This window comes from Barbatula barbatula (assembly GCF_947034865.1).
Source record: "Barbatula barbatula genome assembly, chromosome: 15".
Taxonomy (NCBI): Eukaryota; Metazoa; Chordata; class Actinopteri; order Cypriniformes; family Nemacheilidae; genus Barbatula; species Barbatula barbatula.
Window position 1 is genome coordinate 11,659,988 of NC_136778.1, and position 72,089 is coordinate 11,732,076.

The 72,089-nt window shown below is 38.4% G+C and overlaps 3 protein-coding genes across 4 annotated transcripts; all 3 read left to right on the plus strand.

Annotated features, from left to right (window-relative positions):
* Positions 1-22,479: 22,479 nt before the first annotated feature.
* Positions 22,480-24,157, plus strand: gsx2 (GS homeobox 2). Its single transcript, XM_079475676.1, has 2 exons — positions 22,480-23,048; positions 23,333-24,157. Exons 1-2 carry the CDS (start codon positions 22,661-22,663, stop codon positions 23,671-23,673), a joined length of 729 nt encoding a protein of 242 aa, XP_079331802.1. The 5' UTR covers positions 22,480-22,660; the 3' UTR covers positions 23,674-24,157.
* A 3,043-nt stretch (positions 24,158-27,200) lies between these two features.
* On the plus strand, positions 27,201-28,579 carry LOC306904919 (pancreas/duodenum homeobox protein 1-like). The gene is made up of 2 exons (XM_079475136.1): positions 27,201-27,658; positions 27,916-28,579. Exons 1-2 carry the CDS (start codon positions 27,277-27,279, stop codon positions 28,191-28,193), a joined length of 660 nt encoding a protein of 219 aa, XP_079331262.1. The 5' UTR covers positions 27,201-27,276; the 3' UTR covers positions 28,194-28,579.
* A 5,156-nt stretch (positions 28,580-33,735) lies between these two features.
* On the plus strand, positions 33,736-53,881 carry pdgfra (platelet-derived growth factor receptor, alpha polypeptide). Of its 2 annotated transcripts, none has more exons than XM_079475460.1 (29): positions 33,736-33,937; positions 36,334-36,412; positions 36,497-36,757; positions 37,664-37,909; positions 38,212-38,357; positions 38,750-38,912; positions 39,047-39,233; positions 39,608-39,723; positions 39,845-40,138; positions 40,224-40,490; positions 40,703-40,833; positions 41,137-41,305; positions 41,395-41,584; positions 41,736-41,851; positions 42,490-42,616; positions 42,789-42,982; positions 44,618-44,712; positions 44,873-45,005; positions 45,301-45,405; positions 45,588-45,698; positions 45,877-46,030; positions 47,211-47,371; positions 47,881-47,996; positions 48,685-48,807; positions 48,968-49,079; positions 49,300-49,399; positions 49,484-49,589; positions 50,560-50,798; positions 51,872-53,881. In XM_079475460.1, exons 2-29 carry the CDS (start codon positions 36,355-36,357, stop codon positions 52,014-52,016), a joined length of 4,365 nt encoding a protein of 1,454 aa, XP_079331586.1. In that variant the 5' UTR covers positions 33,736-33,937; positions 36,334-36,354; the 3' UTR covers positions 52,017-53,881. The 2 variants fall into 2 exon arrangements, with proteins under 2 accessions (XP_079331586.1, XP_079331585.1); XM_079475459.1 differs by having other exon boundaries at positions 38,218-38,357.
* Positions 53,882-72,089: the final 18,208 nt, after the last annotated feature.

The window sequence follows — 72,089 nt, forward strand, 5'->3', positions numbered from 1 at the left end:
TATCTCTCTCTTTCACTCTCTTTCTCTCTCTCTCTCTCTCTCTCTCTCTCTCTCTCTCTCTCTCTCTCTCTCTCTCTCTCTCTCTCTCACACACACACACACACACACACATACATAGATCTGGAGGTTGGCCAGGCATCAGATCACTGTCAGTTCAATAGAAGAGAGTGAATTAAGTTGAGATGAGAATTCATTCTGTGTAAATGTGAGTGGTCAAATTTGTAATGCAAACAGTTCTAAGGCACCTCTGACTACCATTAAAATTGTTCCTACTGCGGTCCCAACAGGATCGTAGTCAATAATGTATCCCTTAAAATGACGAGTTCACCTACAAATCAAAATTGTGTCATCCTTTGCTCACCCTCATGTAATTCCAAACCTGTATTACTTTTCTTCTGCAGAACACAAAATAAATGAAAGGTTTTAAAGAGGATTTGCCTCTTGTGTTAGCCAAGTGGATCCAATATTTTTTCTCTAACCCTCAGACTATAAAAAAAGCATCAACACAAAAGCCTGAACTTCAAGAGCATCCCAGATTCCAGACCACAAAACATTAGGATTGTGAGTTCACACACACAGCAGTAATGGCTGACATGAGACTTACGCAGTGTTTAGCTTAAATGATAGCCAGAACAGGCATCTGTCTTTCCACAAAGATGGCTTCAAGGGATAGTTCATGCATTATATATAATACAACTATAATACAGTATTCTCATCCACATGTTACAGATGAAGATGTTAGGCAGAATGTGACTGGAAGTCCCAATCCTCATTCAGTTTCATTGTGTGGAAAAAACAATAGAATTTCTGTTCGGTATTCTTCAGAAAACAAAAATAGTTTGAGAATGACATGAGAGTTAGTAAATGTTGAAATAATTAAATTTTTGGGCAGGGTCAGCGCTAAAATTCAAGGGACACGGGACTGTCTCTGTTTTGGGGTGAACAAAGTTAGCTTAAAGCTATTTCTGCTCACCAGCTATACATTAAAGATTGACAAACCCCTAGCGCACTCATGCTAGAACTATTAATGATTCAGAACACATCACACAAGCCCACACAACTTTCAAACGCATTAATCAGAAACAGTCTTTTCCACAAAAACACATAAGGGCATAAGCACATATAAACACAGATCAGACCTGTTCCTGCATACTCTTAATGTGAATCAGCATTGATGAATGTAACCACAAGACCATTAAAGTGAAAGCTTGAACAAACATCCTAATACATTAATCATGAAAATATGAATGAATCATGAATCAAAATTATTCATTGTTTTAAATTTATTCGTGGCATAGACATTTTTCCATTTGGTTATGTTCAATGTTTAACTATTGCTGCATGTATCAGCATCAACGTTGTCTAAAAAATGTTTTTATGGGAACACTTGACAAAAGGGTTGTGTGTGTTTACAATAAGATAACATGAACTAACAATTAACAATATAGTTTTTCATGCTTTATTAATTAGTATTAATTAATCCCAATACAGATATTCGTGTTAGTTCATTATTCATGTTTGCATCAACATCAATAAAACTTTAAAGTTATTAGTCAAATAAATAGTGCTGTCAAATCGATAAATCATGATTAATCGATTCCAAAATAAATGTTTTTATAATATGTATGTGGTATTTATAAGTTTGTAACATGTACATACATGTGTATAACAAATATTTACATGAATTTACATTTGAATTTAAATAAAATGTTAATTATATACATAGAGACAGTATTACTTACATTTCTTAAATACATACATATATGTTTATGTGACATACAAATATACACGCAACACACACACACACATGTATATTACATAAACACAAACATTACTTGATTTGACAGCGGTATTTAAATAAATTACAGATGGTAAAGTGATACAATTTTTTAACACTGAATTTACTTATGAATATTTTCTCATTTCCATTATGCAAAATCATATAATTGGTTAGTTTTTGTTTATGTATAATATCATGCACCTTTCAGTTTTCTTGTGCTTGTGAAAACGGATCTCAGCATCTTCAGTAGAGCATATTTTCTCTGCATCAGAGCTCACTGTAAAGACAGCCTGGCGAACCGTTTACACAGCGCTAATGTGCATGAAATAGAGGATTAGGTTTTGAGGTGGGAGGGGAACGGACATCTTAGGACCCAGTGGCTGCTGTGCCGTGTCCACGTCCCTCATGGGAAGGCTTATCCTAATCGCCCCACTGTCTCAGCAGGCCCCCCAAGGCCATTACACAACACCCAGGGGCCCCAAGTCTTTAATAAAACAGGGTTATGAATGTATTTGTCTTAATACTCCAATACTGGTGTATGTGGGTGGCAGATATGAGGGCAGAGGAGAGGAAAGGGTGGGATGGGGGTGGTGCCGCCTTTGAATGGCAAAACTGTGTCCAGTTTAACGGAGCCACTTTAAGCCGATTTTTTCGGGTCACATTGGCACCAATGGGGGATTAACTTTCTTCACAAACGTCCGATTGAGATCTTAGCCTTGTTTCACCTTACGTCTCGGTTGCCCAATTTGTACCAACCATGGAGAGGAATGAATGGGCCATCCTACGAAGGACAAAAAGAAAAATTTGCTCAGTTTTGCTGTTGTTTTTTTCTAGTTTAGTCCCTGTCCCCCAGAATTAGGGTTTTTCCCACAAGGGATCAAACAGATGATGAATGGTCGTGTCTTCTGACTCTTTTCTCTTCCTTTCGCTGTCCATCAAAGGAGAGGAGCTTGTTCTCACAGGCCATGTGGGAGAGCGCTGATGGCTCTGCAAGAGTGTGGTTGGAACAAACAGGTGGTACAGTATTGTTGAATGTGTTTGTATGTGATTGTCAACGTATAGGCACAGCAAACAGGTGTGAGTCTGACAGTCTTTATGTGAGCCAATAACATTAATGGCATGTCAATTACTTTCCCACAGTGACACAGCTTCTGCCCTGGAGCACTTTACAATGAATTGACAGCATAAAACATTTTAATTAGTAAAAGACAATTCATAATAAGAGCCATTGCTCTTATTGCCCAGGAAGCACAGTGTTCTTTTTCTTAAGCATCAATAAGGGTTAAGGGTGGGCCAGTTGAGACTTTTAGCTAAAAAGATTTTTCCTATGCCTGAAAAAGGTTTGCAGTATTTTAAGTCTAACATGGTCTGATTAGTTTTAAGGTATAGTTGACCCTAAATGTCTTTCTTCTGTAGAACACAAAAGAAGTTATTTTTAAGAATGTTGCACTGAAAAAGGCCGGAATCCATTGACTTGCATTTGTTTTATGTGAATGAAATAGAAGCAATTGGGTACCGCCGTTGTTCGGTTTATCAGTATTCTTTACAATATTCTTCATTTTCAACAGTATCTCATACAGACTGAGATTTAAAAAGATACTTGAAGGAATAGTTATAATTATTTAATCACCTTCACGTCATCTCAGATTCTTGCATGTCCCATGATGAAATATAATAGTATAGACGGTTTCATCTTGACATAAACAAACGTTCTTGCGCATGCACACTTTTGTGACCCCAACTCAACTTCCGGTACACATTCCCAAACAATAGGGTGCCTGAAGATTATTTATGATAGCAATCAGAAAAAAACGGGAAGAAACGTTACTTGGCTAAACTTGTCTCTCCAATATTTTGAATTTAAACTCCGATATCACGTTCAACCATACGGTTTGTTTAAATACGACGGAACTACAGGACCCATTCAACAGATTGTTTTTTATAAAAGGAACATACAACAAAATTCAACAAATCGTTTATTTAATACAGTTATTATACAGTAAAATCTAAACATACATTCATATAAACATAAATTTAATTAAATATAAATGGTTATTATTAGATACAGATACAGATTATGTTGTGGCTGTTTTGGTTTCAGTATAGTTAAATAGGTAACATTTAAATGATTTATCATTTTCTATAAACAACCTATCATTTCACTTCAGCAGACATATGAGTCTTATGGGTCTTTTTTAATTCAGATTTTTACATCATATGAAACTTGAATAATTAGCTTTATATTTATGTATGTTAAGATACAACAATATTTGGCAGGTACAGAACTGTCTAAAACTCTGGACTCTGGATTGTTGCAAAACAAACAAAAATATTGAAATAATTGGTCAATCAGAGGCAAAAATAAAGCGTTTATATATTTAGGGTACAAAATGTCTTCATGGAACATGATCTTTACTTAATATCCTTATGATTTTTGGCATAAAATAAAAATCAATAATTTTGACCCATACAATGTTCTTTTTGTTTTTATTAAAAATGTTCTCGTGCTGCTTAAGACTGGATTTGTGATCCAGGGTCACATATATAAACCCACTGGAGTCATTTCAATTACTTTAATAATGGATATAAAGTTTGGGAGCTTTTACATTTAGAACATGAATTTAATCATTTTAATTTAAAATTGTTTATTTGCATTTATCTAGAGAAAGCAAGAAATATACTTTAGTCTACACCCCAATATTTAAATAAACTCTACGTTTCCCAAGGGACAAAAGAGCCACCTCAGAGCAGTATGACCGTAGTGCAGTAGTGCTTTTAAGACCGGACAAAGATCCCAGCTAACTCAAGTTTAATTTTGTGTGGCGGTTATTATTGTATTTACCATTTTCTCCTGGCTTATTCTCAATGTGTTATTATCCATAATAATAATGAGTAAACAAGCTCTCTGGAAGCTGCGTAATTAATGCTGGCCCTGTCTGCTCTCTGGGTCTCTCTCTCGTCTCTCTCTCTAATCTAGTTTTCTAACACCCTCATTACAACATAAAAGTGCATGCACACACAAACAAGCATGGCGTTGCAAATGAGAAGGAGAGATCGTATGAGATTGAAAAATGTTTACTCAGAGAGTAGCCTACCCAGCAATGTAAACAACAAAGGTCAAGAAAATTTAAACTTGCTAAATATGCGGTTTATATTGGGTCCCCAGGTTATTTGGGGTCATTTTTAAAGTCAGATTTTGTAAATAAAAAAGAGAAAATCAAAACAAACGCTATATGTATGGACCAAAGAGTTTCCGAAGTTTGTTTTTCAAGCATTTGGTATTTTTGTGCAAAGATATGACATGTTTACAGATGAATATGCATGAATCTCGCTCTCTCGTTCACAAACGCCTTCTAGACAAAGTCATTTCTATGATCAGCAGCTGCAAAAAACTGGCTCGCAGTAACTGTGCTCTAGTTTTTGGGATAACTGTGGAGGTCATGTGTGGCCCCGTGGATCTGGTAACATTTATACAGGGGCAGGGACTAACCCTTTAGGCGTACACCTGAACACACACTAGCATGGATCTGCAGGTGCAGGGGAAAAACAAGGGGCAACAAAAGAATCTCTTCATATGTACATACAAAGTCAGACGGATGTCATGACCTTTGACTTTTGAGGTTCAGAACCCGCACTGGGTGTTGGCAGCTCGGTTTCCTACCAACTCCTGATTTAGCTACTTCCTGATTGGTGAATCCAGCAGAATGACAACTAGATTAGAATCATCTCCACGGCTGGGCAGAAAACCCAAGAAAGATGTGTTGGTGGAAACAAAAAAGGAAAGAGAGAGAGAGATGGAAAGGAAGTAAGACACAGAAACATGTAGAGAAAAAACATAATAATTTATGTAAATTATTCATTATGTCACAGTTATAAAAACTGGAAAACCATTGAGGTCGTCTTTCACACCATCACTGGAACCACAAAATTACAGAGTGACTTACAATCAAAGGAGCAAACAAGGAGAACACAGATATGTGTGAACAGGATGTTGTAAAAAGTGCATAAAAAAACTAACATGCATTATATAAATTTTTTTCCTGCAGCTCAATTGTTAGAGCTTTGGCTACAGAAAGGTTGTTTGTTTCACTACCAGGGAACAAGCACACTGATAATAAATATATACTTTAAAGTCTTTTTTGGATAAAAACTTCTCCCAAATGCGCAAAAATGGCATATTGCTTTGTTCCTGTTTTTGTTGTGAAGTACGATTCACATTAAAATATACACAAAAAAAATGCTGCAATTACGTATTCTAGAAAGATGTTTAAAAATGTGTCTTGGTTTACGTCAGTTTTGTTTTAACATGTTCTATTCTTCTTTTTTGCAGACAATCGAATTGACAGGTCTCCAGGGTATTTCCACTGGCACGAGCGAGGTGAATGACAGTCTTTGCAAGTCCACCTGTGAGTGTTTCTGAAGAGAGAATGGAAGACACAGGAGGGGTGGGTGGTCACGGCACTACTCGGTTTGTGTAGGTGAAGCGCTTGTGTGCGTCTTGGTGAGCCAGCTCCCATGCTTGGTAAAAATCACCTAATTTTTCACTTGAGTGGCTCTCTTTGGGCAGCCCCCTCCCAGCGACCCCTTCAGAGTAAAATTCCTCTAGTGAGTGTTAGGACTGCACTCACATTGCCCCCCTCGCTCCCCCTGCACACACCAAGGGGCATTGAAAATGCATTAACACCAAATCAATGGAAAACAGTGGAAAAAAGGCAAAAAGAGAGAGAGGAAAAAATCTCCTTAGCAACATAATCTAGATGGCCTCATGAAAAGAAGAGGGGGAAGTGAAAAGGGGGGAAGAAGAAGGGAAACGTGGAACGAGAAAGGGGGGTGGCTGAGCGTTTAGTGCAGAATAAGAGACTGAACGCTGAGAGGTCTTGGACACAGACAGCGACAAAATAGAGAATTAACACAAGAGAAACTGTTCCCATTTACCACCAGGGCAAAAGCGACTATATTAACACCCTCCCATTAGGGGGCGGGGGGTTGTTAAGACCTCTGAAACTCTCTAGTAATGTCCCCTGGGAACCGAGAAAGTCAAAACAATTGATAATTGGTAATTGCTGTTTTTATTTTTGAACAAAAAGTATTATTAAAGGCTAAAAATATTATTTTGTTGACTTTTGCATTTCCAGTTATATTTGATTTAACCTGTTGCTGCATTGTCATCTTAAGGTTTTAACAGAAGTTTTTACCTTTGAAGGTTGTTACTTCTAAACCCACCAGTTGTTTTACCCTTACCCGTGATTCTATATGAATGTACTCTTAACATGTTAAATCGTTTATGCCAAAAAAAAACGAGGAGTTCATTTGCAAAAACATGTAGCATAACATTTTCAAAAATCTTGTTTTTCTTATTGTGCATTCCAATTAATATCAATGTAACTGCAGTTGGGTTGTTGTCATTAAGAAGTAATAACAAAAAATATATAGCTAAACAACTCAATAAAACGCAGTAAAAACATGTTGACATAATTAAAACATAATTTTTGAAAATATTTTTTTATTATCTGTTTTATCAAATAAACACTTCAGATATAAAAAATCTGTATACTTAAACATGTAAAATGTATTTAAAATGTGGAATTATACATTGCAATTATATTACAATATATTAAATAATTCATGAGGAATTGCTGCCTTTCATATAAAAAAGATAAGCACTTGGTTCTAACATATGGAAATGTATTATTATTTAAAATATTGCATTATATTTTTCAGTTTATTTTTAAACATTTTAGTTTTGAAGAGATGTCCGAATGGCGGACAAAAGTGATAATGCACCTCTGAATATTGACCGTTTTCTGGATTTTTTTTATATTTTACCGTTTCAAAATACATACTTTTGGATAAAAATGATTATGGACTGATTGTTATGATTCATCTTGTAGAGGTTTAAAAACAACAGTTGCTTTGATAAGGCAAAAGACCAGTCGGCATGTCACTCTAAGACAAGACAGTAAGTGAGAGAGAGACCTTAGGCAGGTGCATTATTTTGAATGGGGTCGACCATAAAGAACTATATTCTGTGTGGAAAGAAATGGAAGGATATGTTCTTCAAATGTGAGAATTCCCAATTCCGTTAATTTGGTGTTGGACACTTGTTACCAGTCTCTATGTAAATGACCTTTAACCTCTACTACATGATCAGGTCAATGGTGGGAGGGTTAGACTTAATTAGGAGGTCATTAAAACCTGCCCCCTGCAAGCCATTAGCTTTATAACTGCCCACACACATACCCACAGCTGACCCATTGCTGTAATCAGGCAGAAGAATATGAATATCAGAGCTTTGGTCAGGAAATGTGCTGGTGTCTGTGTATTTGTTCAGCTCCACTGCATCAGTATAGACCAGACATGCCGTAATAACAATTAGTGAACCCTTATAAATCAATTAGTGAATATATCTTGATGAGTAAAGTAATTGAAATGATTTTTTTTTTATTAATGAAGTTATTTTGCCATTGATTGATGGCAGATCAAAGAATCGTGCAAACTGGAATCATTTATTATACAATATGCAGACACACATTTTCCAGCTGCATTAAATTGCTGTATAAAAAATTAGTTTGTTAAAAATAAAGAAATTAAATACGCAAGTATAGAGTACAGGTTGGTGTGTTGAAGGTTGCATTGCTTTCTTGGCTAGATATCCAAGTAGACTTAAAAAATACTTACATTCCCACTATAATGTAGAAGGAAAAGCCTGAGCAGCAGAATTCAGTTCATGGGGAAAAGCTGGCGATCAGATGCATTTCCCGGCATCCCTCTTGTCAACATGAGTCCGCTCCTGAGAGGGCCTATTTAAAGACGGAAAGATTAAGATAAAACAAGAGAGGCTGAATGAGAAAGAGGGAATAAGTGAGAGACGACAGCTCTAACTACAGAGGCATTAACAAAGACAGTACAAAGGCAAAAGGACAGAGAAAAAGAGTGAGAGAAAGGCCAGAGGTTAGCCGAGACAGAGAGAGATGGAAAAACAGCAAGAGAGACAAGGCGTAAAAGAAGGAGAAAGGAGGGCGATATAAAGAGCGACTGATGTAGATAAACAGTGAAGAAAAGGAGAGAAAGAGAGATTAATAAAGAGGGAGAAGTGGAGAAAAATAGAAACTAAAGGAGAAAGCAGGGCCTCCAGTGACTCTCTTTGTCCCAATCGGCGATTTCACACCGACACAAAGGGCTCGGTGGACGTTTCATCCTTTTATTAACGTTTCTCTGGCGTTTATTCAGCGTTATTCTGTGACGTTATGAAGTCAGTCCCATTCAGGGCACATTATAAATCACCTCCGTCACTGCAGAGCGTGGCCAATCGGCCAATTACGCAGTGTGGCCGCCCCTGAACACGCAGGACAATGGCATCACAAGGCCAATAAACAAGCCTCTAATAGGACGGCGGGGAAAACGCGCCCAAAACAGGCCCCAACCGCCCGCCGCACGCACGTATTCCATCATCCCCATGCCCTCACATTTCCTCCCGCTAATGCTAGCACACACACACACAGCTGCAGAGGGAGAGAGAGGGCAGGAGGGTATGAGTGGCACAGAGAGAGAAAAATGACCCGGCGCTAGTGCACTGTGCAAACCCCCCCCCCGTGGCCCTTTTCATGCTGGAGGCCAGAACAAAAGCATACTGTTGCCATACTGTGACGTTCACGCTAGCCAGTTAGCACAGCTGCAAGAGCTCACCTTAACGCTAGCAACTATTGTTGGCCCATTTTAGAACCCCTTCCATCCATCTTCTGGACTGGATGAGACAAATACAGACTCGGAGAGAGCGGCCGGGTGATGCAGCTGCAAAGTGAATGCCGGGGGAAGGTGAAAAGGGGAAAACTGGAGAGTAGAGAGACAGAGAGATAGTGAATCTAAATCTGAGAGTGAGGTGTCAATGTAACAGACCCAAGGGTGGTCCCACCCACTCGCTTACATAGCAGCTGCCTGACAGTTAAACAGTAACCAAATAGAGAGAGAGAGAGAAATTATGGAAGAGTTTCTGTGATGGTGCAGTTTGTTCAGTGTGTAAAAGTGGCTTGACATTGTTTTTGTAGGATTTTTTGTTTCTTTTTTATGTGTAAACTGTTATTATTTGTCATGTTTGTTCCCTGGGAATCAAACCCACAACGTTATGTTGTTGTGGAAGATTTTGCTGATTAAACATAGCACTCTATTTGTTGAGTATCTCATTTCAGCCCTTGAAATTATAACGTTGCTCCATAATATATTTCCTTCATATTCCGAAACATTATTTTGTTAATCAGATTTAGGCATTTTAGTTGAATGAACATTTTTGCACTTTACAATAAGGAGGTTTTGTTAACATAATGCATTAGCTAACATAAACTAACAAAAGCATTACAACTTTCTGAAACCTCGGATGTCCACATTTTTTACTTTTAATCGGACGCACGCACCTGGCCTGAAGTTAACTTACTTATGTAAAATACAAAACGCTTTTTTTAAAGTGCCATGAACCTATGAGCTCTAGGACCTTGGGGAATCCCTGGGCGGAGTGATGTAGGAGGAAATTTAGGAATAAATTAAATATTGTGAAATAAAACGACAGAGAACAAAAATCAGATAACAAAAGTAGTCTTTAGTGCAATGTACGGACAGACAGAATTTGACATTAATTAGATCTGAACAGATTTAACTGTTATAACTCCACCCCCTGTGTGACGTCATTAACTAGATTGCTGAACCAACTTGGTTCAAACGATTGACGAGTTACTACAGTTTCAGGAGACAGTCGTTCCCCTTCAGTCGGTCTCTCAACGTTGTATTGACTGGGGTTTGATCTTGAGAACCTATCATCTCCAAGAGGAATTTTAAAATGACAATGGGCTTGGTGAATGGCCCACGCACGCCAGTCTCCGCCCTGTACATGCGGGTATAAAAGGAAGATGGTGGTGGTCATTCATTCATCCTTTGTTCTTCGTGGCACATGTTGTCAAGCTTTAACGTCTTCGAGACTTCTTTCCTGCTGGACTTACGACGCAGAGCAGCGGACTTTTCCCTTTTGAGCAGACTTCCCCGGGGCGTTTCGGCAGTGACCTACAGACGTAAACCTACGAAGGTGGTGGACCTTTTTGCCTCCACCCATTGCCCGCTTTGGTAATCCCTGACCGAGGGTCCCCTCGGCACGGATGCCTTAGCACACAGCTGGCCGCGGGACAATCCGGGCCTCTAGAATCTCCATGCCTGGTACCTGGATGGGACGAGGACACCTTGAGTGGCTTGCCGCCAGTGGTCAGGGAGACCGTCTTGCAGGCTAGAGCCCCCGCCACTAGGCGTTTGTACGTTTATAAGTGGTGCCTCTTCTCGTCCTGGTGTACTCCCCATGGGGAGAACCCACGGAGTTGCTCGATCGGGTCAGTGATGACCTTCTTACAGCAGAGACTAGAGAGTAATCTCTCCCTGTCCACGTTGAGAGTGTATGCGGCCGCTATTGCCACTCATCACGATCTCGTGGAGGGTAAGTCTCTCAGTCAGCACGACCTGATCACCAGGTTCCTCAGGGGCGCGAGAAGGGTGAATCCACCTTGACTGCACTCCGTACCCTCTTGGGACCTTAATGTGGTCTTAAACGGCCTTGGTACGGCCCTTTTTGAGCCCCCCGGATGATGAAGACCGCACTCTTGGTGGGGCTCGCTTCTATCAAGAGGATAATGGACCTTCAGGCATTCTCCGTGTCCCATGGGTGCCTAGAATTTGGTTACATGCCCAAGGTTTCCACCACTCCCTTCCGGGATCAGGTGGTGAACCTGCAGGCACTCCCTTCTGGGGAGGAAGACCCAACATCCAACATGTTGTGTCCAGTACACACACTGCGCCTCTATCTGGACCGCATGCAGAGCCTTAGAAGCTCTGAGCACCTGTTTGTTTGTTATAGGGGACAGTACCCGGGGAGGGCTGTCTCCAAACAGAGATTGGCGCACTGGATTGTGGATGCCATTACTGTGGCATACCAGTCCCAAGATCGCCCGTGCCCGCTGGCAGTGAGAGCCAACTCCACTCTGAGTATGGCCTCCTCGTGGGCACTGGCGCAGGTCGCCTCTCTGGCAGACATTTGTAACCCTGCGGGTTGGGTTGCCCATGTCCTAAGCACTTCCGGCATATAGGACGGGCACTTTCTCCCCTTTTCAGGTGAGTCTACCGCGCTATTTAGCCTCCCTTCTTTCCCCCTTTGGGCGAAGTACAGGCATTCCATCCATCACTAAGCATTTGGTAAACAGACTGGGCGGTGCAGAATTCTTTTGAAATCGAGTCCAGTATTGGTAGACTCACCCCTGCTCAGGTGGACCCCATACTGTAACCTCCATTCCCTAAAGGAGGGAACAAGACGTTGTGTCTTCATGCCACAACGCTTCGATGAACCGCTGCAGCGACTGGGAGATACCTTTCAGGTTCCTCAGCCCACAGGGTGAATGAATGAGCGCCGCCTTCTTCCTTTTATACCCGTATGTACGGGGCGGAGCCTGGCTTGCGTGAGCCATTCGACAAAGCCCATTGGCGTTTTAAAATTCATCTCGGAGATGATAGGTTCTCAAGATCAAACCTCAATCAGTTTCTCAAAAGTCGTAACCGAGACGTTTCCCCAACGATGCATCGTACTATGGTGGTTAACCAGCGACTTATGTCGTTGTTCGGGAAACGTACCCCAGTGGGTAAAAAATCGAACTATTTATATGTATTAATATTAATTAGTTTTTGGTATAACACTTGTATTAAATAAGCATTTTGAATATTTTTCTATGTTAATTTTATTAAATAAACAATTTGTTGAATAGGTCATTTTGTTGAATTTAGGTTTAACCAAGTAATGGTTGTTCTACTGGTAACACGAAATATTTCTTTCTACACAAACTTATAACTTTAATCCAAATTAATTTAGTTATTTATTTTTGTTTACTTTCAAATAAAATCTACAGACTCTATTCGTTGCAGATGTGCAACATTTGAGCCTCAAAAGTGAAGCGAAGAACCTGTCTATACAATGTGTTGTGAAATTTTCAAACACTTTTTAATACTTTTAGATATTTGCAAAACCCAGTGACAAACATAATGGGTGACTATTGATGATAATAATAATTTAATAATATACAAACACAAGGGTTTCAGAAGGACAGTATAGCGATTATTAATGTTTGTTAATGTTAATGTCAATGCAGTTGTTTATGTTAGTTCATTGTGCAATGTTGACAGTTACAACTTTTACTTTCAAATTGTATAAACAAATGCTGAAATTAACATGTACCTGTACAAGTATTAGTTACAACATTAGTTAACAATTGAGTTTCAAGAAATAGTTTATAATGAGCTGTAATTTTTTTCTTTACCTAAGGTCTGTTTTTAAAACAACATGTCGCAAAATATTCATAATATGTTCTATTTGGCATATGTTAAATTTTTTCTTACGAACCATGTTTAGTTGGCTTACAAAATCTGTAACTTGTCTAGACTGAGATGTAAAACCCCAAAATAACATGAAATACTTCTTAACTTAATATCGCTCCAAGAAGCTGTATAACAGATATTGAAGTTACTAAGTACTAAAAAGATATTAAGAGATAAACTAAATATATACCAATTATCTAGAAAAAAAGTGTGTTGTCTCCTTGAGCATCAATGACTGCTTGGCTTTTGTGATGCTTGTGTATGAGTCCCTCAATTGTTTTGAGTGGCATCTCGTTATTATAGACACTGCGGGTAGCAACTGAAATGTTCAGGGCATGCTGGGAAACTAAAGAACTTACAGTACCTGGAGAATGTTTGTCAGCTGCTGCTCAGAAAAGACCAGGGGACTCGTGCTTAACTATCACGGAGGTCTGTAAACATTCTTTAAACCAACACACTATTAAGAATCATATGTAAATAATTGTACAGAAAAATTTGCATAGGCTAGTATTTTGTAGTTTTTGTCATTACGTTAAGATCACTAAACAAATAATATATGTCTTTAAATAAATCTCAAACCACCCCCAAAATGGGGTGCAGACCTACAAGCACAACTGTATATTGAAACTTAATAGCGGCACAAAGAGCTGAACTTGGATTTAAATGTGAATGAAAGTGGAGGGGTGCCGAGCGTTGGCCCAGCTGCAAGAATCGGCATTAGAGACAAAGGTCATCAGCACTACACACTACCCTTATGAACCCTCCCTGTGTACCAACCCCGTCGCGCACTGAAAAAAAGCCTACCATCACAAATCGCCACTGCCACTGCCCCTTCCCCGTACGCCCTACAACCTTCAACAGCCTACATACCTCAATGAATAATTCCCCCTTTAGATGCTCTCTCTCTCTCTCTTTCTCTCCCTCCCTCTGAAGTGTATGCAGCTGCTAAGAGAAAGTAAGTGTCATCTATTGGTTGAGTGAGTCTAATAGCTCTTGGTACTATGACACTAAATACCCCTTGCACAATTCTGCCGTTTTCATTAAAAAGAGCCCAGGCACGTTACTATCCCACTGAATATCTCAGCCACAATGCCACTCGTGCACAAAATTGTCCCAATGCATTTCTGATATACGGACTAAATACCCACTCAACTAAATCGCTCTGCGGGCTATACAAACCAGCAATACTACTTCACATTCTTAGGCGGAAAAATACAAAGAAAAAGGCTCGACCCCTCTATGGTTTGCAATAGGGGTGTAAAAATATATCGATATATCACAAAACCAAAAATGTAAATCAAAATAAGATATGCATGGTACAGCTGTGATGATTGTTTTACGATATTATGTCTGTTTTTTCGATTGGGTGAGCTATATGCATCACTATATGCACTTTTTAAATGTTTTTTCTGCTTTTTTTAGTTCTCTCTTGTAGTTTGGCATTTCATTTGAATTTTGTGTTAACTTTTAGTCTTATTTTCCAAAACAGATATATTCAATGTTTCTTTATATGCAGCAGGTTCAGTATAATATCTTTTCTTTAACAAAATAATAATTAATTTGAATATTTGAATAGAATTTTTACATTTACTTAAAAAATGTATACAATAGTCATTAAGAACCTATAGTATCATTTATCTTATCGTGTATAATTACGCCCCGTGGCACATTTCTAAAGATTATAATATAATAACCATAATTTATCCAGAGGTTTGGACAAACACATTAATTCAAGCATAGTTTTTTCCTTAAAAATATGAATGAAGTATTTTAAGGTTAATTTAGAAAAATGGTAATTTGTTCTTAAACTTTTTTGAACACCTGCGTCTTCCAAGAATTTTGGACACAGACCTATCAAGATGGCCAACTTTTCACAGGCCTTTTGTTTAGATTTTTAAGTGTTTTTAAGCAGTTTATCAAACCGTCCCATTTACAAACAATTTCAGCTTGCATTTTATGAGGTGGGGTTGGGGGTCGCTTGATTACCATTCAGGTGGACGGTTGGCAGCCCTGTCTGCTTTTTGGACAACTGTGTTCAGAGTAGCCCAGAGAGGCATGCATGTAGTTGGTGGTGGGGGTGGTGCCGGGGGATCGATTTGATTCTAATCGGACCATGAAAAGAACATGATCTAACTGCTTTCAGCTGGGAGTACATTTGGGTCCTCTCTACTGTTTGCTCTCCCTCTCTACTCCCCTTTTCCATTCTTCGACGCACTCTCTCGCCCTGTCTTTCACTCTTTGACACACAATGTCTCTGGCCGCTTCAAAAAGCCTTGAATGTCTCATTAATGACTTTGTGAATACCGGGCTAGAGAGATTTGAGGATGGACGCGGCAAGGGAGGGAGAAGAAAAAGAAAAGGGAGCGTATAAAATTCCAGGCTTGTTTAAAAAGGCCGGCTTAGATCTTTGCCATGGATTATCATGACAGCGTTTCGGAGGCTGAATGGGGTTGACCCCTTTGAACGCCAGTGTTTTTGGTCAGATAGAGACTCGAAGGGTTTACTCACGTTCACTGACTCTTAAAGTTTATTGTGTCTGTCCCCTTCGTTGTTTTTACTCCCGTGTCCGTTCAGTCATTTGTTGTCTTGTCTCGGATTTTATGTCCTCGATTCCAGCTTCCATTGTCAGTTTATCTATCTGTGACATCATTTATCCATAGTTCACACCCATCATTTCATCCTCCTGTCATTGGGTGAAAAATATCTTCTCGCTTGCTGATTCTTTCGCCCTCACGCTGTTTCTCAGGATAAATCTGTTAAAGGTCCCTCTGCTTTTCAGCCGCTCCTGTCATCAGGATAGTTAACACAACACTGAGGGCCATAAGTCAGAAGCCACAGGTCAAAGGTCAAGGTGGCCCTAAAGCTTGCCTTTTTTATCAATTTCTATTTGTTTTTTACTTCCGTTTCTTTAAACACTTCACAGCATTGTAGTGAAATAGTACGTCAATTACTTTTTATACCCTCGGTCAAGTCTTAATGTCAATGTCATTATAGAATGGAATACAAAATCTTACAAAAATTAATGACAGTCTTAGATACAAATGATTATGGATATATCATAGATATCACCGTTGTCCTTCTGAAACCTTGTTATCCATATTTTGTGATTAAAATAAAAAAATATATATTTATACTTTTATAGTTTCTCACTGCGATTTACAAATATCTAACCAGTTAGAAGTAAGTATTAAAAAGTGCTTGTCAACTTGCCAACAACACAGTATTTACTCATTTTAAAAGTACAGTGTTTTTCCATTTCCTAAAAAACTGTGAATTTGGACATCTGAGGTTTTGTAAGGACAGCGACGGTATTTAAAATTCTCAAAATAATACAATATAATTGAAATGTGTATTGTAATTGTGTATGTGCATAAGTCATCCCTAACTGCCACCTAAAAAAGAAAATGCTGTCATCGTTTATTCATCCTTAAGACGTTTTTAAACCAATTTGCCTTTCTTTCTTCCAATGAACACAACAGGAAAAACTTCAAAGAATGTCAAAGCTCCTATTTTTCTATGCAGTGAAAGTCAAAGGAGTCTAAGGCATGAACAGTATGTGTAAAATCTCTTTTCATGTTCCACAAAAGAAATAAAATCATGAGGGTGAGTAGTCATGATGTAAGAATGTTAATTCTTGGATGAGCTATGTATATAACACGTTTTCACAAAGGGGTGAAAGTTTGAATATAACACAGGATAAACAATAATCCAGAGACAAAATAGTCAGGTGACTGAATTTTTTTTTTTGTAAACATACAATTTACAATAAAAACAACAAAAAACAATAAGAGAAAACAGTTGCTATCGTAGATATTTAACTACTATGTCTGTGTTACTTATTTGGCAATGTGAATCAGTTTCGTCATGCCAATAAAGTGAATTAAACAGAATTCAATTGAATTGAGAGAGAGGGTGGAACAGGCAGGTGCTGAGAAGCCCTTGCACGTGCATCCACATTAGTCCGCTCAACTTGAACAAGCCTCATTGCAACGAGCAGGTGAAGGGATACGGATTCTAGTAAGAAAGAGCGAGACTCCAACTCTGTTGCTCGCATACAAATTTCAGTCCCCTACCCCCAAAACACAGCACAAATACACTCAGACAGACGCAAATGGGCCGAGGCAACACAAAGAGGTAGTCGCACTTGAAACTCTCTTCAGCTCCAGTTAAACAGGACAGAGTGTGCGTGAGAGAGAGGCACGACGCAGTCCTTTGAAAACTACCCACTCCTCTCCATGCATGCACAACATTAAGGTACTCCGGGCTGTTTATGACACAAGCAAGCACAAAACTGCCACAATTAACAAGACACAGGGAAAACACCTTATCCTGAGGTGGATGAAACGGTGCTGGAAGTGTTCCATGCAGCATTAAAAGGCTTCTCTATCCTCGTGCTTGTGTTTGAGACTTAAAAAGAGTTGTGATAATACAATTAGACCTTTTATCGTTCGGCTGCATGAAGTGCGCCCCAGACTGTAGAGTGCATTTCCCAGCACAAATTAATTGGCCAGCCACAACAATCACAACATAACAGCTTTTATAACGGTCGAGAAAATGGCGTTATTCAGATTATTATATCTCCAATTTGGGTGGCACTAATGTGTCTGTGTGTGCAGCGATGGAGTAATTATTTCCGTATCGAGCACATCAGGCTAAAACACAAGATTGTCAATAACAGATTTTGCTCATTACCCCACACAGCTCAATTCATTCCAGAACTGCTTATCCTGGCTTCAAAGGGAAGGATACGCAACACACGTTAGTGGTGTAGGCTGATGTTTTCTGTAAACACTGAGAACCTTAAATGACCTAATAAACTGCACAATCCACTGACACATGATGGGCCTGTAGCTAACCTTCGGATTCGAAGCAGAGCAGAGTCGATCTCTGGTTATAAAGTGCATGACAAAAGGACATATGTAACATACCGCGCTTAATTTATTTAACTACGAGTTTTAATAAAGAGATAACATAAATATGTTAGGAATCTGTCAAAAACTTGTTTAAAACTTTAAAAATGGTATCATCATCTATTAAAACTGAAATTTCAGCTGGCACATTCAATTTCTCTACTTCAACACTATTCAAACTATTCAAACTTTTCTATTAAGTAATGCAAGTAAATAACTGTCCTTGGGCGTCTGAATAAAAAAAGGGCTTACTGTTTTCTCTGCAATTTTCTTGTAAAACATTAAATTTGCAAATTCATGGATAACAATAATTATATTTTAGCATTACAGATACTAAAGTGACGAACACATTCTGGTGGATTAACTGAACATAAAACAATTCCAGTACTGCTAGGGCATCTGCGTTTCTAATACATTTACAGTATGTGTGCGTAAAAGTAGGGATCATAGAAATAATTGAAAAGTGTAAAGTAATTTACCAACAACAAAAATATAAATGTTTATTTTACCTTTTTTTATTTGTTTAGGCTTTAAAGCACACAAATGTATGTGCATAATGACGTATGGACAGTTTCTTTTATTTCTAACACTGTAGATCGCAGCAGATAATAATGGCAGCACAAATTCATTTATAACATGTGTCCTGCTCATCCAGAAAGAAAGTGATGGATGAAGAAAAGAGCGAGAGTAAGAGAGGAGAGGGAAGGGTTGGCGGAAGTCATTAAAGTAAACCAGTGCTTTCTTATAGAGGGCAATCTGGAGAGAGTGTTGTATTTATGTGTGTTACAATGATGTGCAGTAATGAGCCATGATAAACATTACAGTAATTGGCAGAAAAACACTATAATCTCACAAAGTCATGATAGACCCAGTAAGTAAATTGTGAATCTGTTTACAAACGAGTGATAGGGAAGCATTATCAAAACAATACAAACTTTCACAGTTCAAGTAGTCGAATAATTGCTGACAATGTAAACTGCACTTTCTTTCTGATGTGCAGTCTGACACTGTTAAACCACGGTTGTTTAAAATGTACTAAATTGCTTAGGCGTTCAAGAAATGTGTTGTATGCATTATACAGATCTTCTAAATTAATTAATTAATTACCTGTGACATCATGAAATGATACAATAATATATAAATATAATAGATTATGCTTTTTATGTCTAGTGATTTTTGCAGTTCATATTTTCAAGAATAATTAAATGACACACACAGAATTCAGTATTGTTAAATTATAAGTTATTTAACACAGTGAAAGTTAAGTAAACATTGATGAACTCAATGTGCTCATCTAGACTAACGTATAAGACCAGTAAACCTCTATTGTGCTTAATTTGTAGCCATATCTCCCAAACACCCTACACATATTTTAAAAGGCAACCACTCAGTTGATTAAAGACATTATACTTTCTCGACTTTATTTCAGCATGTCGAGCGAAACGCAATCGGTATAATGGCTATTCGGTTTTGCGTCTCGCCTGTTGTGGTTTAGTCATGAATGTTTATCTAGTGGTTTGGAAAGAACTGTTGGCTATTAGGAATAGGGGAGCGCTCTAATAAGTGATGAGAGGGGGATATTTTTAATGAGGTTCTAGGGAAACGGAACGCGCCGTTCCCTATGAGTTAAGCGTCACCGAATCTGTCGGCATTTATCTAGTTTTCTGACCTAACTGCGCGCCTTTTACGCGACTTCTCTTTTACTCATTCTTTGCGCACTCTTAATTATGTACTTCAACTTCAGCGTACTGTTTAACGCACACACACATACACTTACTAACGTAAAGACCGCGCAACAGTTGCATTCTGCTATAAACATTCCTATGTGTGTGGTTCGGTCCTTTTTAATAAATCTAATCCGTCATTAAGACATAAATTAGATTTTGACACACACAGGCAATTGAATCTAAGCCCCCCACTCAGCCCCCCAAAACGATGAAATGAAGAGCAGGCCCTGCAGCTGCTATTCAGATGAAGGAGATAATTGGCAATGAAAAGTCACTGCGCTGCATTATGTTGTCTACGGGATCATTGTTCATTTCCCCCTTGCTATTGAAGACTATATTGAAAACCCGAGTGTTTCTTTTCAGTTTTCAGTATTCACCGTGTGTTGCTTGGTTACTGGGAATGGGGGGAATCACCCACTGTATCAGGATGGGCCGCAGGCTGGCCCCTTGCGCCACAATGCAACTTTTGTGAGGAGGCGTTGACACAAATTAATGACACTTATCCAATAAGGCAGTTATGGACCTCTTATAGTGCAATATTGTATCGGACTGAAGGTGGGAGCTTTTGGCAAGTTGGTAACTTTAGATGACTCTTCCATTCGAGTTGCGTACATATAAACAGATATAATTAATTTGCCAATCAGAAATATTAGAACGTGTATTTGCTTACATTTTATAATGCACTCTGTGGACGATTTATTCTATTGAGTGGGCTTATTTTACTTAAAAGTCATATTTGGACTTTATTTTAGATCAAACTACTCTAAAAGAGTAAAATAAATGAATAAAACCAATACAGAAACAAAAAAGAGAGTGTGTAAAAATATTCGCCTTATTTACCTGCATTATTAATAATATTCACCGTAGCGTGCAAATGTATTCCTGACTACCAGAGCAGAATAAATCAAATGATTTTTTTTGCCCTTAAATGGACTAATTTCCCCCTTGAAGTATGAAAGTAATGGCTATAGGTAACACTCTGCACAGTACCCGACGGCTTAAATCTTAAATCCCTCCACGTGGCCCGGCTATAGTCATGGCAATTAGAGCTCATTACAGACTCATAAAGGCTCCCATTTGTAGGATTACTTAATAGACAATGAATTTTTATCTTGAAGAATTGTGGATAAAATATCAGTGAAGACCGGACAGTACGTGGACGCGCGCCGCGCATTATTCCACATGGTTTATCACTCATTCTCTCTCTTATGTCTCGTGCGCCGTGTTTCCTCCATTACAACAATTACAGCCACATTGACAGATGTGTTTGTTTTTTCGCCTTCCCAATTGTGCCTAATTTAAAGTCTTATTCTACCTCGCTTAAGGTCAAGATATGCTGCTGATTTTAGCAATTAAATGCCTATGAAAGCAAAGCACCCAGTGTGTTATCTGATATTAACACTAAATGGTGTTTTAGCGCTTGGCATTTGCCATAAATCAATAAGGCTTTCACTTCTACCAAACACTGTAATAAATAGGCTAAATAAATAAATGCGCCATTTACTGTTTTTTTAGAATATTTTTTACTCTAATAGTCTTATAGATACAGTAAACTATACTTTATATATATATATATATATATATATAATTCATCCATTAGTCCAAACTATTTTTACTGATATAGATTTAGGTTTACGTACTTATAGGCTTACATAATTACTTTCACTTTAATCTACAATCTTATTTATACAAGCTACTGTATAAAAGGTTAAATCTACCCAGAAAGGATAATGCCAGACTTGTCCGAGACCCGACTTCGTCAAAGCTCGCCCACTCGCGCCACTGGCCTCCTCGCACAGTGTCTGGAGGTAAGAGGCGTTCGCTCTCAGATGAAAGTGAAAGCTCAACCCGCTGCTGACCCGCCGAGAGATCAGACCCACGACTCGCTAATTATTGTCACAAGATGAGGGATTAACGCATTTCTGAAATAACTGCCTGTTTATCCACCCTATAAGACCTCCACAATAAACCCATTCTAATTGAATCATAACCGCTATCAAATTGCAAGCGCCCGTACTCCACTGAGATTCATAAATCTTTTATTGCTTGGCCTAAAATATTGTCTAAAGCGACCTGAATTAAGATTGCATTGCCATGCGGTATGTGTTTTATTCATTTTTCTAGTTTGAAATCTGTTTATTTCTAAAATGTTTTTTAGAACAATATTGGAAAGAAGTTTGTTTATTAGAGTCACATCTTATAAATGTGTGCGCCTGCCCCAGAGTGAACAGAACTTCATTGTCATTACAATCATATCGTTAACATGACTTTCCAAAGCGTTAAAAACCGGATATTATAAACGACATTCAAATAACCAATGAATGATGCGACGTATCTGACATGTTTGTCACATGCTCAATTGATATAAATAAACGTATTATTTATATTTGTATATGAATTCGTAAGTGTTCTACATAGGCTTTGTATGTATAGACTGTATTAGTATATTAGGGCGGCAGGGGTTTGGAGCAAGTGCAAAATTATTGCCATCTCACTAAGTGCGGTCGCCTGCAGCTCTCCATAACTTAGCAGAGCTGTTGTGTCACTTGGCTGTGTTGATGAGACTATCCAAAAGCTAACAAGACTCGATGGATAAAGATTTGATTGGAGGCTCGCATGGGCATCACGTGTCTGTGGACACTAGAGGTACTAAAGCCCCTAGGCCGTGGGCGCACGTGGGTGACGTTAGGGCCGGCCCTCTCCAGGGTCCCTTTTGTTGAACTATCAAACATAAGCCAGCTCCTGAGGGCTTCAGAACAGTGTTAAGACCACTGTGTACTGCGCAAGTCTCTGGAGCAACGCCATCAGAGGGATATCACATCATCAGCATCAATACGCAGCCAGGAGCTATCATGTCGAGATCTTTCTACGTAGACTCCTTGATCATCAAGGATCCTGCGCGCCCTGCTTTGAGCGAGCACACGGGTCAGGACTTTCTCATCCCTTTTAGCATGCACTCTCCCGGCGTCATGACCGTGACTGCACCCGTTTGTCCGTCCAGGAAGACAGGCACCTTCTGTGTGTGTCCACTCTGCGTCACCTCGCATATCCACTCTTCCCGGGCCGGAATCCCTTTACTGAAGGGACAGGGTTTCTCAGCCGGTGAGGCGAATTTCTGTCAGAGGTTGGCACATCAACAGAGCACGGCGATAGCGCACCCGGGACACGGACACGCGCCTGTCTGCACGCCCACAAGCTTCGGCGTCACTGACCCTCGAAGGTATCACTGCCTCTCTCTAGGTGAGTGCGCGCGCATAAAACACCTGTTCCTCCTTATCACGAGATCTTTCACAGTGAAGTTTTTGAAAGTGAAAACAACAGTTAGCAAATTGCAACTTCACATAATAATCACTTTTTTTCATTTTTGTAATAATCTCTATATGTGTTTTATCTTCGTGTAATTCTTTTCAAAATTTGTTTTCGACATTTTATTATTACAATCTACAATATATCTGCAGTGACAACATTCGTTGAATTCTGTGGGAGTGTATATTGACCTGTTGGTTTCTTGTTTTTCCTTTTAGGCGCGTCTGATAACAGCCACATACAGAACGGCAAACGGATGCGCACCGCCTTTACCAGCACTCAGCTTCTCGAGTTGGAGCGTGAATTTTCGTCTAACATGTACCTCTCGCGCTTACGCAGGATTGAAATAGCCACATATCTTAACCTGTCAGAGAAACAGGTGAAAATATGGTTCCAAAACCGCCGCGTTAAACACAAGAAAGAAGGAAAAGGTACGCAAAGGAGCGCGCACGCAGGATGCAAATGCTCAGGCAACCACACACATTATCCGCGCTCAGAAGATGAAGAATCCCTTTCACCTGTCTCAGTCTCAGAGGAGAAAGAGACTTTACCAATCTAGGGGAGACATAAAATCACAGACCTAAATTGGCACCCTGCATAGCACATTGAAATGTAGGATCCGTTAAAACGGCTCAATTTGTGGAACAGTTTATGCATCCTTTTATAACCCTGATATATGGGGGTCAATTTCTCCCTTTTCCCTCTGAAATAATTGTTTGACCGTGGCACTAAAGATATTTAAATTTCGTCTTGGCTTGCTGCATTATAAAGCAAACTGTGAAATAATAGCTGAGTGATAGAGTTTTTACTGTTGAAGGTGTTTGAAAAAAAGAGAGCTGTCAACCCTGTTTTTAAGGATAAATGTTGGACATCTTTATGGGGACATAAAACAACCTTTGTTTGATATTGTAAATATGCGGACTGTTAATCCAATGTGTCCTAGAATACTGAGCATTTTTTTCACCCGAATTGTATGTGCATATTAAAGAAAATGTGTATATTTGTATTTATTTAAATAAACAAATAAAATAACGTGTAACTACACTTGTGAACTGCGTTCTGGATCTTACTAATTAAACATTGAACTGAGATTCAACTGTCCATATTTTACAAATGTGAATTTAAAATATATATTTTTCTAAATGTTAAAAATCTGTGTACATTTAGAACAGTATATATGTTGATAGCATGAATAGTTTATGAACAAATCACAACTTTTCATCTGGGATCAAACTAAGGAAAACTTGTGTATTGTCAATCCAAAGGTAACAAGTTAAAAAAAAGATCGTTCGAGCCCTTAAACAATATTTTCTTAATTTGAAACATAATTGAAAGTAATGAGTTAATTTACCATGTGCTCAATGTTTTGACATCTAAATTAACTGTTTTTAACAAGTATTATATTAATATTAGCAATATTTACTGTACAGCAACACACGTGTTCAATTGAGCAGACATCCTTGAGGTAACATGTGCGCACCACTTAAAGGACGTGTCACTGTAAAACGCGTCCAATCTTATCTTTTTCACTTTTACAATTGAGAGGACATTATCGGGCAACGTGAAAAGTTCTCCATTTCTTGTGAAAACGTGCATTAACGTGCAATTGTGTTTACGAATGTTTTATTATCAAATACTTCGGACCGCTCAAACTGTTTAAAAGGGACTCATTTCATTATAGGTTCTAAATGTTCCTACAAACTGAATTATTAACCCGTCATTCATGTTTCTGTAATTGTTTTATTCCGTATCGTTATAAATATGTAGACTCACCCTATAATATCATTAAACATTTGGATATACATTTTCACTTATTTCCCAGTGTTTTTCTCATGTATTCCTTAACCGACAAAAGGCTTGTGAAGAATTTCTATCTCACAAGCCAGGTGATAGTCAATTATACGTCGCCTGATCTCCAGGCCTCTATTCTATGTCTGCTTTTCAAAAGACGGTTGTCCCCATGTTAAGTTAATCCGAAAGGAGTTTAATTGCAGTTTTTGTCCCACGTTGGTTGCTTATGTAGCAATTCCTTCAATACGACGGAGGAAAAAAGCTACGCAGAGCTGGCCAAAGGCTTTGACAGGTTAGATTGTCCTGCCAGGAACTCGCATTTAGCCGGCGGACCCCCGACGGCGGCGAGCTCAAGGCCTTTCACAAGACGTCTACAGGGTTCCTCCGCGCGCGAGAAAACGATTTAGTCACTGTTTCATTAGGCACTATTTGAACCTTTCAACTTGGGCCAAATTGAGGGGGCATGCTGAAAATTGAGGGATTACGTAGGAGGGGTGATAGGAAATTAGAGAACGCTTAATTTAACTCGTGTTCCGTCAGAGTTCGGGATACATTCCTAATTGAGAAGGGAAGCAGGTGAAATTTTGGTCCCACGCAGGTCCTTTCACAGAGAGAATAAATAGCCTCCTTTCAATGTCTCGCTTCACGATCATATATTATCAAGTGAAGGCACCTAATGAATATATATTGAATTGCTTATTAATCGAATTAGACGTCACCCCTCGCAGGTGTGTGAGAGAGATTCCCCGACAAAACGTTTTTTTCAGTCTCGACCTACTCTCGTTTATGACACGGTCCTCCTAGGACACTTTAGTGACTTTATTTCTATTTTATTCTATATCTGAAGCCAGATTTTCGGTTTAGTTTACTTTTAGGTAGTTTCATTTTGAATGCCAGACCAACTAAAATTCAATCTGTCATCTGGTGTTACGGCATGTCTATGGTGCGGTTGGTATAGTACCAATGCCGGAGAATCCGATGCTGAAAACCGAAAATTAAACGTAAACAAAATACAAGTGAGCTATCCAAAGATTACGCACTGTCGCAAAATGGGCAATTACGCATGACAAAGAGCAATTAATAGAAGCCCATTTTAAGCGCTTGCAGCTGCTTTCGCCTGGAGAGAAGAGGGGCACTCCGGTAATGAATGCCTCCCAAACCTGTTTTGTCTTCAGTTGCGAAAACCCCTTCTTTAATAGTTTTAGTGTGGTGAAAAACGCAGTTTTCAGAATCGCTTGGGCTTCATACAGGGGTTCTGAGTGCGAGTCCAAACCCGATTGTTTCAAAGGTGACGATACTGTGAAGACACGTGTCCCATCAGTGCTGTCCATGGTGACTTAATTTAGTGGGAACTTGGTCATCACACAATGTGTCCCGAGCGCTTTTGTCACGCTTTCAAGAATGGGCCTTTTCTGAGACGTGTCAGCTCCTCTTTGATTCGTCCTATTGTTACGTTCCTGAGCGTGCCCACTATATTATCAAGTGTGCCTAGTGGATTTGTCCGGGTAAGAATGCATTGCGCTTCTTAAAGAGGTCAGCTTTGAATAACATAATATATGGTAATATCATCCGTAACAATGAAAGAGAATGTAATGTGTTATTCATTTATTTGATGAACGTAGTTAGGTGGAAATAAGCGTGATTGGGGTCTCTTTGAACTAGTCAAATACAAAAAGTGCTATTCGTTGTGGATTCAAACGTCATTCTATTTAAAGGCCAATTGTATGGTTTTGTTAGGAGACGTGCGTGAGCTGAAATACAATCAAATGCGATCTGATGACAGGTTCAAAATTCAAAGTATCAGTGAAAACAACGATGAAGAGTCAATGAATGAGACGCATATCAGCAGTTATTAATAATTGGCCCATAAACCATAGTGCATTTCTTGAAAAGGAGCGGTCGATATTTTCTGATGCCTATGTAGTTCTTTATATTCTCTCCACCTACGCACCTTTGAATGACAGCTTTACATATTTACATGCGCAATCAATCTCTTAGCTTGCGATAGCGCTGATTAGAATACGCGTTGTAAGTGCGCCTGCCCCTGCATCTTGCATTAAACAAAGTGTGACACTGAACCAAACATTCAAGAGATAAGCGAGCCTGCTGCTGCCTTGACTAAGAACTTCTATATGAGTTTACAATGGCCAGACACACGAGGCCAACACCTTGCTCTCTTAAGTAAATAAAAAATGTCCCTTAGCTAAGTTGACATAATGAATAATTAGCTTTTTATCCATGCTGCCACAACCACGTGACTGACGCCACAGGTGCACCTGAACCTCAGGTGAACGCGTATTTTGCACGCATACGCTCGATGGCTGCATGGACGTCGCTTTGGTGATCCGACGGGTTTAGAGTCCAGTCCGGGATGGATTCTCTGGATGTGTTCTACAGTGATAACTTTGATTCACCGACATCAAACAGCTTTGAGACCAATCCACCTGCGTGTCGGTATTCACAAATCACCCAGCAGGAGATTTATTCTGAACCTCTGTATTCTTCATTGGACTGTCGTGTGAGAGGAGACTGCGTGCCCTTTGAGCGGCCTCCGTGTCAACACACGCTCGCGTTCCCTGCACAGTCGCACTCACAGAACTGTCTTCGGGTCGAAGACCAACGTATCGATGCCTACCGCGTGACCAATGAGCCGGGGCGCGGCGCAGAGGAAACTGGCACTCGGCTCGGCGGTCAGGTGGCATTTCCGTGGATGAGAGTTTCTAGATCTCAGCCCTGTCCATCGCCTACAGCAGGTGTGTACGGGGTTATAATAATAATTATGTAAGTAATTGAAGTATAATGAAGTATAAATAATGCGTGAGTGGCTTCTAAATATGGTTCAAGGATTTGTGAAGTTCGAGAGTTTGGAAGATCATTGCGTAATAGCTGCGCTAGCTATTTCTGAATGCTTTTAGTCGTTTGGATAAAATGCGTAAATATGAGAGAAATTGATACGAACGCATAACGATGGTTGTCATTGTAAGTTTTGTTATGATCTTGACAACTGTAGGAAACTACTTTTGCGAGGACTCGGACGAGCAGAAGAGGATTCGAACCGCTTACAGCAGGGCCCAGCTTCTAGAACTAGAGAAAGAGTTTCTGTTTAACAAGTACATCTCCCGCCCCCGGAGGTATGAACTGGCTACGACACTTAATCTAACGGAACGGCACATCAAAATATGGTTCCAGAATAGGCGGATGAAGTGGAAAAAAGAGGAGGCGAAAAAACACAGACGTTTGGAAAATGGAGAACAAGAGCACAGCGCTGATTCAACGTCAAAAATATGACTTTTTGGGACACAGAAGGCTTTCTCTTTAAACTATCCATAATCAAAACCAGAATGTGAGAACACTAAGAAAACTTTCTTTGCTGTATAGTCAAATGTTGCCTTGGCTTGTAGAATGTCCATTGTTGGTGACAATCATGTCGTCTGCTTGCTATAAAAAGTACACATGGCATGAAGATTTTGTGCATTAAAAAATAACATTTTATTTTATGTTTTGATCAAAATTATTCGGACAGTATGCATATAATACGGATTATTTAATGATTATTTTAGTCTTTTGCACATCGAACGAAAACCAAGTAGCCTATATGTTAAATAACGTTGTAAACACACATTTAGTTTGACTGTTTATATGGTTAACATAAAAAGGTTTTTGTTAAGACATGTAAATAAAAACAAAAGTCATACAAGACCTTATCACTGCTCTGTGTTTTATTAGTGCATTTTGCAAAAAGAAAGGATTTGGAAAGACTTGACATTACGAAAAATTGATATCCCAGATAATATTTATCTTATAAAGCGCCACATTCTGATCGTCTGTCACAATTTTAATGTCATTCTGCATGCACTTCTAGTCTTGGTTTTAAAATAGTTTATTATAGGCTACTGAAACATTTTGCATACTGCTCAAATTAAATGACTTTTTATTTTAAGCTAACGCGTCTCATTTTAAAATAGCAAATAGGCCTACACAACAAAACTTCATAGTGTGTCTTCCATCAAAGTATCGCAAAGTTTAACCATAGGCTATTTAGTGCGTCATATGCGGCCTTTTATGAGAGAAAAATCGTAGGCCTTAAGCGAGTAAAACAAGCTGAACACAAATAAGAGGGTTTCCCTTTAAACTGACAGCTCCAACACCAATATGCTTTAATTTGAAGTAATTATAGCCGCAACCTAGAGACTGCTGTTCAAACCTAGCAGTTTCATGATGTTTAATAATTTACTGTTTAAGTGACCATGAAGCAGCAGGCAGTAGGTGAGAAAGCTACATGCAGTGTTGTGATTCGTGCCCTGACTGTTTGCTTTATCACTTTCCACCCTCCTGGGTTGAACGCCTATGATGACTCAGTGTTTGCATCCACGGCCAACCTTTATTCAATATTAATTGTTTTCTGCGGTCAGACTTGACTGCCTCCGCTACAAACGCAACAAATTAATAGCAGATACATAAAAACCGCTAGTTTCAGAACGCTGGACAGCGCATGTGTGAGAAGACCGCGTCATTTAGTCCAGTGACCCAGTCATGAACTGACCCTTATCAGGACTCGGAACTGTTCGTCATCAATGTTTTAAGAAATGCATGGAAAACAACAGGTAAAAAACAGTTTGGTCTTGGAGAAAAATAGTTTAGGCGCCGGCCGAATGTGCTATACAGCGTGCAACATATAGGCCAGATCAAATATAGCCTACCTATACACATATAACTATTAGGAATTATACGGATTTGCATAAACCAAATTTGGTTATTATTAAAATATCCTAAAATGTTATGCTAATATTTTATACATCCCATTTCTGATTTGTTTTTACATTTAACACAGTGCGATGGGGAAATGGTTGGCAAGAGAAAGGCGAAGTTCTGCGTCACAAACATCTGTATCCGTTTTTACATGATCGTTTCCTCTGTACATCATCTCCTTCTTACACGCGCGCATTAACTTTAGTTAGAAGAAAACTATACTCTGTTCAGCCTGCAAAAATACACCTTCAGTTTGTCACTGGCAGTGGTCTCACAGGGTACGTCCGTCGTTGCATTTTGAGGGCACTGCGCCCCAATAGCTGAAGGATGTGTTTCTGACATTGTGCCGATGGACATATACGCCACCTTGTGGTTGTTTCTATATGAAAAGTATAAATTGAAATCATTTGTGTCTCTTCTTAGGAATGAATGCATTGCGTTTACATATTCCAGAGAATAAAATCTCTGATAATAACTTCCAGACATGGCTTTGGCTGTCTGTGTAGTGTGACAGAAATTCACACTCCCTAAACATTCTTAAAAATTAAAATCAGAAAACGCAAACTAACAATCCGCTCAAGTGAAAAAATAGACATGAGAACATACACGGAATATAATAATAATTATATTAATAAATATAACTGCAAGCAGTAATTACGGGTTTCTCGTCATCTGAGCCATCCAAGGCACTGTGACATCATTGAACAGGCTCAGGGGGCACTACCCAACACACCCACGACGGATCAAAGTCCTGCACACACAGAAAAATGACAGGATTAAGCAGCAATCCTTGGGTAGAGCAGACGGGAATCACGCGAAGCTCAGAAGTGTGCGGTCTCAAACATTCATTCAGGGTTCTTCATATGTATTATACTACTTAAATGCAAGTCAGTTGGATTATTTATTAAGGAGTAGCGACCTTCAACGTACATTCTTCACGTTAATATAATAATGGACCCTGTAATGGTCACACAACAAAAAAAACTCAACATGTTTTGGATCATTATTGACCTAGAGAGTCCAGAGAATTGAACTGTGGTGGAAATTTTGAAATTGCTTGAAAATCTAAGAACTAGTTAGCAAAAGTAAGTTTTTAACATCGTCACCGAGAACTCGTGAACCGTTTGATCTACATCAATGGATCAAGAGGCAAAATTGTTCAGAATGTGGAGGACTATCGTATGATATCATTAGTTTGTATAAATGTCAAATGTCACGTGATGCACAATTGTTTAAGAAATGAAATACGCGTCAATTTTGCCATTTTTACTCTGTTAGCGCCACTTAGTGTCCAAACGCCACCTTCTTTTGTAGGTGACCTCGGGGTGATGGTCTACACATATGTTCCAAGCCCCATGATGATGTGTTAATCCGTTCTGGATTTATGGTAATTTTAATGTGATAGGCTCCGCCCATTTAAAATTTTGGCGTGCCTAAGCGACGGTGAAAGGAAATTTCTATTTTTTTCAATGATTATTTACATTCACACTCCACAGAAGTCACATCTGCATTGGTTTGGTTCCAATCGGTTGAAAAACCAAAGACTAGTTCGCGAAAGTAGGTTTTTGACATCATCAGCGATAACTCACGAACTGTTTGATCGACAGATGCATGTCCAGAGGCAAAGTTGTTCAGAATGAGAGGAGCTATCATATGATGTAAATAGTTTGAGTATATGTCAAATGTCACGTGATACACAATTGTTAATGCACTTACTTCGCCCTCCGGTGGCCGAATGAGTTCATATTTCTAGCCCAGCGAGTGTCAAGCCCAGCGAGTGTCGTTTCGATCGGCCTCCCTTAACCCTGTCTAATGAGTGCTCAAAATTCATTGGCCGATGGCGGCCATGTTTTTTTGGGAAACGCCAAAATCCTTTTATACAGTCATGGTGCATGACACAAAGACACACCATACAAAATAATAAGTTGATCGGGCAAACGGTTGCGTAGTTATAGCCCTTTTCGAGTTCTTTGCTCTTATAGCGCCACCTAGTGGCCAAACACCGAGTCTTTTTTATTGTGACCCCGGACTGAGGGTCTACATATATGGTCTAAGCCCCGTGAAGATTGCTCAAACGGTTCACGAGTTATGGTCATTTTAGTGAAACTGGCTACTTCCGGTTTTGATGCCCCTAGCGACCCTGAATCGAAATTTCAATTTCTTTTTTTCAATTAATATTACATTCACACTCCACAGAATTCATCAACGTTGGTTTGGTTCCGATCGGGCAAAAATCCAGGGACTAGTTCATTTTTTTTCATAAAATGCAAATTAGCGGAAAAATGTGCATACCGGAAATTAAATCGGAGCCAAGGATTCCAATGACACCAAACACTTTGTTGTGCGACATCCGGTTTACGAGCACTGAGCCCAAACGCATTGGCCATCGCTATAGCGCCACCTATGGGCCGATTTGGCTGGTTCACTGTATCTGAGAAACCTGCACAGATACAACCAATTGACAAAGTCTCGAGTTTCTACGACTTACGGTTTGGGCTGGGCGACGCGTTTTAAGGCGGAAAAATAATAATAAAAAGAAGAAGAAGAAAAATCACTACAAAAACAAAAGGTTTTCAGCCCTTCGGGCTCGAAACCCTAATAAACAAATATAAAGTTGGTGCTTTTTTAAGTGATCAGTGACCAAACACAGAACGCAAGGGTGAACACTTACGGGATGCGAAGGACTTTCTCTACTACAGTCACTAACTGTATGAATCTTGATTATCACGGAAGTCTACTTTATATGCCCCAATATAAATCTATGCCAAAAAGTCGAATAAGAGCTGCGTAATGCACGTTCGCTCAATTCAGTGCGTTTCAATTGTACCAAGGTACCCGCGTTGTTTGAAGGCATCGACCAGCTTTAGTCTCAGAGATTAAAGTCCTTTGTTTTCCGAACAAGGAACTCCGTTCTTTTGAGCGGTCGAGCGGCACGAACATGTGGAAATAATTGTGCTGAGCAACTGGAGATGCGTGTTTCTCTGCGAGGGTGCTGCAAGGCGGGCTCCTTTGGATCTGCTGCAGGATGAACGGAGAGGGCTATATGGGGGCCAAGTCTGCCCCGGGGCTTCGCTTACCACATACCGGGTCAGTCATCTGCCCAAAAAACTGTGAATCACCGTGTGCAGGGACACGTTTAGACCTAATTCATAATGAGCCATTATATGCAGGCTGCTATTTCTTATAGAATGGCTGAAGAGAGGAGAGTTCTGATTTAAAGTGGAAAAATCACACTTTCATATTATCCACAAAATAAGCGCCCAACATTATGTATGTTTTATATGAAATACTTCGCAATGTCTACAATGTTATGTTTTATTAAAACACACAGAGAGAGGAAAGGGACCGCAAATGAAAAAAGAGTTTCTTATGTTAGAGCGCCCCCTGCGCAAATCTTGACGCGCGTCCTGCAAAGTTACTGCACGCCTGTCACACAATACACTTGAATTCAATCTTTTTATCTTTTAAAGATCAGGCATTAATCACGTTTTATGAATAAAGTTGTTTTATGGATAGTGAATATGAGAATTAAGATTATAAATTAAACAGAAACTTAAGAAATAAACGTTTTGCAGTGTATATGCAGAGCACATATAACTATGCATGAAAAGAAAAGCGAGAAATCTGGAGCACTCCTAGCCTACCTCCACCTAAATCATAGAGGGAAACCACCTTATAGCTAAACATGAAAAGCGTGAAAACAAAGTAATTTGAGTTGCTGATTGTAATCTGTGCATTTTCCTTTTTATAGCTTTGTATAGCCTACCTAGACCTGTATAAAAACACGTTTAATGGGTCACTTGACTTCATTGTCCCCACAAAAGATCCCTTTATTCAAAAAGGGCCCCTCTTACACTTACAAAAAACATATGGTGCTTTTCGCAACTTTTTTTCATGCACCTCCTTCAAAACTGCAGAGCACGGAGAAATCCGATTCCTCTCTGGATCTGCGGTGTGAAAACACGGACTCTTATTTTGAAATGGACGCCTGGGGCAGAGGGAGAGAGGAGGGGCAGTTTCCTGAGAGTTATTTACTTTGAGCCAGATGATTAGTTCTCTGGGAAGGATGGACTGTAGCATTGAATCAATTACAAGTTGCTATTGCAGAGGCGCATTTGTGTGAGCGGCCGTGGAGCAGGACGGAGGAGCGCAGCACAAGAGATAGGATTACTACTGCTTTACAACTAAGGACCCTTGGGGTGACTGGAGTATTTTACAAGAGCTTTGCCATTCAATTTTGGCTGTTCTTTTATCAAAAGGAAAAAACTAAAGGATTTAAAAAGGTATTGTATGAGTAAATTGGTTTAGTTAATTTAATTTGTTCCTTTTTTGTCTTCGTTTAGCAAAGCTCCTTGAGACGCTCTAAAACCTTTGAACCATTGAGTGTAATTGCAAACATTCAGGGTTAAAGAAACTCAAGGTTTAATTGAATTAACTTGTCTTTCATTTATATTTGGCCAGTTATCCAATTATTAAATTCGTTTTTTTTTCATTTGACTATTTCTGAGACATTTTTAAGTTCGACTCAAAATTACCTTACGTGGATTTCTAACATAAAATCTTTTTGCAACGCTCACAATACACAATTCGTTCTCGTGTTGGAAAAGGATTTTTCCCAATTTGTTTTTTTTGGCAACTTTGCATCAAGGATTACGTTTCCCCCCTTGGAACCCTAATTTCATCTGAAAAGTAAAAGCCCGGGTTGTGCTGGATTTTACTGCGGAGTCGCGCAGCTGGGGGTGTCTCATCCCGTCGAGTGGCATCTAATGGCAAACACATTTCAGACGGGATTCTGTTTTCCCTCAATATTTGAATGAGATGCTCACGGACCTTGCTGGAATACCACGGTGGATTATGTTGCAGGACGTGGTGTGATTGAAAAGCGTCGTTTTGGAGTTCGTGGAAAAACTTTTTGCAGCCTTCTCCGTTCGAGACAGAGTCAATTATGCGAATAGGGGCACGCTGAACCAACATTCTCAATGGGGAAAAGTTCTCGCACATCTGGATTAACTTAATGCACTTTAGGTACTGTGGACTCGTAAATCAAAAGCTGACGGACTGTTGCTCAAACGTCGGACTGCGCAACAAAGAAATCAGATTTACCAACAAATACTACTTTTTTTCATTTACATGGGTCTTGGATCTTTTTCTCTGCTGCGCCCATATGCTTCATCTCTCCATCTAACCTATCTATCTTTAGACCAATTTCTATTCCCGTGGAAATCGCATTTCACATATACGTTTGCTTGAAGAAAAAGTGTGTTGGAGGACACTCGTTCAGCTGTTGCCCGAAAGTGTCAAGCGCGCCCGATCGGTTGTGTTTGGCAGCCAGTTGCGCATTCGTTTGGGCGCCTGTGGAGTTGAGCGGAGAAGTTGCGCGCTCATTGGAACGAGTCGTCAAAAGACGGCGATAAGAACCTTTGGACATATTTTAAATTCTCATTTTTTAAATTGTGATAAATCTATACTAATAATAGATAAACTGCGAAACAAAAAAAGTCAGGCTGATTTACGCAACACCCCCCGGATTCACCAGGCATAATTACCCCGAGAGGTCTGAGATGAGCAAACGGGCTGTAAAAACAGATATTACGGCTTTTTTCACTAAGTTCGAACAACACTTTGAAGTAGACTGGTACCATTAAGCTTGCACATCTCTCTTGCAAGCCAACTCAGACATGCCCTAAAATAAGTTAAACTACATGTTGGCTATTTATCAGATGTCCCCACATATAATCGTAGCTAATCAGTAGGCTATAATTTGGCTTGGCATTCGCTGAGCTGACCACTTCAAGTTAAATGGGACGGACTGTCTGCTGGAGCGTTGATGGAACCCAGGGGTCCGGCGATCAGGCAGACAGAGATAAAACAAAGACGCGCGGAATGTCTGATAGAAACACGACAAGCGCTAACCAGTGACCTAACGAAGATTGTCCTGCGATCTTATTCAGACACAATAGGGTCAATATTCCGGCGTTTAAATATTTAAATAATTTAGCAGCGTTTTAACCAAAGGCATATTCAGCTTGGGTGTAGCCTATTCCGTCTATCAATTTGTTTTATATTTATCCAGACAAAAATAAGATAGACCTTTCCAAATAAATTTAAAATTGGTAAATAAACTGTAAAAAGTCTCTTTTAAGTAAATAAACTGGGTTACGGAAACGTTTAAAGCATTACAAATTCAAATAGTAATTACAACTAATAGCTTTAGTATTTCCCTTATTTAAAACTACAATAAAACTTGACTTTTGACTAAAAAAGTTATTGACTAATGCCTGCGGTGGTCTGTCTGCATCGGGAAAATTGTGTTTGGTCTCCCCCTAGTGGTAACAAAAAAACTAAACCAAATAATCCAAGCTGTCCCCTGACAAAGATGCTGGCGTCAGTACTGATTGAACAGCGTCCACCGTCTTTAAAGATCTTTAGCAGTCTTAGCGCCGATTTTTTCCAAAACGTTTTGCTGCCAATGATTTTATAGTCTCTTCAGACTACCTGAGATTTACTGAACTGGGGTTCATTTTTTAAACGGATTACTAGCCTATCTACAGATCAAAACCATTAAACATGGAACTGACAGAAAATTGCCTGTAACAGTTTTTCCGTTTCAGAAAATGACTGACTTGTCCTTCATTTCATGTCATATAGCCTAATAATGAAATGTTTTTTGCCCTCATAGCTGAGCACGATTCAAGGGACCATGGGAATTCTAGAGACACATCTCGTTCTTGGGATTGTCTTACTAGGAGTATTCACAGGTATGTGATTATTGTGCAGAAACAAAGAACCTTTTTATTTTATTTAATTGATTATTTAATAAAGCGTGTTGTATTTTACTTTAGATGTTTCAAAAGCATGGCTGACTTTGAATTCAGATGAAACAGAATTCATACTGAAACCTCAATCTGAATTCAACATCACTTGCACTGGAGATAAAACGGTTACTTGGGCTGAGCCATTACCGGATAATGTAAAGTTGCACTCCGGAATATATCACAGCACTCTGGTGATCACTCACGCTTCGGTCGATAACACACGTTACTATACCTGCTTATATGAGGATCAACATGAAAACCCTCTGGAAATCTACATTTTTGTTCTAGGTAAATTTTTACTTTGACAATGGAATGTTAATAGAGTTCCTGTAGCTTGCAAGGGTCATGGGTTTGAATCTTAGGAAACACATCTTTCTGAAAAAAGACAGTATAACCATCAAATACATTTTTATGGATTTGTTATGTATGATGGGAATTATATCTATTGCAATGGAAACTGTAATGGTCTCGTTAGATCTTTACACTGTAAAAATGGTTTGCAATAGTTTCATTGTAATTTTTTAAGGAATAGTTCATTTTCAAATGGAAAAATCTGTCATTATATACACCCCCTTTTGTCGTTTTAAACCTGCATAGATTTCTTTCTTCTGCAGAACACAATAAGATGATGTTTTGAGAAATGTTGTAGACAACAGAAATGTAACAGAAAACTCTTGGTCCTCATTGACTTGCATTACTTTTGTGGCCATACAATAGAAGTCACTGGGGACCAAGGGATTTTGGTTACCAACATTTTCAAAATATTTCCTTTTGTGTTTTGCATAAGAAAGAAAATCACACAGGTTTAAACTGGGTAAATGATAACAGACTTTTAATTTTGAAGTTGAACTATTCCTTTAAGTTGAACCAACTTGCAGGTTCTGATTTTGTTCATTCATCTTAAATTATTTTTTATAGTGTAATTGGTTTAGTTCTATGGTGGGATGTTATCTGGCAGATTAAAACTGCATCAAGATATTTTATAACAGTTTATTTTAAATAGCTGTAAACATTTTACAATGGTTCCTAATGTTACCTGTAATGGAAATCGGTAGAATTTGTATTTTATTGAGTACATTAAATATATAGCATAAATGGACTGTGCGTCACTTTCTATAGCATGCCATGTAAATGCAATAGAGAGGCAACAGAAAATGTGCTTAAAAAATACTTTTGTCCTGCTTCTCTCCAAAGATCCTGAGGTGGCATTTGTTTCCTCCGTTGAGGCGGAAGATATGGATGGTATTATCCCCTGTCGCGCTACAAATCCACATTCTCACGTGATTCTCAGAAACCTGCAGAACGGTGATGAGGTTTCTGCTATGTATGACCCCAGATTGGGTTTTTTCAGCATTTTGGCACCAGGTCCCTACGCCTGTGAGACGAGAGTCAATGGGAAAGCCGTGCAGAGCATCGTTTATAATGTGCCAGAAGAGACCAGTAAGCAATCTAAGCATACGATCATTAAACTGATAGGTCACCTGCATGTTAATTTGCATGTTAAGGCTGTTCAACCTGTAATGTGGATTGTTTTTCACCAACTGTCAGATCGAAATATAAGCATTCGATTTCATCAAATGCAAAACATCATACTTAGAAAGACAGAGGATAAATATAGTTTTAGTACAGACATAAACAGGAAAACGTTGGCATTGCAAATATTAGTTTGTTTTCAATTGAATTCAGATCTGTGACTTTAATTGCAACACTGTTTATTTTTTGAATGATTTTGTTGGATGAAGATGAAGATGAAGATGAACAGCAGGATTTTAGCATTCACTTGAGGGCCAATATGGAGGTTTTTACAGAGGGAGATGCTTTTAACCTCACCTGTGAGACTCCACCTGGAGAGGCTTTCCACCAACAGTGGCTGCATCCACTTGAACAGGCGAGTCTTTATTTTTCCTTTTTATTTATTTATTTTGATACTGCATTAAATGCTGTAAAAACATTAGCTTTCGAAGTAAAGAAAGCTCAAAGGAAAGGAGTGACACTAATTTACTGTGTATTTGACCTGTGACAAACATGTCCTTTGAGCGTTCAAGACAGATGGTTGTTTCTCACCACTGCGATCTTGTGAAGGCACATGTGTGTTTGGACAAAAATTGTTTGTTGGACTTTTACATTTAAGCAGTTGGTTAATACGTGTATCAAAAGCAACTCACAGTCTATTCAAGCTATGTATTTTTTCAGCATGTGTTTTTAAGGGATTTCATATCCAAAGTGTTTCTATATCTAACACAGCTTTTTATTACTCTCTCCATCTCGCTCTCCATTCAGGCCAAAGATGCAGTTAGTATGAAGTTTGTTTTCCCAGACAAAGTCCAGTATATCCTCAATATCCCGAAAGCCTCTGTGGCAGACAGTGGACTCTATGAGTGCACTGTTACAAACCAATTCACTGAACAAACCAAGTCTGTCAATTTGGGTGTCACAGTCCACGGTATGTGCCTCAACCTTACACACTTCTGCTTTAACCATTAAAACCAGTGAAAGAAAAAAACTGATAACGAAATGAACAGATGTGGTAGACAATCAATCAATGTTTTACGTTCTTTTCTTGATTTTTCTCTTCAGATAGCTTATTTGTGGAAGTTATATCCAATGGCATTGGGCCACTAGAGACTGCCTCGCTTCTGGATGAAAAAGAGTTCACTATTTACATTGACTCTGACCCCGAGCCAAAGGTAATGTGGTTCAAAGATGGGCATCCGTTGGATAACAGATACATCACCTCAAAGACTACACATCTGAATGGCCTCAGGTAGAAGTTTACAGCATTGTTGCTAATGTTTATGGACATAGCACATTCAAATGACATAAAACAATCTTACATTTTTTTCTTACTTCTCTTATGAAAGCAAACCAAAATGTCGGAATCTATGGAAAATCTAAGGCAGTTTATTAATATTACATTTCCATATTATTTTAATAAGTACTTATATTTTCAATATATGCAAAGTGGCAATTCCTTATGAATTATTCAATACATATAATGTATAATGAACAATGCACATTATTTATTATTCTTTTTTAAATGATTACACAATTTTATATATTGACAGTTAATATAAGAAATATAAGAGAATATATTTTCTTTGTTTTCCGTTTTTGCTGATCTGTCCCTTTGTCACCAAGGTATGAGAACATTCTGGTTCTCCGCCATCCAACAGAGGAAGACAGTGGCATTTATGAAATCGTTGCGTCTATTGGCTCCAAGACTTCAAATTTTTCATTCAAATTGTTGGTAGAAGGTTAGTTCAAGGCTGCAATATTTTATAAACTCATATCTAAAACAATAGGATATACAGTATCAAAATGGACATGCTCATGTAAAGTCATATTGGTAATGTACACATCATTGTTTTTTTTCAGATGTAACTCCAGTGTTACCACAGTCTCTTCTCGCTCCTGTAATGTGGCCCCGGAGAGATACCATGGAGGTGTCTCTCCACTCCACCTTCCGACTTACGTGTCGAGGTCAGGCGAAGCTCACCTGGCAAAGCCCCATTGAACTTCACGATGAGACACATACTGAAAAGAAAGGACTCTATATCTCCACATTGTCTGTTGAAAACGCGACAGCCGGCCACACTGGAGAGTACTCTTGCTCTTACAACACCACTGACACGGAGGGAGACAAGAGTACCATCTACATTTATGTGCCAGGTAATGAAGTGATCTTCAAAAGAGTTTTGGCCATTTTACATCTTAATGTGTACTGACCACTTCGCTTCGGTCCGATAACATGCAGATCCAAATACACCGTTTGTCCCAACCATCAACTTTTATGATCTCCACGTCATGTCGATTCACGACGAAATGGAAATCCCTTGCCTTGTGACCGATCCCAGCACCAGCGTCTTTCTGGTTCACCAAGAGACTGGTCAAGTCCTGTCCAGTGTCTATGACAGCAAGAGAGGATTTGTTGGCCTCTTCAGTGCCGGGACGTATGCCTGCAGGGCTCTCATCAATGGACAGGAGCATGACAGTATAGAGTACATTGTTCATGGTTGGGCAGGTGAGATTCGATTCCCATGGAACACACATACAAATTATAAAGAAGTGCTTTTTATGCATTCCATCACTACAATGTAAATAGAATATATTATCAATACATTCACATGACCCCAGCCATCACATATTGCACAAACCATCTGCATATACTTTGAGTTAGAGATTTTAATAGCTGGAGGCAGGAACGAGTGTTCACTTCTTATTATGTTCTCTCAGTGGGCCCTGAGCTGAGGGTTGAGCTGAAGGCAGAGAAGAAAGCTCTGCTGGTGGGTGAAACCATCACCGTCGATTGTGTAGCCAGAGGCAGTGAGATGTTGGAGGACCACTGGAAGTACCCTGGAAAACTGGTGAGTTAGATAGCTCAAAAAATAAATTTTCTAAGATAAAATTTTTGTTCATTGGATTATACGGACCAATTCTGGAGGGAAAAGAAGATATTTTGAAAAATGTTGGTAACTGAACAATGGTGGTACCCATTCACTTCTATTGTATGGAATAGTCAATGGATAGCACCGACATTCGGTTACCGACATTCTTCAAAATATCTTCTTTTGTGTTCTGCAGAAAAAGTGTTTCACAGGTTTGAAATGACAAGAGGGTGAATAAAGGATGCATTTTGGCTGAACTATCCCTTTCTTATTCTTCCTTAGGCGGATCGTGGGTCAAAGACAGTGAAGGAGAATAGGAAAGATCTTGAGATCCACTATACACTGACCCTGACTAACGCCTCAGTTAAGGACAGTGGAGTCTATGCCTGCTCCATCACTGACATTTCAAGCAATGACAGCCAAACCAAAGAGCTTACCATCACCGTCTATGGTACAGACACTGAATACTTCACAGAGTAATATGCATCCATTTCCGTGACTGATGTGTGAAGGCTAACCCTAATGGTTCTTTGGTTGCAGAGCGTGAGTTTGTCTTCATTGGTCCATCGTTTGGTCCAGTGCAGACCGTTATGCTGGATGAGGTGCCAGAGTTCAGGATTAGCATAAAGTCGTTACCCGCCCCCAAAGTGACATGGATAAAAGACGGCACCGTTCTGGGAAACGTCGCTGCGGAGATCAGCACCAGTCTTGTGAAAACCGGCGAGACCAGGTGACCGTGACTTTCCTCCTACCAAACTCTTCTGAATGTTGTGGCATAATTCAAAGTCGCTACCACTGGAATCTACAATCTCACCTTTCCTCTCACTGCATCAAAATCCTCTTCAATGTGTTTAGTTAAAACTTTTGTGTTGCATGTTCAGTTACCAGAGCGTGTTGACGTTGATTAGAGTCAGATCAGAAGACAGCGGGAACTACACTATCAAAGCGCAAACAGGCGACATGACAACCAGCCACAGTTTCTACCTTCAGGTTAAAGGTGAGACATACTTCTTCCCCTGCAGGCTGACTCGGATATTTGCTTGTTTACGTTCATTTGCATGTGTTGGCTTTGCCTCTGCTTGCTTGCCGTCTGTTTGTCTTGGTGCATCTCTACATCTTCTATCATCACTCTTTTACGTACATTTGTTTATGTTTTTCTTGGTGTCAACTGGAGGATCTTTTTTGAACATTTTGTAGTTACATGCGAGATGCATTTTCACACATGGGGTATTGTACAAAACAAGTTTGAAGTAAGGCAAAAAAAATAAAGATGTCAAAATGTACCAGTATTGAAAATATCAATCATATTATAAATAATGATTATAATAGTTTGAATTCTACATATTTGATAATATTGTAAACACGTTTTTGCCTTAAGAGTTGCAATGGTTTCTATTTTATTTACCTTAGAAAGTCCAATTTAATGTTTTACTATCCTTTTCTCTTCAGTGTTTTATATTTAGCCATTTGAACTTCATAGACGCAGTGTTGATAAATACAGTTATATGATATAAAGTATTTATCTTATACATTAAGTCACCAAGCAATAAAACATGAAATGTATTCTTCATTTTTAAAAAGTAAAATCGGTGTATTTCATATTTGTGATTAATGTTTTTCTGTTTCCTCTTAAAGTTGCCCCTGTGATTCTGGACCTGATGGATATCCACCATGGCTCAGCTGCAGGTCAGGCTGTGCTGTGTACTGCCCGGGGTTCACCCGTCCCTGAAGTCGACTGGTTGATCTGCAAAAACATTAAACAGTAAGCAGATTTCCATCTTGTTCTGCATATCTGTCTTTCTAATATCTCTTACTAACTTTCTTTTTCTGTGAAAGCAGTCCCAAATATTGTAGAGGACACAAGCAGTTTAAATGTCAAGTCAAACTAATGATATCACAATCTCACTATTCTAACCTCTGTAATAACCCAACAGCTGTGCCAACGATTCCTCCCAATGGTTCCCACTTCAGAACAACTCCACAGACATCAAGGTGGAATTGAAAATAGATAACAACAACATTGCCAGTCAGGTCATCTTCGGCCATCTCGAAAGCACTATTGCCGTGCGCTGTCTTGCCAGGAATGACATGGGCGTCGTTGCACGGGAAGTGAAGCTGGTGTCAAATGGTAAGACCCCTGCTTTAACCTCAAATAATGGATTTTGTAAACAAGTCAGTTTAGGACATTCATTCACATCTTTTAGTCTCACCGTGTTCCCTGAGTTGACAGTGTAAACAAAGGCAGGAGCTGATTTGAAACTCATTTGAATCACAGGTGTACAGTTTATTTAAGGATGAATTTTGAGCCCTACGGAAGGTCTGCTTTGAGGTTATGTTTTGATTGTTGACTTCCCCATTAGCAGGACAGGGAAGGCTACAGATTACAAAATACATTATTTCAAAAGTAATCTGTAACGTATTTCGTTTTTGTAACATTTTGTCATTCAAGGCTAAAATGCACTTCAAGACTTTAGCAGAGAATCTGTCCAGATTTTCAGTCTGGATTTGTTGCAGAAAGTGTGTGCCAGACTGCAGATTTGATCAGTTAGTGTGTTTATAGCTAAAACTTTCGAAAGGTCTGCAATTGTATGATGTCTATTTAAAAAAAATCTGTTCAGATTTTAAAAGTCTTGTAGTGTATTCCAGCCATTAATCGAAATACTTTAGAATACTTTGGAATACTAATAAGGTACGTAAAACAAAAGGATCACCAAACACAGGACTTGTCTTTCCTCTGCTTCTTTTAAACAACATCAGTTTTCCCTCATTGGACATTATATTCCACAATTCTAAGAAAATAATTCAGAATTATGAGTTATAAACTTCCAATTGTGAGAAAAAGTCAGTAATTACCTAAAAACATTCTTAAACAAGAAACTCACAAACAACTATCACACTTATTCAGGACAGGACTAAATAATAGTATATGTAGTGTCTATCAACTTTGCATTTTCAGCAAAGGGTATGAATCCTTCTGAGCATATCTGTAGTTTATTCAGAGAATCACAGATTACTGTTTACATGAATTGGCTGTTACAGTTTATTCTAATGTTTAAATGAATTAAAAATTCCAAGTAATCCCTTTGTTAAAAGTTACTTTAATGAAATACAGTTTCTCAAATCTTGTATTTTAAATTCGTAACCAAGTTACATGTGTTTTGTTACTCCCCAGCCCTGCCTGTTAGCTAGTGTCAGGAACAGTCAGAAACGTATGCCTTTCTCTGTATTGTGATTTGTGTGCTTGTAGTGCTTTACACACATTACATCTAACTTTAACATCAGTCCTTACATCTGTTAGTCTCATTTTGCAAACCACTCGTTTTTGCCAGTCTAGTTTTTCTGAAATAGATTCCACAGGTGTGCCGTCCAGTGCGTTTAGAAACAAATCCATATGTGTTTACCTTAGTTTCTGTTGGCAGGGTTTGACTTAAAACATAATGAATTGCTCACACTGGGAAATTGATTAATAAGGCATATGAGAGTGATGTGTCAAACGTGCTGTACAAAACCTAGACAGTTATTATGATTTATGTGAAACATTTCAAACCAAACAAATCGGACTGTGAAGTCATTAAACCTTTTAACGTGACCTCATTATATAAATACACATAGGTTGGCTAGTAAAGCAACCTGATATACATACTATAGGGAAAGAGCTTTTTTGTGGAATCTTTCATTATAGAAGACTAGACACATGTTATGTTGTATCATAATGTTCATCTTCCACCCTCCTACTCCTCACTGCTGCTCATGGTGTGTTCAGGTCCACATTCGGAGCTTACTGTGGCCGCTGCGGTTCTGGTGCTCCTGGTCATTGTCATCATCTCACTCATTGTGCTGGTCATTATCTGGAAACAGGTACTTATTCCTTCATCCATCCATCCATCCATCCATCCATCCATTTACTCACTCACTCACTCACTCACTCACTCACTCACTCACTCACTCACTCACTCACTCACTCACTCACTCACTCACTCACTCACTCACTCACAATAACTCTCTTTATGCTTTACAGAAACCACGTTATGAGATCAGATGGCGGGTCATCGAGTCCGTCAGCCCCGACGGTCACGAGTACATCTATGTCGATCCCATGCAGCTTCCCTACGACTCCCGTTGGGAGTTTCCCCGGGATGGGCTTGTTCTCGGTGAGTCAGCCTGTCATGTGAAAGTGACACTGCATTGTGGTCTTGTTGTGGGCCATTCCTAATCAGACATCACAACCTACTGTGCAGATTGTATTTGTGTAAGCGTTTTCTGGGGTAACTGTATAGCGTTTGATCTTTTTTCACTCAAACACTAAAAGTCTTGCACTAACAGGAAACCACTTGCGGTGATACTGAAAGTTACTGAAAGCACTTTGTGTTTGCATAATCTCTTACGCTTTTCTGTGGTCCTCTGGTTGCATGCAAATGAGTTTGCGTCTGTGTGTTTGCATTGCAGGTCGTGTCCTCGGCTCAGGAGCATTTGGAAAGGTGGTGGAAGGCACCGCTTATGGACTGAGTCGTTCTCAACCTGTAATGAAAGTGGCTGTGAAAATGCTAAAACGTGAGTTGAAACCAGTTTAAATTAGTTTTAACAAGTAGTTTTGGTTTTAAGATATATAACAGGCTATTATTCACAAGCAAGCATGATCGAGGAAAAGCAAAAAAGCTAATTTAGTTTTCACTAAATTCACTAAATGGATAATTCATTACTTGGTTAATTTTATTGGTTCTCTGCTTTCTCAGCAACGGCCCGCACTAGTGAGAAACAGGCGTTGATGTCAGAGCTGAAAATCATGACCCATCTGGGCCCTCACCTTAACATTGTCAACCTGCTGGGAGCATGCACCAAATCAGGTGAAAATACACACAAACACTGAGACTCTATAGGGTGGTGTCTTTTTGGTTTGTGGTTTTTTATTGTGTGGTTTTTAATAGGAGGAGTGATGTAATGTTAAACTCCTGCTTTAAGATTTTTTACAAGTCTCTGATGAGACTCTTCATCTTATGGCCGTTCTTGTTTTCAATATTTCAGGACCAATCTACATTATCACGGAGTATTGTTTCTACGGAGACCTGGTGAACTACCTTCATAAGAACAGGGATGGGTTTCTCAGCGGCAACACAGAAAAGGGCAAAAAAGATCTAGACATCTTTGGCATCAACCCAGCCGACGAGAGCAGCAGGAGGTCAGCAAATACACAGAATAACAAACTACTGCACAGCATCATACAAACAGCATGTTTGTAAATATTTTCAGTAACATGAGCAACCTTCTCAAACACTCTGAAGCCAATTTTCATTTTGCAAATTCACCAAAGAGTTTAAATTCTGTCATAATTTACTCACCTTCCAGTTGTTCCAAATCTGTATAAATGTCTTAGTTCTGATGATAAAAAAATAAGACATTTTGAAGAATGTAGGACAGCAAACAGTTCTGGGGCACTTTTGACTTCCATTGTCATTTTTCCTACTATGGTAGTCAATGGGTTCCAAGAACTGTTTGGTTTCAAGCATTCGTCCAAATATCTTTCTTTGTGTTCAACCAAACAAAGAAATGTATACAGGTTTGGAACAGTAACTCAAGACAGTATTTTCATTTATGTGTGCACTATCCCTTTAAATCAACCCAGCACATCACAATATTAATTTAATATTTTACTAGTTGTGTTACTAGTAAAATATTACTAGTTACTAGTTGAGTAATTATTGATTTCTGTGTTCAGTGTTTTTAAGATTCCATATAAATTAAAAATCCACTTCTGTTTATTTACTCACCCTCAGGTCATGCAAGATGTGGGTGATTATATTTTCATTTTGCTGAAAACATGTTGATTTATAAAATGCAAGTTACAAAAGCAGATATATCTGCAACACAAACAACACAATATCTATGACATATTGAGATCTTATCAAATAAATTTATCAGGCTGTAGAAGAAACTAAACATCATTTACACCCTTATAAAATGTAATCCATAGTCTCAGAATGGTCCTGAATCACCAGGGTCTTACGAAAGAAAGAATGTCACCTACAATACATCTTGGATGCCCTGAAGATGAGTTAAATACATAATATGGAATATTATAGGATATTAAATTAGGTCCCCACAAACCTATTACATAAGTTAACTTGCATCTAAGTCACTTATAGCCTACTCACATTGTACTCTAAAGTAATACCACAATAGATCTTTATGATGACGTACTATGAAATGAAATCATGATTTTAAGCATAGCCGAAATGACAGATAGGACAGGAGAGTTTTCCTTTGAGAGTAATGTCACACATGCATTACACGGTCTTAGTCATGATGCTCTCCCCTGGGGGTCATTGTTTCTTCATGTGTGTGTTTATGTGTGTGTGCAGCTATGTCATCCTGTCGTTCGAGGGGAAAGGTGATTATATGGACATGAAGCAGGCTGACACAATGCAATACGTCCCCATGCTGGAAATGAGCGAAGCCTCGAAATACTCGTCCATCCAGAGATCTGATTATGACCATCCGCCCTCTCAAAGACAGTTCGATGGTAAACGAAATGACAAACATTGTTTTCCCTGTTCTGTTTTATCATTCTTGGAGGTGTAGTTTACCAAATATTGAAGTAATTATGTCATTAGTTGCACACCGTCATGTCCTCACACAAACCTATTGCATGGCTTCATGAGAAACAGCTCGCAGTTGTAGGAATGTTTTTTCATGTACCTATTTTTTGTCAGTTTTAGAGCACTACATAAAAGGTTATGGTCACTAGATATAAAAATGTGTTTACTGCACCTTTGGTTTGGCCTTCAGTGGTCTGGTTTGGCTTGACTGGTAGTTTTAAAACACACATACATACACTTAGATGTTTTGCTTGCAGAGTGGTCCACCCATTTGACTGCATTCTGAGCACCCTACAATTATAGAGGGTAATTGTAGTATAGACTTCTTAATGCATATCTACCTACCATTGCTGAGACTTCAAATCCATATGCAACAATCGATTTCTATGGATGAGAAACATACTCAGATTTTGTGCTTGTGTGTGAACAACAGAGAATGAAGTGGAGAACCTGCTCTCAGATGACACCAATGAAGGTCTGTCAACGTTGGATCTTCTCAGTTTCACCTATCAGGTGGCTCGAGGGATGGAGTTCTTGGCCTCTAAGAATGTAAGTTTAAGCCCGTCTGTCTCTCTCTCTAAATGTAATTGCAGGATTAGCATCCATCAAGTTCGTAAACATTCCCTTCATAACACTTTGATCTCGCCCATACATGAAGTTCTGCATCATCTGTCCAGACATAACATTTAGATAGCTTTAAAGCTCCTGGGTGATTCTGGATGTCCTTGCAGAGTAGGTGATCTAATGACGGGTTCTGTGTTTGAGAAAATGGTCGCCTAGGTCTTGTGGCTGTACAGTTTAAACATAAAAGATTGAGAGCTATATTGAGATTGAGAGAACTTCCTTGGTTTCGTGTAGGCTGAACACTTTCAGGAGAAAAGCCAAGCAGTTAAAAAAATTAAGATAATGTTATTACAATGGTGCTACAGTGTTATTACAATGTTGTTACATGAGAAAACAGCAGGAATTTATTACAATGTTATGTTTAGACCATAGTAACAGAGGGTTTACCGAATTTCATTTCACAGAGATGGGTTTTTTTGGCCACCGCTGAAGAAAGAGTGGGAAAGAAGGGAATATAGCATGAAAACATGGTTTCAATGAGGAAAAATAGTTACAGGATAATACGTTTGACCACTTCAAATAGAACTAAAGTTATTTTAATATCATCTAAAACAGAAATTAACCTCTCTGTAACACACTCTCAATCTCTTTATTCTGTCTCTCTTTCTTACAGTGTGTGCACAGAGACTTGGCTGCACGCAATGTCCTGCTGTCTCAAGGCAAGATAGTGAAGATATGTGACTTTGGGCTGGCCAGAGACATCATGCATGACAACAATTATGTCTCCAAAGGAAGTGTAAGTGCCGTCTCTTATAATGTGTGTGATGGAATTTAAATAGAGTCCACTTTTTATCATGAGTAGTCTGTTAAAAAGGATTTGAGGCTCTGTGTGAGTATACATAATAATAAATAATTGTAATACCAATAATGCGCTTAATAATACTCCACATTCACAGACCTTCCTTCCAGTGAAGTGGATGGCTCCGGAGAGTATTTTTGATAACATGTACACTACATTGAGTGACGTCTGGTCTTACGGCATCTTATTGTGGGAGATCTTTTCTCTTGGTATGTTTCATTTCACTGTAAATGTATTTTGTTTTTGTTTTGAAGAATTTTTGTTTTGTACTCTTTTCATTTTTCATCTTATTTTATTATTTATAATAAAGTTTTATTAGGCACAAAAATGATAAATTTATTAATTACATTTATAGATTTATTTCATTTTATTATTTATAATACATAAATGTATATTATTATGCTCAATACATTTGCCTTGCTGCTGTAGGTGGGACTCCTTATCCTGGTATGGTTGTGGATTCCAGCTTCTACAACAAGATCAAGAGCGGATACCGAATGACAAAACCTGAACACGCTTCTGATCATGTGTACGCTCAAACTTACCTTAAAATTGCTTTTTGGATGTGTTGGGTTGTCGATGTCTGACTGATGTGTGGTTACATTTTTTTTAGCTTTGAGCTTATGATGAAATGCTGGAACAGTGAACCAGAGAAGAGACCGTCCTTCCACGGCCTGAGTGAGACAGTGGCCTCCCTGCTGCCCTCTGGATATAAGAGGGTAAAGACATTTTAACTTATTTTAGTTTCGGCTCTTTCTGTTTACTAATTTTAATATCTTCTGTTGGTCTTTTTTCGTGGTTTGTAGATTTTGTTTGGTAATTGATTTGAAACCCTTCTAAATAAAAACCTTGACTTTAAGTCATAGTTTACAAATTGCGATCATGTAAACAAATTATGTTCGTAAAACATTTAGATATTTGTGTGACAATGATTCTTAGCAATTTCTCCTTCAATCGTGGTTTCGTTTCCAAGACTTTCTTCTGATTTCTTTTGATCAAGGTATACCGAAAGGAGCCTTAAGGGTAGAGACACCTATAAATGCAAAATAAATTTGAGTAGAAGATTCCATCTTGTTTTTCCTGTCCTCCTTCGCTCTTGCTCTTCTTCTGTGCCATAATGAATGGGCCCAATGGAAATGGCTTCCCACTTCCTTTAGCTTAAATGCAGTGTGTCACTGTGGGCTTTGAGGCCTCGTCTACGTGTACGTCTTCACTGCCAACACTGCCAGACCGCTAAGAGAGCTTAGCGCACCGGGGTTCCAGCTGGCTAACTCCCCGGCAAAAGCAAAACCCAGCAGTGCTAATGACCTGTAGCTTACAGTTAACGTCCGCCAGCTAGCCGTAATTGCTCTATTAAACAGACACCGCACATGCTACTTCAAAAAACTGTTTCCCTGAGACACATGGCACAGGCCATAACTAGCTCTAGTTATAGCACCTTAGGCAGGGGTGTGGTAGGAAATGCGGTTCTTAATGTGCCTCCAAAGCCTCAAGTAACAGAGCGTTTTGCAGCAATGGGGCAGAACTTCGGGGTGAGCTGTGTTTATGATCACCTAGGATGAAACCAAAGTGCAACCACCAGAAGTGATTAAACCTCAATGATGCACTGTAAGAGACACCGTGGAACGTATATGCCACGCGTAATGCTTTAGCTGATCTTTTTGTGTTGTGATTTTTATTGGTATGCAGAGCTATGAACGTGTGAATTGTGACTTCCTGAAGAGCGATCATCCTGCAGTGACCCGAGTGCAATGCGTCGACAATGATGATGAGTACATGGGTGCTCTCTACAAAAACCAGGGCAAACTAAAACATCGCGAGAGTGGTTTCGATGAACAGAGGCTCAGTTCTGACAGCGGTTACATTATTCCTTTGCCAGACCTTGAACCGTTGTCAGACGAAGAATATGGCAAGAGGAATCGACACAGGTATATTCCAGTTAATAGTGTGTATATTAATCAAATGTTTCAATATTCCAGTATTTTCCAAGTTGTGTCTTAACCAGACATCATTTGTGATGAGTAATATGACTATACACCAGTGGTCTCCAGTCTCACGTGAAGCCTTAATTTTATTTTTCATAATTAACATCAGGAGCAATGTTCATATTTTATACAACATTAATTAAATTATTATTGAATATATGAAATGTGAAATGTGATTTACAGAAAACTATAAATGTAAAAATGATTATCAATTCAAAGGATTGATTTTTTTAGGATTGATATTTTAACATGACTTTTAACCATCATTATATAATAAAGGAAAGTAAAACAAATGTTTAAAAAATGCTTGGACAAGGAGAACCCTAAGGTTCGAAAAACAAGGTTTGAATAACATAATGCAATCACGAGAGTTAATATATTAACTCTTTATTATATACCAGTAATATTGTGAATATATATTAATGGATATGAAATATTATTACATATTTTGTATTTTTACCCGCCTGTTATGAGTGAATCTTAGCAGTGATTTAATGTTTGGGGTTATATTGACCCTATAAAGGCTGTAATTATGATAAAAAAGGACAAAACATAAAATTTTATTTTATTTTATCTATACATACTGTTATTTATTTGTACATTTGATTGATGAGTTCTCTAAATTGAGTTTATGCAGAAACCACAAAAAGCTGTTGATTCTCAAAGATGCCTCAAATTTCTTCATAAACAAAAAAAACCTTAGTTCCAGGAGGCATCAGAAAAGAATGCACAAAATAAACTGAAATATATTATTTCTAATAAATAACAACTCATATAATTGTATGAATGAATTTTCTTGCTGAATATTAATAATGGAAAACGTAACTATAATTTCCATATATTTATGTTATTATCATAAATGTTTTGTCTTGCTGACTATTTATGAGACTCAAGGCTTAAAAATACAATCAGATTACTTTTCAGAAGATGTCAAAGTTGCTTTGGCAACATAAAACCAGGATTTTTTATAATAAGTTTGTAGTTTTTGCATCACTGAATTCTGAATCTTTCTGTAGCTCACAGACATCAGAGGAAAGTGCCATTGAGACGGGCTCCAGCAGCTCGATGACCAAGCGTGAGGGAGAGACCCTGGAGGACATCACCTTGCTGGATGAGATGTGCTTGGACTCAGGAGACCTGGTAGAGGACAGTTTCCTGTAAGAGAAAGATGTAAAGAGAGCTATACCTCCACAGACAGTTGCGTTTTCCAGGAGCCTCCAAGTCAACTGATATTTCAATGCATTCGTCCCTTTATTTTCCTTCACCTCACTGTCTTGGAGCCTTCAGGAAAAAACGTTGCTGTGTGAATGTCATTGAGCTTTTTGTTTTTTGGATTACACACCGCCCTCTAGAGGTCTGGAGGACTGAGCAGTGTATGCAAGAGTATAGGAGCACTCTTGATGGGGACTCTAATGAAGCTAAACGACCAACGAGGAGGGAAAGTGGAGGATATATTTCTGTATGTTTGAAATATGTTTATGTGCGTGTGAGTGGTTTGTATGGAACTTTGTTGTGACGGGCATTCAGATCAGCAATTAGCAGATCAAATACGTGAGTGGGTCAACTTCTTCCTCCCATCTGAGCTACAAAAGAACCACTACTTACATTTACTACAGACAGATCTCGCGGGGCTGGACAACTGGGAAAAACACGATCCATGTTTGGTTTTTCTTTCCTCGCTATCACAGTTTTGCAGGATATGCAAATAGTTTTAATGTATGATCGGTTCATGTATGGTCAATGTCTGTGTGTGACAGTGTGAATTTTATTTTTTTACTCTTTAGATATGTATATATTATTTGTGAATTTTGGGTTGGGTAGGAAGAAATTTCGTAAACATAAATGAAGTAAATGGCAGGTGTGTGCTGACTTGCAAGTCATTTTTGTGACTGCAACCTTTGCAAGATGTTATTTATGTCATCGTTTAAGGCCAAAGGTTTTACCTAACTGTCCATACGGTAGATGAACCAGAGCTTTCTGTTTTCATAACGTATGTGTCAGTCTGGTTTTCTAAGCTATGCTAATGTTACAATCTTACATTTGTACAGTGTGCAGCAATATGTTATCCTGTGAAAATGACTCTAGCAAGAGCTCTTATGATTCATTACAACATTATGAAGTCACCATCCTTAATACAATGACTAGAATAAGCTGGAATGGATATCTTTGTTGTATAATTTTGTTATCAATATCATTTGTTGACATTTTGTGAAGCGGCTTATCAACTGTTGTGTCATCTTTTGCGCTCTTATAGTTTTCAAAGCTTGTACCACAGAAATGATTTGAGATAACTAGAAGAAATTACTTTTTTTATATTCAGTGAAGTTTTCTGCAAACTAGTATACTAGACTATGCAAGTGCTTTTGGCTTATGTTTCCCCCCCCAGAGTCTGGGGCAGGTTTTACCTTCTTTTTGGATTTATAGGATTTATAGGCATTTACCCAGAGATAATCATGTCTTGGCAGGCTTTATCATTTATTGGCTTGTGAAGATCACCCCTAAAGCAAAACCACAATGAAAATCCTGTACCCTTGAAGCGTCTTGGACACAATATTTTTATTTTTTTAACGTTGATGTTATACATCAATGTTCATTGTAAATGTGTATCATTGTATATCATAAATTCAGCATATCACTGCCTTTAACCCGCCTCTCCTCAATCTTTACCCTCTGCTGTGCTATATTCCATGGGCACAATCATGAGGAGAAAAAAACTATTGCACTTTTTAATACTCTTTATTCTAAATATTTTAATCTAGCGTTTCTTTCTTCAGCTGTGTGTGGACATTCTACGTTTTGTCTGTGCTGAAAAGATGGTGTAAATTTAAAGAGACAGTAGATTGAATGTTTTTGGAAGAGATAAAAACAGGAGAGGTATGAAGTATATTCTTTGGTACAATATGTGTAATTCTAGGCAGTTATTCCCTTAACAGATGTTATCCTTTTGCTATGAAATGCATTATGACTATGTACATTAAGAAGATTTATATTTCAATAAATGAGATTTAATAATGTATCATGTGGTCAAGAATTGCTCTCTGTTTGTTTATACTTTCTATGTAAAATATCTATATTTTAAGAACAAGACATCTTAACACCATAATTTAAATTAGGCGGTGAAATGATTTAGATTTCATTGGTACTTTTTTAAGTAAATGATTAAAGGATGTAAGAAAAACAACGTGAATGACCATTTGAAACGGCAAAGAAATTTAAGATGCTTTTTTAAACGCAGGTAAGTAATGTTAGATGTTGAATGCATATGGTCTTTGTCAGTAGGTGGCACTGTTGTCCATTTAATTACTTGTTTAAGTGTACTTGTTACTGGCAGTAAGACACTGGAATTATTATAACGCATCATTTATTTTCAGAACTGTTTAGGGAGATGTGTATGAAATATAATCATATGTAAAGTCCTACTTTATTGTATATAGTATTTATTGTAGTTGTTTGGTGGTTTTAAACTAAAGTTAACTTAAAAAGAATAATATGTTGGGTGAATTCTTTCCTGCAGGTTACTGTTGACCAAAACATTTTTAAATGTCACAATGCCTGAGCAACACCAGTGGTATGTATCTTTGCAAAGACAAATGAACCTTCCCTGAAAAGTAGTCACTCTGGCAAAAAAATATTAAAGCCTGGTTTCACAGACCAGGTTTAAGGCTAGTCCCAGACTAAAATGAATGTTTGCCCTGTCTTAACTGAATGTCACTTGCCCAGAAATATCTTAAAACATATAAAATATCTCAAAACATATCAGTGCCATTGATTTGTCTCGAGATGCACACCAGTAGTGTATTCTTCTAATGTGTCCTTATATAAGCGACGTAACTTAATTCAACTGAGGCATAGTCCTTGCTTAAGATAAACTGTGTCAATGAAACCGTGCCTAAATGTATTATTACTAATATTATTACTAATAATAACCGTAATAATTATAATTATAATAAGCCCCAGACCACACTATATACTCTTTCTTTTGTATATTAAAGCAGCATTTGGTTAATTGCATGTAAGTATAAGCCGTTAGACAGAATGTTATAGTTTTATTATATGGACACCAGAGGGCGCAACCCCCTCATTTCTTGAGAGGGTACAGGTTTGACTCTCTGGTATTGTGTCACTATTGTAAAGATATTTGAATCTTGCCAAATCATGGTTTGCGTTGAGTCTAATAATATCAACAGGTTTCTGTAAGAGTTAGATTTTGTGGTAGCCAATAATACATTTTTTTATAAAAAAAACACAGTGAGGGCTCCTCTGTTACAAGATACAGTGTATCTGCACTTTTTACCAGTTCTTTTTAAGCATAGTTTGTTTAAATATAGTTAAAGTTGAAATTCCAGTAGCACCGCCTTTGCATTACCCTGGGATACCAAAGTTAAACATTAAGCGTGTTTCTGGTTTTACAACTACAGGATATGCAAATTTATATGGATTACAGAAGATAAAGAAAAAGAAAAGGGGTGTATGGGTATTTGTGTCTCTTAAAGGTGCAGCGATATAGGTGATATTATGTAGATTCTGTAAAATGTTATATAAGGCTGTGATCCGTTGAAAAGTGGTCATCCTTTCTTTGAGGTATATAAGAAGACATCCCTGAAGAGTTGTAAGACATTGGAAAGGAGATAGCACAGTTTATTTACTCTGCAAATATATTTGTGATATATTTTTTGTTTTAATGTTTTGGTTACTCTTGTTTACACACAGTGTACTAATGCATAGACATAGCCTCAAGCTCTTGTGGAAAGTGTCAAGTTATACCTGTGTAATGGTAATTTTTAAGTGCCCTTCATAGTGAGCTGTTGCGCACATTTTACATCTAAATGCCCATTAAACGATGGTTTGTGATGTTGTTCTGTTTTTTGTTTTAAACCCCCTATACAGTCGATTTAAGCTTACTTACCGTTGATGTTATCATTCAATTTACAGAACACAAATCCACCTGGGGTCAGTGTTCACATATATTTATTTACTGCATGATGACGCTGTATTACAGTACTTTTAGTTCTAAATTATCATTGGAACATCGTCCCTAGATCTACATTCAGTCCAAAATAAGTCTTACAGCATGCATGTACCGTAGTGTATACAGTATGTTTTGACATTTAAGACAAACAGCTTTTTTGTGAGATTTTGGTGCCTATGATGTTTGATGGGCCTGCCTATCATATAACTTTACGCTCTAATATTCCAAACATCCACAACCACCTCAAGGGAGCAATACACGTCTACCAAATTTAGATCTAGCGTCCTTAAACCACTACTCACATGATCACAATGCAACATCCAGAATATTCACTTTAAGCATAAAGAATAGAGTAAGAAATTATTTTATTCAAATAGTTATTTGTGTTGTTTAACAGTCATGCAATGTAAACAACCCAGACACTTATTGGTAACCCAAAGAAATACAAAACTTTAGTTTGAAATGATTATCTTCCTTTTAAGACGGTCACTGCATGTCTAACAGTCAAAGGCTTTAAAACTCTCTTTATACTGTAATCTAAAAAGACCTTACTGAGTTTGCCTTCCAGAAAATGGGTGAGGAAAACCTGTGCGTGTGTGTATGTACATATGCAAAATAAAAAGCTGTGAGTATCGATTGACAGTTCTATGCAAAAGAGGACTCTGTAAGTGACTGGTTAACCCAGGTTGACAAGGTGTGTGTCAGCTATAATAATGTTATTATAATAATGTGAGAAACGGTTAGAATAATGTTAGTAACTACCATTGCAAACTGATAAACCTGATTTTCACGCTATATTATATCACATTTTCCTCTTCAGGACATCCCTATAAAACAGCAAAAAGTAAACCACATCGATACATTTCGGTAATGTGAAGTACAGTAGAAAAGTAACCTTGTTGGTAACCTTTAATGACAGCTTGAACCCACAGTGTGAGAGGAAAACCACCCCAGCTTTCCATCTTAGCCCAGATCGGTCTAAACATGACATCATCATTGAGAATAAAACTTCAGCAAATTCACTCTGCCGTCGCTTGAAAACAATATGTGTGGATGAACAGCAAGCATGAATCAGTAAACATGTGATTTCAACAGGCCTTGTAAACTTAACCTCGACATATGCTTTACACGCTAGCAGTAAAGCATGAGCAGGGTGATCAAGTGTTTGATATTCGCCTGATCCGTCAAGTGAAGGTTGAAAACAAAGCATAATCTTTGGTATAATTGTTTTTATTAATGTAAAACTGGACAAGGCTAAAGAAATGTGTTTATATAATTTTGAGGCTTCCTTTCAAGAGTAAGGCATTTCAAATTTAACGATTTAATTCAATCCACGGAGAGCAATGAAGTGAAATAAGATATTGGTTTGTTGTGCTCTATGCGAAAAGCAGTGGGGTAGAATTGAATTTATGATGTATTTGGCTGCAGATGCATGTGAAGCATAATCAAATTAGTAATCTCTTCAGCTTGTTTGATGCCCAACAGTCTCTCAGGTGTAATTGAATCCTCGGTTTAACAGCGCTGCTGTCTCATCACCTCGCATCGCTTGGCTCGGTACAGAGAATATCGCTCAGAGAGAGTTCGGGCGGGCTTTTGTGTTATTATTCATCTCTGTACGCTGCAACCTCCCCCAGAGCACATCTCTCATTACCAACCTGTCTCCATGACCTGGTGCTCAGACGACTGTTTTGCAAACAGGGTATTGCGTCCAGATTAAAACGCCATTTCTGTAAGTGATACCTCGATTGATTTATCACTTAGACAATGACCGCTGCAACGCAATACAAATTGAAGACAGCAGTATGCTGGGAAAAAGCTCTTACGTTTGAGCTGTGCTGTCTTATCCTATTTGAAGAGGAGTATATAACTAAATACAAGAAAGTGTTGAAGAGTTCGCCAAGAAATTTTAATTCTAAATCATTTTCATGTCATTCAAAACCTGCATGACTTTCCTTCTTCAGAACACAAAAGAAGATATTTTGAAGAATGTTGGAAACCAAACATTTACATTTAGTCATTTAGCAGACGATTTTATCCAAAGCGACTTGAGTTCAGGGAGAAATAAGCGATAGTTCATACAGGAGCAATAATACAATAGGTGCTAATACAAAGTTACTAGTTTCAACAAAAGCTAGACCACTACCTGTTGAGAGAAAGAGAGAGGGTTAGTGTACATACATATTTTTTCTTCATATGTGTGTCAAGTATTCACAGAAGAGGTGGGTTTGAAGTAGTTTTTTGAAGGTTGTGAGAGATGTGGTTGACCGGACGGCGTTAGGAAGAATGTTCCACCAGGAAGGAGTTGTGAAGGAGAATGAGCGGGAAAGCAATATACTGACCTTTTGAGAAGGCACTACAAGACGCCACTGGTTTACTGAACGCAGTGTCCTTGATGGGGTGTAGGAGTGTAGGAGGGTGTGATAGTATGCCGGTGCAGATCCAGTGATTGTCTAGTAGTCAAGCATTAGTGACTTGAATCTGATCCGGGCTTCAACCGGTAGCCAGTGGGAGAGAGATGAAAAGGAGTGTCACATGAGCACTTTTGGGCTGTCGGAAGACGAGGCTTGCTGCTGAGTTTTGTACCAGCTGAAGTGGTTTGATAGCCTTTGCAGGAAAACCAGCAAAGAGAGCATTTCAGTAGTCCAACCTTGAGATGACCAGGGCCTGGACAAGGAGTTGTGCTACATGCTCAGTGAGATAGGGTCTAACCTTTCGAATGTTGAATAAGGCATATCGACATGGCCGTGTTGTTTTTGCAATGTGATCACTGAAGGACAGCTGTTCATCAAATATGACCCAGAGGATCCTGGCTGTTTAGGAAGGAGTGATTGTGGTATTGCCAAGTTGGATGGTGAGATCGTGTTACACCGTGGGGTGTGCCGGAAACACGAGAAGTTCTGTCTTGGCCAGGTTCAGCTGAAGTGGACATTGGCCCCGATTGACTTCCACATGGAGACGAAACCACTGACACATTTTTCAGAATATCTTCTTTTGTGTTTCACAGACCGAACAGTCATCAGAATAAAAATGATTGAATACACTGCTTGCCATAATACACAATATGTTGGCAGGCAAGAAATGTTGGCCAGATTTCAGCAGACACCTGCTCCATAAAAGTTGTACCAGGCAGTTGTTCCCTAAAGGAATTATTTCTGCCTGACCTAACTTTTAAAATAAGGGTGTAACCTTATGTAGTCAAGTTGATTGAGTCATATTAAATTATCATAATTTGCCTAAAAACTGTTAATTTAGACGATACCTCATGATAATTTGTTTTTACAGTATGACATCCTTGTGACAATATGTGAAAGAAACAAACAATTCCCTTGAGAACAAGTAAAACAACACTATAGTGTATGTAGACATGCAATGAGAACAAGACACACTTATAGTATATACACAAACAATCACCCTGGTGTTTTCTCTTATTTTTGCGCTGTAATATAGCTATAAAGTAGGTAAAGAGACAATTAAAGTACTGTTGGGTCTTATGACAAAAATCAAGCTTTCTCTATCATGTGAATATGTGCTACAGGCAAAGTATATGGCTAGAAACAAACACTCTTTCTTTTTCCCAAGCAGGGGACTAAAACAGTTCAGTTTTATATCACAATTTGTTTTTATTAAAATATTTTTTGTGACTTGAACAATGAAAACTTTCCTGACAGCCCTCAGAATTCAGCATTCAATAGTTTTTTGTCCAGGTTCATAACACGTTGATCACTTCTGGAATTTGTGTATTTTTATGTTATTTTTATTATCACCAGTACTGGAAATGGGATACATGATGTCTGTTAGCTCTGGTCAATTTCTTGAAATATTTAACACTGTACTTTCCAACTTTGCTTTTTTTGGAAAAGCTAGTGGACCTCCCCAGCGTGGACAGCTATAAAGTTCAAAGCAGCTACTATTATTTTTACAATCTCAAATCAAACATTATTGAGTTATACCTTAAGTTGGTTCCTAGGGAATAGATGTATGTATCTAGAAATATGTCCATTTGGAAACCAGGCCACTTTTTATGGCAATCTGAAAACCATATATAACCAAATTAAATTGTTTATGCATATTATCTGATGAGACATAAAGGGGTGGTTTCCCAAACAGGGGTTAAGTTGAATCAGGATTAGGACTTAGTTAAATTAGGTGATTTTAGTCATTTAAAAAAAACATACTTTACAAAAAAACATTAAGGTGTGCATCTTGAAACAAAGCAATTGTACGGATATATTCTGAGATATGTCAGTGTATGTTGTTTTTTATCAAGACACCTCTAACATTTCAATTTGTCTGGGACCATGGCTTAAGCCCTGTCTGGGAAACCGCCCCATAAAGTACAATATAAAGTGGAGAACACAGAATTTCAAGCAGTTCACAGAAATCTGAAAAACACAGAAAGTGTCTTATAGTCAAAAACAGTGTTTACATGATGTTATATTACTTATATGTTTGCTTATATTTTCATTAGAATTACATACACTAGTGTTTGAAGGTCTGGGTTCACTTGACTGAAATGTTTTTCATGATTTAAAAAATCTGAAGGCACATGTACAAAAAGCTTGAAATTAGTTCAGAAAAACTAATAATTGAGCCAGTTTCCGCTGATTCCAGAAAGCAGCTAGTCGTCCGAATAGATGGGAACTCCTTAAATACCTTTTAAAAGGGAGAGACCTGAAGAAGCTGTTCTTTTTTTTGTTTTTTTCACAAATTCCTTTAAAAAAATATAAACAGTATACAGTAAGTTTTGATTTATGATAGTTTTTTAATCACTACATCAAGTACAAAAGTGCTTGGCTGCAGCAGTAAAGACCAAGAGAGTGGAAGCAAAAGCCATCCCCCAAAACGCCCAGGCTAACTCGCTAAAAAGGCAACCCCCACCGTTAATGCATGCTCAGTGCCCCGGTCCCGTATGGCATAACATTACAACACATTACCAAAATCAATGCAGGGCCAAGCCCTTATCCCCAGATTCAGGTCTGCTGAGTAAAGCCAGGGATTGGGAAATGCGAGTAGATTAAAACCTCAGACTTTCCCCTTGGAAATTGCAGCGATCAACCTGTGGCTGGACATGGTTCTGTGGTCATAGTTGAGTTGACTGTACCATTTGAAATAAAGAATCTCCGTTATGCCAACAGTGGGCTTTGTTTCCAATTCCACTACAAGGCTGCTTAATATGGGCTGCCAAATGACCACGTGTTGTGGGTTGCAATTTTATGCAATACAGAACCAGGGGGACTGGGCATTCATTCCATATGGTTGGGACAAGGTTATGGTAATGTGTTGTAATGTTATGCCATACAGGACAGGGGGCATTGAGCATGCATTAACGGTGCCAGTGGGGCTATAACAGCCTTAGCCAACGGGTTGGCACGTATGGTTGCATTGATTTTAGTAATGTGTTGTAATGTTATGCCATATGGGACCGGGGCACTGAGCATGCACTAACAGTGCCAGTGGGGCTATAACAGCCTTAGCCAAAGGGTTATGGTAATGTGTTGTAATGTTATGCCATATGGGACCGGGGCACTGAGCTTGCACTAACAGTGCCAGTGGGGCTATAACAGCCTTAGCCAAAGGGTTAGCGCGTATGGTTGCATTGATTTTGTCCTATTGGGCAATTCAACTGTGCTGATATGATGGGATTATAACACCTACTCCTTATTATATTGTATATTGTATTGTTTTGATTGGCTTATTGTTTTAGCATATGGGAAATATTGTATAAATAATGAATGAAAAGACCCTAAAAACTATGTGTATATGTATGTATTTTCCACAAATTAAATTCTAGCAGCCCCCCCGGCCAGGCAAACAGTATGCAAATGGTGGCGAGGAACCCAAAACTAAAACCTCAGTGGAAAACCAGGCCTGTCGTGAACGTGGTGGAAGAACCGAAGTGCAGGCAGCGGGGATGAAGGGGTTAACAAGGACTTTAATAAATAATAAAACAAGAAGAAAACAAAAACCCACGAGGGGGTAACAAAACAGAGTACACAATAACAAACACGATAAACTGATTACTAAACACTCAACTATCTAAGACCAAGACCAAGACCAAGACCAAGACCAAGACCAAGACCAAGACCAAGACCAAGACCAAGACCAAGACCAAGACCAAGACCAAGACCAAGACCAAGACCAAGACCAGACTAAAGGCTTCTAGGACAAGGTAACGCAAGGAAACATGAACAACGAACCAGCACAAGACAATAGACAAGAGGGCAATATATAGGGAGACTAACAAAGGAGATAACGATGGGCAGGTGTGGGTAATGAGACACATGAGGAAAGCTAAACTAGGAACGAGAGGGGCGGGGCCAAATGACGAGACTGGAGAGAACGCATATTATGTCCTGATTGACAATAATATGTTTCTCTCCACATAAAACATGTGGGTCTGTCATGATTCTGTCCCTAGACCAGAAAATCAAGACAAGAGAAGGCAGAATCATGACAAGGCTTAACCAGGGGATTCCAGTTCCCCTCTGGCAAAAGCTGCAGCCTCTGCACAACCTCGACAGTGCTTGCACAACAAGGCAAAATAAAAAATATATATTTAAGATTATCATTAATAATCTAATAGCAGGTGAAATTTTGTATTTCGCCGCATCCTTCGGTATCCAGCTCTATCATCTCAGCTCTTGTCAGGCTCTTGTGAACTGAATCCTGCCCGTTGTGATAACCTTGGAGAGACAAGATGCTTGTGTAGTGTATGCAAGATTAAACAGCTGCGTCTCTAGTCTAGATTTAAACTGTTCCAAAGTTTAGGCACTAGATATCAAAAGGGTATACCACCTGCACTTGATTTTGACATTCTAGGTATTACCAACTGCCTGAATGTAGAGCATGTGAAGGACTGTAATACAAGAGAAGTTCACTCAAGTTGTGAGGAGTTAAACCATGCAGGTCTTTATATGTAATAAGCAAGATTTTAAAGTTGAACTTTTAGCGATGCTACTGGTAACCAGTGGAAGGTTGACAGAACTGTGCTAATATCCTCATTATTTTTTGTACGTGTAAGATCTCGAGCTGTTGCGTTTTGGACCAGTTGGAGTTTTTAGCCTCTAGGGCAACCACCTAATAGTGCATTACAGTAATCATGTCTTGATTTCATGAATGCATGAAATGACTTCTCTGCATCTGTCAGTGTCAGCATATGATGTAGTTTAGATATATTTATAAAATGGAAAAAGGTGTTACAGGTGTTGGCGACATGGCTTTCAAGTGACAGATTACTATAGAATAAAACACCAAGATTCTTTGCTGACGACGAGGGTTTTATGGAACATCCGTAAATAGTTAAGCAGTATTCTTGGTTGTTACGTATGCTGGTTTTCAGTCCAATAAGTAACACTTTGGTTTTGTCCGAGTTCAGTAATAAAAAATGTTTACTTATCAAGTTTTTTATATCGACTATGCATTCCATTATTCGATGGAATTGCTGTGTTTCATGAGGCTTCGAGGAAATATTAGGTTGCATATTATCAGCATAACAGTGAAAGCTAACCCTGTGTTGCTTTATTATATCTCTTAGAGGTAGCATGTATAATACGAAGAGCATAGGCCCTAAGACTGAGCCCTGTGGTACACTGTACTGGACTTGCGATTTGGGTGACAACTCATTGTTACATATTGAAAACGGTTGAATAAATAAGATGTAAACCATTTAAAAGCTATTTCCTTAATACCAACGTCATTTTCGAGTCTATGTAGGAGTATGCTGGTACCTAGGGTTTTGCTGGTTTTCTTCTATTAATGATGAAAAGTGGGGAGATCTAGACGTTTTTTGGGCTTTCCTGTATTTTCAAATACTATCCTTCCATGCTGCACGAAATATCTCTTATTTAGTTTTCTTAAATTTTCCGTGCCTCTTTCTTTAGAGCCTGTGCAGAGGAGGAATTGTGTCTAGCTTTTCCGAGAAGGTGGAGTTAAAATGTTCAATGGTAAAGTCAAGATCTTCAACGTTATTACTCATGCTAGAGATTTGAGACAATTCAGGCAGATAATCAAGAAACGCACCTTTGGTAGTTGAAGTTATTGTCATACCATATTTGTAACAAAAAGTTTTAATTTGCAGCCATAGGCCAGTGAAGCAAAAAATAATTCCAGATAATGAATCGAAATGTCTTCGCTCTACTGAACAATTTTAACGTTGTCCACATTTATACTGTAAAGCAGTATTAAATAAAAAAGTATGATTACGAAGGTGAGTAGGTCCTGACACATGTTGCCTAACGTTCAAGGAGTTAAGAGTGTCTTTAAAAGCCATTCAAAAAGCCTCTATATTGTTATCTACATAGCATAAAGTCACCAACGACAAGGACTCTGTCTGTGGCCAGTACTAGTTCTGATAAGAACCCACCAAATTTTTCAATAAAATCTGTGGTGCCCTGTAGGCCTATATACAATAGCCAGAATAAATAAAATAAAATGTTTTATCCTTAGTATTAGGTGTTGATACAGGAAGTACTATGACTTCAAAATAATTGTATTTAAAGTTAGACTTCTGGGAAATGCTAAAAGAGTTATTGTAAAGTGCAGCAACACCTCACCCTATGCCTGAGGCACATGTTTATAATAATAATCTTGGGGGACAGACTCATTTACAGTAATATGTGTTTAAAGTTATATCTGTCTTTAGCCATGTTTCTGTCAGACAGTGCAGTCTATTTTATGATCTGTTCATCATATCGTTAACAAAAAGTGCTATTTAGCAATCCGAGTCGTGACAGTTGTTTATCTGTATTTTGTTCATGTTTAATTTCTTTAATGTTAATTAAATGACCTTTAAGAGGTTTACACATTATTTTATGTTTGCTAATCCTGGGGACAGACACAAACTCTTTTAATGATGTTTGGGTGAAGGTTTTATCCAATGTTGTGCATTTTGTGTATTATGCGACATGAGATGGGAAGCAGACTGTTGGTTATGCCATTCTGTCTGCTCCGTGACCTGGGCCCCAGTGAGTGAAGCTTTAGCATCAAGACTACGTGCCATATTTCTAGACAGGAGGAAAGCACCAACCCAGGAGGGATGGAGACCGTCACTATTCAACAGGTCAGTTCTGCCCTAAAAACTCTTCCAGTTATTTATAAAAAGAACATCATTCTGCAGGCACCACCCAGACAACCAGCCATTTAGTGATGATTATCTATATAAGCTGTATATCTCATCACCACGATAAGTTGGGAGGGGGCCAGAGAATATTACAGTGTCTGACATTGTGCTTGCGAGCTCACACACCTATTTAATATTATCTTAAATAATATTAAATGATCGAACATCATTTGTGCTGAGGTGTATAAAAATCTTATTGAATTTACGATAAGCCTTAGCCTGCACATTTAAATTTGACTTGATGTCAGGCGCTCTGCCTCCCAGTAAACATTTGACTGTGGTGGCTGGTGCCTCTATGTTAACATTCCGAACAATAGAATCACAGATAACTGGGGCACTTTCAGCAGATTTCTCAGTCGGTCCACTGAGTGGGGCAAACCTGTTTGAGACTGTAATCAGAACAGTTGAGTGATGTTTTGACCTGCGACTACGCCTTTCTCATAGTCACAAAGTTTCCCAGCTGCAGGGGATCTTCAACCGGAATCGAGCTGTGCGTGCTAACGTTGCTCGCATCCCAAGTGTTTTCTAAGGTCCTTACACTCTTACTATCCTCAGATAAAGATTGGATGCGAGACTCTAATTCTGAGATCTTCTCTGTCAGCCTAGCTATTTCCCTGCATTTATCGCATGTAAAGCCCTCGCCGCTGACAGAGAAGGCTAAGCTAAACATTTGACATGAGGTGCAAGTAACAATAATAAGAGAAGAAGCCAGAACTCGAGATGATGAATTTTTATCATATCGTTTCTTTGTTTGCATCTACCTCCTTCAAATTCTTTCTCTGCTCTTTGAAGATACGGCTATGCAAAGGAATCAGCAGTGTTGGGCAAGTTACTATGAAAAAGTAATTAATTATTAGTTACTAATTACATGTTCAATAGTGTAATTAGATTACTGTTCAAATTACTCTCTCCAAAATGTATTTAATTACTTAATATTTACTTTCTACATCCTATATCAACCTTGATTAGTTAAGTGACATGAAACGGCACTTTTAATTCATTCAAAAATAAATAATATAAACTACAGAAAGTATTCTTATTAACTGACCAAAGTAATACAAATATGAGAATGATAAGTTAAACCATGGCTTTTCATGACTTTGAATTGGTTTGTCAATTCTACTGTTACACACACATATTACACACTGAAATTAGTTTAATTACTTCAGAAGTAACTGTAAATAAATTGCAGAAAAAACAAGAGTAATCCATTACAGTTGAATTACAGTTACTAATTACGGTTACTGGGAATCAGTGACCCTGGCTGACAAGCAGACCTTAGCAGATGCTCAGTTCCAAACGTGTCTATGTTTCAGTGTCATAATAGTGTATTCATCATATAAAACATTAACAAAAAAACTGAATCTCAGAATTTGTAAGATTTCTTTGGAAATGGAATTTTGAGAACTTGTAGGTATTCTCAGTTCAAAATACACCACCAAAGTAAGTCAGGCCTTTGGCTTTTCAACCCCTATTGTGCCATAGTCAGTGTTTTGAGTATACAAACACTGGTGCTTATTGTTGTGTTCCGGGATGATGACCCGAAGCTCCTCCCATTCTGAATGATTTATATGTGTGTTTGTGTGCATGAATATCATGTGAGTTCTTATTGAAGCTGAAGGCAGAAGATGCCTGCCCATTGCTCCCCCTCGAGTATTAATGAATTGTGGTTCTGTGTGCATAAATCATAACAACTTTAGTCGAAGGCACACTGCATTTGTATATTTTTCCAATTTATACCAGCTTTACAGACTCAATTATAATGATATGCCCTTTTCAAAAAGATTGAAATTAGGAAACAAAATCTTAACGCTATAGTAAATCACTTATATTGAGAAATTTTAGCGTGGAGCATTTGCATCAGCACTGATATTTACATACAAAGTATGTATATAAATCTATTTTTAACCAAGATGACTTGTAATTATTTATAGCAAATGAGATTTATTGTGTTTGAATTAAATATCAGATGTTTCTCATAAAATAGAAAAGTAGAAATAGTTGAAGTAGGCCCAGTTTCAAAGACAGGGCTCAGTTTAAGCCTGGACAAGGCCTTAGTTTAATTAGGATATTTAATAAAAATGCTTTAGTAAAAACTATGCTAATGTGAATCTGGAGACAAAGCAATAGCTCTGCTTAGTTTTATGGAGTTCTAGGGGGTTTGACAGGGGAGGTCCTGGGGAGAACTGCTGAGTGGAACGCCGGCTTGGTAGCAGGCTGGACAGGACGCCGACTGGACAGGACTTAATGTCCCCTTCCGCCAGGGGTTGTCCCGGTTGACCACATACCCGACCATATTGCCAAACCCCAGGGGTCTCAGCTTTGTTTATTTTCCTTTAATCACTACAATAATTTAGAATCTAAGCTGTTTGTTATTTATATATTTATTTTATTATAAGTTGCAGTACCTTTATTTTGAAGGATTGGGTTAAGCCCAAATGCGATTCTAAAATGCGAACTTCACGTCATATTTATAGTTCATGCAAGCAAGCGGTAAGCACGGACATTATGCTCAGAAAAAGGCTTAAATCTTCGTCACAAAGGACTTGAACATTCTATGGAATATTCAAAGACTATTTCCCTTTCTCGCAGCATGCAGCCAATGAGTTTTCACAATAAATCCCTGCAAAGCATACGCAAACACAAGTGGTTCTCTTGCTAGTGGTTCAAAAGGAAGCATTCTCAGATGACAAGGAGTTTGAAGCTAAAGAAAGAAATTGCCAAGACCAAAGACAGTAGGCTCTACAAGTTAAATCCGTTCTTAGATGAAGAAGGTATCCTAAGGGTTGGCGGACGCCTAAGTCAAGCCACGTTACACCCACACGTTAAGCATCCCGCAATACTCCCAAAGAACAGCCACATGTCAGCTTTACTTATTAAGCACTTTCACAAAAAGGTACATCATCAAGGTCGTGGAATGACACTGAACGAACTGAGAGCTAATGGATGGTGGATCTTGGGATGCAGCAGTGTAGTCTCATCACACATCTTCAAATGTGTCAAATGCAGAAAGTACAGAAGACCTACAGAAGAACAAAAAATGGGTGACTTACCGCAAGATAGAATGGAATCATCTTCACCATTCACTTACGCCGGTATTGACTGCTTTGGTCCAATATATGTCAAAGAAGGAAGGAGGGAACTCAAGAGATATGGTCTTTTACTCACTTGTCTATGTTCAAGAGCAATACACATAGAAATGGAGAATTGGAGTCTTCAATTAAACCAGTAGCAAGAGAACCACTTCTGTTTGCGTATGCTTTGGAGGGATTTATAATCTCTATCTACATTGGTTTGAGGTAGTGGGTTAGGCAGCATCAAAAATGACTATGTTCGTCTTCAACGACTTCCGTCTCCCTTGCCACATCCGAGAACTCCCATACGAACTGCCGGATTCGTAAGGGACACCCCCTGACGGAATCCAAACAATAAATGTGCCTGGCGGGATCGGAGGGGCTACATTTTGCTGTCCATGATGCTGCCTGCTGGATTCAGTGGGTTGATTCGTTATGTCAAGGTACGAGGCAAAGAACTCAAATTCAAGGCAGTGTAATAAAATAATATAGACAAAACAAAGCCCACGTTGGGGTAAAACGAAAACTAGACAATACAAACTTCGAAATCAAATACTTCCCACAAGGGGGCAAAAAACAAGGAAACACGGTAACTCAAACAATTTACAAACTTATGACATAACTTGAAATGCAAGAAACATCCAGACACGGGGCAAGGTAATCCAAGTTAAGGTGCTAGGTAAACATCAGGCAAGGAAATAAGCAACGCAAAGCTAAACGAATCAACACAGAACATCAAACACAAGGGCATTAAATAGGGAACCAAATCGAGAGGGGAACAGGTGCTGTGAATGAAATAATTTACAATCAATAATGAGGAAACGAGAGGGCGGGAACAAAGACAGAGCGCATGGCACGTCACTCTCACACTAAACAAGCGGGTCTGTCAGGATCCTGTCACAAGACTAAGAAAACTTGATCAAAAGAGACAGAATCATGACAGTACGTGTGGAATGATGGAACTAATTAGGAAAGCTTGAGTGGAAAATCTTGCCACTATCTTACTTTGAAACAACACTTTTCACGATAACTACCTTCTGTGGTCTGGGATATTTGTCCTTTGGCTCCTCTCTCAGAAAACCGTTTCTCTAATGTTTCTGACTCTCCACCTTAAACAAATAAGCCGTCTGCCTTCCCTGGCCGGATTTGTTCATTTACAATGTTTGAACAAGACGATATAATGTTTGAAAACACCATATTTTGGAATATTTCCAGTAGTTCAAAATATTAAAATAAAACATTTTCTCCCTTTGAGGTTTTGAAAAAGAGACATTTTGTACTTTCATCATATCTATAATTAAATAAAAAGGAAATCTGATTTACTAATTCATTTTAGGTTTGGCCCACTCATTGCCATAACATTTGTGGGAGACATAATATATTGAGGGAATCATGTGAGGGTCACCAATCTCTTGCATACGTTGTAGCCTGTAGACATGTTTTGTAATGGCATCCCTGTCTGACTGAAACCAGATAAAGAAACACAGCGTGGTGTTGTGTGAAAATCATTTTCAATAAAGATCATCATGACAGTTTTACAATGGATTCACAATTGTTTTCTGTGCCCCCGTACAGTATGTGAGGACTAACATGAATGGCAATGGTGTCATTGTGAACATTGAAGAGTTCAGACCCGTTAGAAGAGAAACACAATTAAAGGAAGCAGCAATTGTGCTATCAGCTATAGTTTGAACCATGCTGTCCTAATTCGTGAATAATAAGTGGTGTTGATAAGTGGTGTTGAAAATAGGCTCATCGGGTTGCTGATAGTATATTGTAAGTGTAGCTCTGTCTGTGTTGTCATTTCATTGTTCCGTTCAAATCTATAAATAAGTGATCGATTTAGTTCTCATTTTATATGATCCTCCGATTAAAGGTTTTTATTTAGTTTTCATTGTCTCGCATAATCCTCTTTGAGAGGCATTGAATATTAAGAACTGCTATGGTAGAAATTCTGGATTTTAAGAGAATCCATTTTCTTCCCTGTAATTTATTGAATAAATATGAGCCCAGTCCATCTGTTCCCTAATAACCTCGAAATGGAGACGCACAGAAGTCTCATTATTTTTGTTATACATCAGTTAAAAAGGTCTGTTTAAGTGCTTTGTGTATGAACACAAGTAGAGTGCTTGAATAAATGTGTAACTATAACAGAGTTAAATGGTAGATTTGAAATGGGAAAGTTACTCTTTTTGTATTTCGTCTTTGTGAAGACAAAATAAACAGCATAAAAAAGTAAGCATAAATAAATAAGGAGTTCAAATCACCTTGCTTATGTTTTAAAGATTGTTTTATGTGTTTCATTTCCTGTCCAAAAATATTTAGAAGTTAATTAATTTCTCAGTTATTTCTCCAAGATTAGATGGACACCAGATCACCAAATGGAGACTCTCCCAGTTTAAGTATCTGACTACCAGGGTTTAATACAAGTTTCAGAATTGTGTTCAGATTTGTTCAAACACTAAAGTCTGTGTCATTTCTCTTCAGATATTTGGTAAATATGACGGTGAAATTGATTGCACATCATTGAAATCTGTTTTGATGCTTCTTATTGCATCACTCATAACTGTGATTAGGTTAACTTTAGTTTCCGCATAGAAAAATAAGAAAATTCATACTTTCCCCTATAAGTGTGGCAGTAAGAAAAAAACACATTTCTTAAAAAAGCTTATTACAAAAACAGCCAAGAAAAAACTAATCTTAGACATCTCACTTAGTTCCAGTTGTAGGAGTGGTGGTTCACACTTAAAGAAAGAAACTCGAACATTGACCCCTACATAAAAGATCTAACTATAGACATTTTATTGAAAACTATTGACACTTTTCTTCTGTGGAGGTAAGCAAATGTGAAACTGGACTTCCCCTCTCTCACGGCAGGCTTGATGTGTTAACAGCCTTCATCAGTGCAATGCTGACAGCTTTACAATCACCAAAATAAATATAGACGTATTGGTAGCAAGCAAGCTAGCCATACATGTAAAATGGGAGGAAGTGTTCCAGATAATCATTGAAAGTCGGTGGAGGTTTACCGTCAACTAACATACTGGTTAGCAAAAATAAGCAGATAATGGTAAATATATTGTCAATGTTGCCATTTGTGAAATTATTTATGGGGCAGGAAAGAATGCATTATAGTAAAATGTATTCCTTTGACTTGGAGAAAATGTTACATTACATTGTGTATGGCTCATGACAAATGTAATTATTTTATTATTGTGGCTATTATTAACTTTTAACACTGAAACTTCCATGTGAAAATGTGAAAATAATGTGAAAAGAACTAAGTTTTTTGTTTGTTAATGAAGATAATGTTAATCCTTCACTGTAAAAAACTTAATTTACATAATGTAAATTGATAAAAAATAGTTTTATTAAACACATTTTTACGTATTTTTGAAATACTATAAACATCATTTTTAAGTTATACTGTATTTCTGGTGCTCCAGCTGCTCAAAAATATCCCTCTTTGGCAGTCTAGACCTCAAATATATAAAAAAATGTTTTACATTGTTGTTTAACTGGTGGACGTACATAATCACACTCAAAGACACACAAAACACCTTTAAAAATAAAGTCTTAATGTCTTAAGAAGAAACTTTTGTCTAAATGGTTCCATAATGAACCTTTAATCTCCGAAGAACCTTTCTGTTCCACAAAAGGTTCCACAAAAGGTTCCACAAAAGGTTCTTTGTGGCAAAATAATGTTTTTCAGATTATAAAAATGTAAGAAAGAGATGTTTTTTAAAGAACCTTTGATTGAATGGTTCAATCAACCCTTTAAACACCTTTATTTTAAGAGTGCGGGCCTCTTTTCACACAGACATATTTGCTTAGTAACCCCAACTGAAATAATATACAGTATCAGTAACCATGAGAAATGAGAGGGAAGCACAACCATCGAAACCCTTGTCATATGGGTGTAAACAATAATGCGTCTTCATGCTGTCTGCCTCGTGGACAGGAGCTTTTCCCTGGGGAATATGTTGACTGTATCACATGCGCTGAGATGTCTGACCCAAAGCCTATGAACCAACAGACCTTGCCGCAAGCTCTGGAGGTCTAGTGTGCAATGA

What these genes read in the sequence shown, in the direction of transcription:
- pdgfra (XM_079475460.1), top strand. Translation starts at nt 36,355, where the DNA reads ATGGGAATTCTAGAGACACATCTCGTTCTTGGGATTGTCTTACTAGGA. An exon ending in GGGAGCATGCACCAAATCAG is followed by an intron (nt 45,699 to 45,876) that starts GTGAAAATACAC and finishes TCAATATTTCAG; the next exon opens with GACCAATCTACATTATCACG. An exon ending in ATTATGTCTCCAAAGGAAGT is followed by an intron (nt 48,808 to 48,967) that starts GTAAGTGCCGTC and finishes CCACATTCACAG; the next exon opens with ACCTTCCTTCCAGTGAAGTG.
- LOC306904919 (XM_079475136.1), top strand. Translation starts at nt 27,277, where the DNA reads ATGGATTCTCTGGATGTGTTCTACAGTGATAACTTTGATTCACCGACA. An exon ending in CTGTCCATCGCCTACAGCAG is followed by an intron (nt 27,659 to 27,915) that starts GTGTGTACGGGG and finishes TGACAACTGTAG; the next exon opens with GAAACTACTTTTGCGAGGAC.
- gsx2 (XM_079475676.1), top strand. Translation starts at nt 22,661, where the DNA reads ATGTCGAGATCTTTCTACGTAGACTCCTTGATCATCAAGGATCCTGCG. An exon ending in GTATCACTGCCTCTCTCTAG is followed by an intron (nt 23,049 to 23,332) that starts GTGAGTGCGCGC and finishes TTTTCCTTTTAG; the next exon opens with GCGCGTCTGATAACAGCCAC.